This window comes from Bufo gargarizans, chromosome 6 (genome assembly GCF_014858855.1).
Source record: "Bufo gargarizans isolate SCDJY-AF-19 chromosome 6, ASM1485885v1, whole genome shotgun sequence".
NCBI classification, from domain to species: Eukaryota; Metazoa; Chordata; class Amphibia; order Anura; family Bufonidae; genus Bufo; species Bufo gargarizans.
The window spans coordinates 317,094,333-317,166,421 of record NC_058085.1 but is presented as its reverse complement, the minus strand read 5'-3'; the positions used below and the strand labels follow the sequence as shown (position 1 = coordinate 317,166,421).

Here is a 72,089-nt window from a genome sequence, read left to right as displayed (position 1 = left end):
AGGAGTCTCTCCCTCCCCCCTGTGCTGCTGCCGCCGCCTCCGCCAATATGAAGAGACGGGAGGAGGGGCTGTGGCCACTGCGCCACCAATGAAAAAAACTGACCTGTTAATACAAATACAGGAGGCGGGTGCCGGAATCAAATTGCCAGCACCCGACCTCTGTGACAGGGAGCTGCGATCAGCGGCAGTTGAGTTAACCCTTCAGGTGTGGTACCTGAGGGGTTAAGTGCCGCTGATCGCAGCTCCCTGTCACAGAGGTCGGGTGCCGGCAATTTGATTCCGGCATCCGCCTCCTGTATTTGTATTAACAGGTCAGTTTTCTTCATTGGTGGCGCAGTGCGCCCCCCCCCCCCCCCCCCAGTATAAGAAACATTGGTGGCACAGTGGGAAGTGCCATTGAGGGTTAAAAAATTATTTAAAAAATTAACTCACCTCCACCAGTTGATCGTGTAGCTGCCGGTGTTCCGGAATTTTCTCCTACCCGGAATTTTTTGCTACCCACGTCACTTCCGGTAGTGACGTGGGAGGTGTGTCTCTCACCTCGGCTTCCCATTGGCTCTGCCGGGGGTTTGTCGGCGCGGAGGATACACCCATAGCGTGAATGCGCCGAAGGTAGCATAAAATTCCAGGCCACTGCCCATGCGCGAAGAAGACGGCCGAAGGAAGCATAAAATTCCGGCTTTGCGCATGCGCAGTGGGCCAGAATTTTCTCCTACCTTCAGCTCCTACTGCGCCTGCCCTGAGCCGTCTTTCTTTCGCGAGCCGAAGGTAGCAGAAAACTCCGGTACACTGCGCATGCGCGAAGCCGGAATTTTCTGCTACCTTTGGCTCCTACTGCGCCTGCACCGAGCCGTGTGGCACACTGTATTAGGGGAGCAGTATGTGGCAGCACACTGTATTAGGGGAGCAGTATGTGGCAACACACTGTATTAGGGGAGCGGTATGTGTATAGCAGCGTAGTATATATACAGTATGTGGCAGCACACTGTATTAGGGGAGCAGTATGTGGCAGCACACTGTATTAGGGGAGCTGTATGTGGCAGCACACTGTATTAGGGGAGTAGTATGTGGCAGCACACTGTATTAGGGGAACAGTATGTGGCAACACACTGTATTAGGGGAGCGGTATGTGTATAGCAGCGTAGTATATATACAGTATGTGGCAGCACACTGTATTAGGGGAGCAGTATGTGGCAGCACACTGTATTAGGGGAGCAGTATGTGGCAGCACACTGTATTAGGGGAGCAGTATGTGGCAGCACACTGTATTAGGGGAGCAGAAAATTCCTACTCCTACTGCGCTTGCACCAAGCCGTCTTTTTTCGTGAGCCAAAGGTAGCATTAAATTCTGGGCCACTGCACATACGCTGAAAAAGACGGCTCGGCGCAGGCGCAGTAGGAATTTTCTGCTCCCCTAATACAGTTTGCTGCCACATACTGCTCCCCTAATACAGTGTGCTGCCACATACTGCTCCCTTAATACAGTGTGCTGCCACATACTGTATATATACTATGCTGGTGTGCACACACTGCTCCCCTAATACAGTGTGCTGCCACATACGGCTCCCCTAATACAGTGTGCTGCCACATACTGCTCCCCTAATACAGTGTGCTGCCACATACTGCTCCGCTAATACAGTGTGCTGCCACATACTGCTCCCCTAATACAGTGTGCTGCCACATACTGCTCCCCTAATACAGTGTGCTGCCACACGGCTCGGCGCAGGCGGAGCCGAAGGTAGCAGAAAATTCCGGCTTTGCGCATGCGCAGTGGACCGGAATTTTCTGCTACCTCCGGCTTGCGAAAAAAAGACGGCTCGGCGCAGGCGCAGTAGGAGCCAAAGGTAGCAGAAAATTCCAGCCAACTGCGCATGCGGAAGCCGGAATTTCATGCTACCTTCGGCCGTCTTCTTCAGGCATGCACAGTGGCCCGGAATTTTATGCTACCTTCGGCGTGTTCACGCTACGGGTGAATCCTCCGCGCCTGCGCCGACAAACCCCCGGCAGAGCCAATGAGAAGCCGAGGGGAGAGACACACCTCCCACGTCACTACCGGAAGTGACGTGGGTAGCAAAAAATTCCGGGTAGCAGAAAATTCCGGCACACCGGTCTCCTGTTCTTTCTTCAGGACCTATGGTGACGTCACTGAGCTCATCACATGGTCCATTACCATGGTGATGTATCATGTGATGAGCACAGTGATGTCACCACAGGTCCTTTGACAGGTCCTGAAGAAAGAACAGGAGACGATCAATTTGAGGAGGTGAGTTAATTTTTATTTATTTTTTTAACCCTCATTGGCACTGCGCCACCAATGTTTATTATATTGAGGGGGGGGCACACTGCGGCACCAATGTTTATTATACTGGGGTGTTGGGGGGCACACTGCGCCACCAATGTTTATTATATTGGGGGAGGGGCGCACTGCGCCACCAATGTTTATTATATTGGGGGGGGGTGTACTGCGCCACCAATGTTTATTATATTGGGGGGGGGTGCACTGCGCCACCAATGTTTATTATATTGGGGGGGCACACTGTGGCACCAATGTTTATTATACTGGGGTGTTGGGGGGGGTCGCACTGCGCCACCAATGTTTATTATATTAGGGGGGGCACACTGCGCTACCAATGTTTATTATATTGAGGGGGGCGCACTGGCGCCACCAATGTTTATTATATTGAGGGGGGGCACACTGCGCCACCAATGTTTATTATACTGGGGTGTTGGGGGGGCACACTGCGCTACCAATGTTTATTATATTGACCTTCTACTATGCATTCTGTATTAAAGAATGCTATTATTTTCCCTTATAGCCATGTTATAAGGGAAAATACAGTGAATAGACTTTCATTCTAGCAACCATGCGTGAAAAATCGCACCGCATCCGCACTTGCTTGCGGATGCTTGAGATTTTCACGCAGCCCCATTAACTTCTATGGGGCCTGCGTTGCGTGAAAAACGCACAACATAGAGCACGCTGCGATTTTCACGCAACGCACAAGTGATGCGTGAAAATCACCGCTCATGTGCACAGCCCCATAGAAGTGAATGGGTCCGGATTTAGTGCGGGTGCATTCCGGTATTTTGAATGCCGGATCTGGCACTAATACATTCCTATGGGCAAAAATGCTGGATCCGGCATTCAGGCAAATCTTCAGTTTTTTTTCGCCGGAGATAAAACCGTAGCATGCTGGGGTTTTATCTTTTGCCTGATCAGTCAAAATGACTGAACTGAAGACATCCTGATGCATCCTGGACGGATTGCTCTCCATTCAGAATGCATGGGGCTATGCCTGATCAGTTCTTTTCTGGTATAGAGCCCCTAGGACGGAACACTATGCCGGAAAAGAAAAACGCTAGTGTGAAAGTACCCTAAAATATTAAGTTTAAATCCCCCCTTTCCCAATTTTACATATAAAATATATAAACAATACATAAATAAACATATTACATAGCGCTGTCTAAACTATTAAATTATTAAAAAATATCTCCTATGCGGTGAGCATTCGCCATTTTTTTGTCACCTTGTCACCGCAAAAAATAGGATAGGACTGTTCTATTATGTGCCGAACATTTCATAAAATGCGAAATGCACGTGGCTTTTTTTGTTTGTGTTTTATTTTATTTTTTGCCCGGTATTGAGTATCGCAATAATTTTTTATGGTGGCGAAAGCGAATAAAAATTTTGGTATCAAAACAACCCTACGCCGATCTGATCCGAATTTTGATTCGGTTTCGATTTGGCGACTAAAAATTTGATTTGGCTCCTAAATTTTTTAGTTCAGGAGCCAATGGCTACTAGGTATTTTTTTTCGTCTGGAGCCCTGCACTACACAGTCTGATGCAATAAAGCGTTTGCTAACATGAATTTTTTTGAACCCCCAGATTAAAGGGAACCTGTCACCCAAAAATCGCCTATTAAGCTGTTTACAGTACCTTATAGTGCTGTATAGTCGTTTCCTGATGCACTTTTTGTTAGTTTTGCAGCATGTATGCTCAGTCAGAAATCGATGTTATATTCAGCTGCTGCCCCGTGCTTCAAGTCAGGCTTGAAGTCACGGGGGCAGCGGCCTCGGCGTCTTACATGGCCCTCTCCCCGCCCCCTGCCTCTGTGACTGACAGCCGAAATCCGATTCCGGGACCGCGCTCAACGGCCGCATGCGCAGTAAAGGGCGGCAGGAGCGCGGTCCCGGCTGCCGCGCGTACTACGCGCCGTCTTACTTTCGCCGCACTGCGCATGCGCCCGACATCCTGTATCAAACGCGCCCGCGCCCAGATGCGGGCGCGTTTGATACAGGATGTCGGGCGCATGCGCAGTGCGGCGAAAGTAAGACGGCGCGTAGTACGCGCGGCAGCCGGGACCGCGCTCCTGCCGCCCTTTACTGCGCATGCGGCCGTTGAGCGCGGTCCCGGAATCGGATTTCGGCTGTCAGTCACAGAGGCAGGGGGCGGGAGAGGGCCATGTAAGACGCCGAGGCCGCTGCCCCCGTGACTTCAAGCCTGACTTGAAGCACGGGGCAGCAGCTGAATATAACATCGATTTCTGACTGAGCATACATGCTGCAAAACTAACAAAAAGTGCATCAGGAAACGACTATACAGCACTATAAGGTACTGTAAACAGCTTAATAGGCGATTTTTGGGTGACAGGTTCCCTTTAAGCTCCAGAGCACCTGAATGCAAGTCTCAAATGCTGCAATCAGTTTTGAACGTGGCATCTGAGGAATGAAATGATGGGGGATGGTGCAATCGCTATTCCCCATCGCCTGCTCCATACAATGGAATGTGACTCGTGATGAATCAAAGTTCTTGTTGAAGTTTGGTGAAGCAGCCGAATCAAATCTTTTAAAACTTTGCTCATCTCTACATATAACAATGCAACGTTTGCAGTACAATATTTTTGAACCATTGGGGTTATTTATCAAACTGGTGTAAAGCAGAACTAGCTTAGTTGCCCATAGTAACCAGTCAGATTCCACCTTTCATTTTTGACAGCTCCTTTGGAAAATGAAAGGTGGAATCTGATTGCTATGGGCAATTAAGCCAGTTCTAATTTACACCAGTTTGATAAATGACCCCATATGCGTTCAATATCACAGGTATAAAAATGGCATTATTGTTGTATTGCCTTTGCTGTAACTATCTGTTATCTTGCAGCAATATGCAATATGTTTAATAACACACCACAGGTATAAAAATGTTGTTATTGCACTATTGCTCTTACTGTAACTACCCGTTATCTTGCAGCAATATGCAAAGCATTTAATAATAGGGTTGAGCGAACCTGACTTTTTCACTGAAGTTCAGGTGATTTTATTATTTTTCATTATAACATAGTTATAACGGAAAATAATAGCATTCTTAAGACAGAATGCCGAATAAAATGTCCATTGAGTGGTTAAACAAAAAAAAATAAAAAAATAAGAAAACACCTCACCTCATCCACTTGATCGCGCATCCGGTACCCTCTTCTTTCTTCATTCTGCAGGACCTGCAAAAGGACCAGCGATGACGTCACCGCGCTCAACATGTGGTCATCGCAGGTCTTGCTGAATGAAAATAGAAGGACCTGTGGTGAAGTGAGGTGAGTTTCTTTTTATTATTTTTAACCCCTCAATGGCCATTTTATTTAGCATTCTGTCTTAAGAATGCTATTATTTCTCGTTATGACTATGTTATAATAGAAAATAATAAAGTGAAGTTCGGGTCCCCATTGACTTTAATGGGGTCCGGGTTCGGGGTCAAGTTTGTGTCCTGAACCCGAACTTTGACCTGAAGTTCGGCCGAACGCAAACGCAGTTTTGGCTGCTCGGATGCAGACCCATTCACTTCAACGGGGCCGCAAAAGATGCGGACAGCACTCCTAGTGCTGTCCGCATCCGTTACTCCGTTCCGTGGTCCGCAAAAAAAAATATAACCTGTCCTATTTTTGTCCGCGCTTTGCAGACAAGAATAGGCAGTTATATTATAGGCTGTCCGTGCCGTTCCACAAATTGCTGAACGCACACGGATGTCACCCGTGTTTTGCGGATCTGCGATTTGCGGTCGTGTGCATGTAGCCTAACATGGATAAAATAAACTGAAATGGTTCTTAGGCCTAATGCATTAGACTGTAGTTCGGGTCCGCATCTGTGCCACAGTTTTTGCGGCTCGGGTGCGGACCCATTCACTTCAATGGGGCTGCAAAAGATGCGGACAGCACTCCGTGTGCTGTCTGCATCCGTTGCTCCGTTCCGTGGTCCCGCAAAAAATATATAGCATGTCCTATTCTTGTCCGTTTTGCGGACAAGAATAGGCATTTCTACAATGGGCCGTCCGTTACGTTCCGCAAATTGCGGAAGGCAAACGGGCGGCTTCCTTTTTTGGGGACCCGCGGTTTGCGGACCGCAAAAAACGGAACAGTCATGTGAATGAGGCCTAAGAGGAAGAAAAATTTGCAGTTGCTTAGCATTAGCAGCAAAATATTCTTGAGGTGCTGCTGGCAATAAAGCCTATGAACTGACAGGTTTTTTTTTTTAGCTGTCTGTCTTGGGATTTTGTAATGCAGAACTAGCCACCAGCACACTACTGGGTGACAGCCCCTCACTCTCTCAATGCTTTCCCTGATTAAATTCCCTAAAATCTACGCAATAATATCTTCTTATTGTCTCCCTATTCTCTCTCTATAGTGTCCTTTTTACATTAATTTAAGTGGCTTGTGTCTGTAATTTCTTTTTATCAGGCTCCGCTATAAGACTTCCTTCCAGGTCAGAAGCTGATCACAGAATGCTGTTCTATGACATTTTCAGCTAAGGACCTTCCTCAATTCTGCCCCTGATTGGCTCAGAGGCTGACAGACAGCCTGGATAAGCCAATCAGGGCAAGCTCACCCCCTCACTTCCTCCCAGTGTCATGTGATCTTCAATCTTCTCCTCATGGTTTTCCCCACCAATATTCACAATAAAATGGTGCCAGGCGCCAAAGCAAATAAAATAAATTCTGAATTATTTTGTGGAATTTTTTAGTGAAATTTATAACAAATTCAATTATTTTAGAATCGATTAGTTAATCTCTAAATGTATAAATTATACGTTTTACTGAATCTTTTCCCACCATATGTCAGTCTGCCTAGCTCCTCCTACTCTAGCGAGTTCAGCTTCAGATTTTGAAACAGTAATTTATGCGCAGAACTGAAGTGTCATAGACGCGAGATGAAGCAAGTCTCGCATCATTTGCGGCAAGATTTTCAAGAGTTCAATGAAGCCCATGCATTTTAGTGTGCTATGGAGGAGATATTGTAAAGGAACTTTTCAAACAAATCAAGTTCGGATAGAGCAATCTGAACCCTGATTCGCTCAACACTACTAAGTATATTGCAAAGTTCATGGCTTTCACAATTTCTAATGCTCAGAAAAACAACTTTTACATAATGTTACAGCGTTGTCTATTTACTGATGAACTGATTGGTATGACTAATATAAACCTACAGTGTTGTTTATCGACAAACAACAACAAAAAATGGCCAAAGTAATCAAAAAATATATATTTATTACAATAAAATGAATTATAACATATCGTGATGTACATAACAATAAAGATAACAGGGAAAAAAACTGCATAAAGGCACATGCCGCAATCCACTGGTCTATACCGCTGTCACCCACCAAAAGATGTAAAGCATGTCGGGCATACAGATTGTGTGTGTGTGTGTATGTGTATATATATATATGTATATATATATATATATATATATATATACACAAATAGAAAAAGATGGGCAGCACTCCAAGAAATAAAAAATAGCAGAAAACTTTATTTACCCCAATGGAGCATGCAACATTTCGGCTCTAAACAGGAGCCTTCCTCAAGCTATATAAATAATCCAGTCGCTAAAAAACAATAATACTTCTACTATGGCTCAGTATAGGACATTAAATCATCATCTAAATACACAACCGTCCCAGAGGGGACACAGCTCTAGAGATGATGGAAACAATAGCCAGAGACAGGGATTCAGCAGAGGCTAAATCTAGAGACAAGAGGGAGGATTAGTCCCTCAGAGAGTAATGATGCAAGACCCTATAGTAAAGGGTAAACTGAGACAAACAAAGTCATAATCAAATCAATGTATACCGCAAGACATGATTGAAGAAGCTGAAGCGAAACGCATGTCGAGGTTCCTATCCTGACCTGTGCTGCTTTCACCCCCCATCACTGTAGGTTTATATTGGTTTCCAATTTTTTGCCTAGACTCATAGCTTTGTATATTGAGGCTTGTTTTTGGTTCAATAATGATTGGTATGACTAGCCTGCCCTGGAGCCTCCTGACTAGATATATATACATTATACATAAAGCATGGCTCAATTATTGAGATACAGGGATTGGTGATTAACTTCCAAAATTGCTGTGAGTCACCTGGGAGGGCGAGGACTGCATAGTGGCTCTGAAGCGTTACTCCACATACATCATATTATAGATTAAAGTAATGTACCATGCGTGCTCTGACTATAATATTCCACTATTTAAGATAGAAGTCTTACAGGCTCGCAGTGTCCCCTATTATTGAGCAAACAGAGCACCTGCAGTGACAATGTAACGATAAATCAACACAATTACATAAGAAAATTGTTACACTGTTTCTGAACCGACCACATGAGAAGAAATATCTTTATTTAAAGGGCCACTTCACTTCACATTACATGCTAAATCCGCACTGACATTATAAATTCTTATTTTAATCTATGCCAGGAAACTGTGGCACATGTGACTCCATCAGGGGAAAGAGATATGGGGTAAAACATAACCTTTAATGTATCATTAAATAAATGGCTGGTGCAACTTTATCAAAGAGGGTGTAAACGCAGTAGACAGGGAAAACACACTTACACAGTGAGCCCTAACTTGCGCCCAACCCACTGTCCCTGCCTACTTGCAGGGCAAGCCCTAAGCGGCAAGTCCACAACTGGCCGACTGTCCCTATGCTGGTAAGTGCAGGGAGTCAAACCAAGCACCCGCAGTAAAAACTGCCGGGACCTGTTCACACAACTGGAACCCAGAAACAGACAAACACACAGAGAAGGGTCATACAGAAATAGGTCAAAGCCGTAAGGTCAATACAGTACCAAATCACAAGCAGAGAGAGAGGTCCAAGTCAAGCTGAAGTCAAATCCAATAACAGCAATCCAAACCGCAAAATAGCAAATGGAGAACTGGAAGAAAAACCTATAATTGGCAAGAGTGTATTGCCAGTAGGGGTTCAAATAGAGCGCAGAATGCCTGGATCAGAACCTGATAGGTCCATTAACTCGGTGTTCCATTAGTCAGAACATAGCACACAGGAAAGATCAGCTGAACAATCAGCCCACTGCTAGTCTCCTCCAGCACACGCCCGCTGTCGGGAGAAAGAGCATTGCATCTAGTTGCTAATGATGCTGTCGCATCACCAGGGGTTTGGTTTAGCAGCATGTGTCTCCCAGTGCAGTTGCGCCGCAGCTGGAGATCTCACTGCTGGGGCCCGGACAGGCAAGTTTGTGACATTATTCCCCCTTTTAAGAGGTGACAATGGACCCTCAGCATGAGGAGCAGGATTCGATGGAAAGTTATCATGGAACCTCCTAATTAAACGAGGAGCATGGATGTCCCGAGCAGGTACCCATGTTCTCGCCTCAGGACCATACCCTTCCCAATACTGGAGCAAACCTTGAACCTTCTGGGAGTCAAGGATTCTCTTTAACCTCATACTCAATCTTATCCAGGACAACCACTGGATCAGGAGGTTAAGGTGGAGGAATAACAGGCGGAACGTATCTTTTAAGCAAGGACTTATAAAAGACATTTTGAATTCTGAATGATGAAGACTGGATACGAAAAGATACTGGATTAATTACAGACAAAATTTTATTTGGTCCAATAAATTTAGGCTCAAGCTTTCCAGAAGGCACTCTGAGACGTACATTTTTTGTAGAAAGCCATACTAGATCACCCAACACAAATTTTGGACCTACAGACCGCTTTGTAGTTGCTTGTTCACATTGGATGCTTTGAGCCTTTTCCAGGCTCTTGTGAGCCTGGGCCCAAACTGCACAGATCGTCAAAGATCACAGCCACAGCAGGATTTTTAGAGCTGAACCCAGATACAGAGAAAAAGCGCAGATTAATACCATAAAAGGGTGAAATGCCACTAGAGGAGCTGACATGGTTGTTAATAGCGAACTCTGCCAGGGGCAAAAACCTTTTCCACTGATTTTGGCAGTCAGAAACAAAACACCTTAAACATTGCTTGACTCTCTCAGTTTGTCCATTTGTCTTAGGATGAAATGCAGAAGAAAAGGAGAGTTTAATCCCGAGTTTGCTGGTGAACTTTCTCAGTGACCTTAGATACAGAGGGTTTAGGGGCAGAAAATAGAGAAGAGGGACGAACATAGATCTTTCTTTTTAACTTACCTAAGACGTCTGTCAATAGCTAAAGACATTGCCTCGTCAAGGAACCTGGGGTAGGATGACTAACCAAAAGATCTTTTAGCGTGTCCGAGAGACCCAGCCTAAATTGTGAATAAGAGCTGGGTCATTCCACCCGGAGGCAGTACACAACTTATGGAATTCCGCACAATACTCCTCCACCAGTTGTTTGCTCTGAAAAACAGAAGCTGGCTTTCAACATAAGCCGCCCTGTCTGGCTCAACATATAGCAGACCTAATGAGGAAAAAAAAGTGATCTACAGAAAAGAGGGGGGGGGGGGGGTGGGCGACAGGGAAAATGCCTGGGACATAAGGATGCCTACCCTCTGGGCTTCTGTCCCAGAAGAGTGTGGCCTCAGATAGAAGTACAATTTACAACTCTCCTGAAATGAAGCAAGCGAAACCTTTACTGTCACTAGAGAACTGGTGGGGCAGCTTAACCTTAGGTACTATTGGTGAAGGAGCTGAAACCACAGGGAGAAGGGGCTCTTGTTGTTGTACCCTATCCAAGTCCTGTACCCTATCCAAGTCCTGGACTAATTGGGCAATACCCTCCATGTGGATGGCTAGTGCTGTCATGGCGTCCATAACACTAGGGCACATGGAAAAAATGTATGGCCAGTTATAATGTCAGCACAGTAGGCAGGGAAAACACACTTACACAGTGAGCACTAACTTGCACCTAACCCGCTGTCCCTGCCTATTTGCAGAGCAAGCCCTAAGCGGCAAGTTCACAACTGGTCCCTATGTTGGTAAGTGCAGGGAGTCACACCAAGCACCCGCAGTAAAAACTGCAGGGACCTGTTCACACAACTGGAACCCAGAAACAGATAAATACACACAGCGAAGGGTCGTACAGAAATAGGTCAAAGCTGGGAGGTCAACACAAGCAGAGAGAGAGGTCCAAGTCAAGCCGAAATCAAATCCAATAGTAACAATCCAAAATGCTAAATAGCAAATGGAGCACAGCAAGGGAAACCCATAACTGGCAAGGGTGTATTGCCAGAGGGGTTTAAATAGAGGACAGAGTCCCAGGATCAAATCCTGATAGGTCCATGACTCGGCGTTCCATTAGTCACAACACAGCACAGGAGAGATTAGCTGAGAAATCAGCCCACTGCTAGTCTCCTCCAGCACACGCCTGCTGTGGGGGGAAAGAGCTTTGCATCTAGTTGCAAATTGCACTGTTCCATCACCAGGGGGTGTGGCCTTGCAGCATGTCTCTCCCGGCGCAGTTGCGCCGAAGCTGAACATCTCACTGCTGGAGCCCGGACAGGCAAGTTTGTGACAGGGGAAAAACTAAAAAAAATGAGAAAATAAATTGAATCTTATGTAGACCACGGTAATGCTGATCGTGGACATTTAACCACTCATATGCTGTGGTCAAATGTCACCACGGCACCTGAGAGTGTTAAAAACCGGAAGCATGGGCATCCTGTTCAGGCGTACTTTTCCCTGGCGGAGATCGGGGAAAGCACCCTGTTCTAAAAATGACCCGCAGCCTGTACCAGGCTTCCAAGTTCATTATTAGCACATCCAAGTTCAAGCCACTGGGTGGCAACACTGAACTGTGATATAGTGATTTCTATACAGAGAAATGGAGCAATTTCCATTATTTTGTATAAGTTATAATCTGATGATTGCAAATTGTGGTCCACTTGGGGACCTAACAAAAAGTTAAAAAAAAGTGAAACAAAGTTTTAAAAATAAAAAAAAATATAAAAATTCAAATCACCCTTTTCCCAAAATAATTTTTTTTTAACAAAAATCATAATGAAAACACCCATGCTATTAAAATATTTTTAAAAAAGTTAGCCCATATGGTGAATGATGTAACAAAAAAAATAAAAAAGACTGATTCTACATTTTTTCATCACTTTATCTCCTTAGAAAATTAAAATTTTAAAGTTGATCGTCATACACACCCCAAAATGCTATTGTCAAAAACGACAGATCGTCCTGCAAAAAATGAGCCCCCACAGATCTCCGTAGACATAACTATAAAAAAAGTGGCCAGGGGAGGAGCATGCGTGCGGACGCACGGAGGTGACGTGCGCACCCACTCGGCGTCTGCGCTCCCAGCCTAGCGAGAGCTCACTCTGACCCAGGGGATTGATGGGGATGGATGGACTGAGGTAGCCCTGAACACTGCTGCAGTGCTATTCCGATGCCGTTTGGCTGACGTTGAGAGTTTTGTGCTGGCTGATCCATAGGAGCCCGATGTAAAGTGCTGACTGCCCTGGGGCCCTGAATCCTACCCCGATCGTCCTCCTGTTCCGGTTTTGGATACCGTACAGCAAGCTCCCCAGATATACCGATTCCCCATCTGTTGATTGCCTAGCGTTGGTATTGCCCTTCGCTGACTGCCCTCCTTCTATAGGAGGACAAGTGCTCGACCTTGGAGTTCGTGAGAGGAGCTGAGAAGGAGACAGCAGGTGACCTGGATCAATGGGCAAGTTTGCAAGTGTCTTCTCTTCCCTGCTTTATGTGGCGGCAGCGTGGCGAGAAAACTGAAATTTTTTCCTCTTTTATTCCTGCTTGATACTGCTGGATACAGCAAGTGAAGCGGTGGACTGGGGGTTGTGAGGGGATTATGATAGCAAGCTCTAAAGTATATATATGTGGGGCTTGAGTGGTCCCCCCCCCCTATATATACAGAAGGCATACAGTTTCTACACGGATAGGGGAGGAGGAGTGTAAATGAATATGAGATCCAGTTTATAAGCACCTAAGTGGCTGGTGGCAGGCGGCGGGAGGAGAATTTATAATTTAGCGGGCTCAAGAGGATTAAAACAGCTACAGATAACCGGGACGGTATATATTTAGAACAACTGGAGTAGCTGGAGACATATTAACGGAGAGACGCCTAATTTCCCCTCTGGGCTTATCTTCAAGCTATTGGGCAAGCCTGCTAATTATGGCAGGTGAGAGCTGCTACTGAAGAGCAACGGTTTATAGATGTGGGGAGACGCCGGTAACAACAAACTACTATGAACTAAAATGAATTCACACTATAATTCAAACGACCGGGGCCTGTCATGACTTATGACCCAGCAATTATTTGGAATAGGAAGACAAATAAAACTGCAATTACACAATCTAATAAACGTTACTAACAACCTAACGTAAAGAGGACCGTTAACCGCCAGCGATAACTGGAAAACGGACTTGACGGTTAAACGTGCATATTGTGTTGGGTTGAAATACTACAACCTTCGGATTTTATATATGTACCCTCCCCGTACTTTTGTCTGTTCTTCTCTCTCCTTTTTGTGTTTTTGAACCCATATATATATATATATTTTGGGACGGTGGGGGGAGGAGGGCAAGCCATCTAGGGTGAGGTTGGGAGACGGCAAGACAGGCTGCAGGGAAAAGGACAAAGGGACAACTAGAGCTGAATACCTCGATTTCCCCAATGCCTAAAAAAGCGGATAGATCCAAGCAGCTCCTCCTGACCAATATGCGTGGACAGACCAGCCCCGCAAAGAAAAGGATAGAAGAGGGGCCCCGGGATCAAGAGGGAGAGGATCCCTTGAAGGAAAATCCTAGCATGCTTCCACCTGAGGAGGTTTCCCAGCCTGGGGAGAGAGGGAAAAAACTGTCAAATGAGGCGGGGAAAAATGCCTTAGCGCAAGACCCAAGTCTGCAGGATATATTCCAAGAAATAAAAAAATGTAACCTGGCGATACAGGACCTCTCTCTCCAGACTGGGAATATAAGGGAGGCGGTGGGATTGCTGAGAGCAGACTTAAAAAAATATAAGGATAGGTTGACGGAGGTGGAAAGTAGGACAGCGGTGGTGGAAGATGTAATGCAGAGGGTAACTAAAGACAATACAGTTTTAATGGCAGAAAATAAGGAATTAAAAAACAAAATACTGTATATGGATAACAATTATAGGCGGGCTAATCTGAGATGTCTTGGATTCCCAGAAGGAGCAGAGGGGCAAGACCCCCGCGCATTTATACAAACATGGCTGATAGAACAACTGGGCCAAGACATCTCTGATTATAAAAACTTTGTGGAAAGGGCATATAGATTATCTGTTAAGATACCCCCCCTCCCGGTACAAGACCGAGAGCAATAATGATAAACCTCTTATCGGTTAGAGATAAAGAGGAGATATTGTATAGGGCAAGGAGGCGGGGCAGATTGGAATATCTAGATACAACAATAATGGTGTTTTCAGATTTTGCAAAAGAGACGGCTAATGAAAGAAGCCGTTTCGTGGAAGTGACAAAAATACTGCGATCCAAGAATGTAAAATACTCTAATTTGTTCCCAGCTAAGCTGAGGCTAGAATGGGAAAGTAAAACTTGTTTTTTTGATAAACCAGAAGCAGTCAGGGAATGGGTTAGAGATAACATCAAGAGCTGAGTGGGAGTGGGGTGGGGCGGGCGCCGAGAGGGGGAATGCAGAGGTAGAGAACCGGGTCCTAGGTATCCTGGCTCATTCGGGGTGGTTAGGGGGGGTTGGGGATAATGTCTGTTGGTTGCTGGGGCATATTTTTTTTTCTTCTTCTTTTTTCCTCCTTTTTTTTTCCCGCTTTTTTTCTTGGTCCTTCCCTTCCTATCCTCTTGTCTTCCCCCCCACTGGTGCCATTGCCTACGTGCCGCCACACCACCGGGGGCTCGGGGTACCCGATTGAGAGGTAGGATTAAGAACAAAAAAGAAATCTATGTGAATCATTTCATGGAATATTAGGGGGCTGAGTAAGTGCATAAAGAGAGTTGCAGTCTTTGATGCAATACATAGGTCACTTCCCGCTATGGTCTGCCTCCAGGAGACACACTTGACGGGCGAGACAATGGAGAGGGTGGGTAGACCATGGATGCAACATGCTTTCCATTCAGTATATTCAGCATACGCAAGAGGAGTAAGTATAGCAATACATCTGGATATAGATATAAAAATACTGAAAGTAATCACAGATAGGGAAGGTTGTTACGTCCTGATAGACTGTATATTAGAAGGAAGGGCATGGTTAATAGCAAGTGTGTATATACCGCCACTGTTTAAAATTGACGTCCTATTAAAAATGTATGAGATTACACTTAATGCAGGGGATAAATCACTACTAGTGGTGGGGGACCTCAACAATGTAATGGATGCAAGTTTAGATAGATGTAGAATAGGGAATATCCAAGGGCCCTGTGCGGGATCTAAATTTAAGAATGTCACTAAAGAAATGGGATGGATTGATATTTGGAGGGTTATGCACCCCAACTTACGGAAATACTCGTGCTTTTCAAAAACTCACAGAAGCCTATCACGGATTGATTTAGCTTTCACAAATGAGAAAGGCTCACTAGAAATAGAAGGGGTGACATATGGGTGACGGGGAATTTCGGATCACAATCCAATTAATATTAAAATTAGAACACAAATAATTAAAAAAGGAAAGATGAATATAAATATAGGATGGATAAATATGTTGGATATACACAGTAAGATCTTGGGTGAGATAATTGAGTTTTTTTAGATGAATGATGGATCATCGACGGTTAACATGATATGGGAGACTGCCAAGGCCTTTATTAGAGGGATTATTATAAAATATACAGCAATATATAAGAAAGGAGCAAGAGAGAAAATAAAAAAATGGGAAAACGAGATAGAAGAAAGGGAAAAAAAGGATATTGAAAATCCCACAAAGCTAAATTATACTACTTGGATAGATAAGGCCTCTGAATTAAAGGATGAATTATTAATAATAGCAACAAAAAAGCAAGTGGAGATAGTATACAAAAATATCAATTTATTATCAAATATAAAATATGGGAAAAGGACGGGATGGTAAACAGAATACAGAGAAGCAAAGGGCAGTGTACACAACTGCATATACATCTGTATCCATGCGACAATAAGCATAGATGGCACACAGGAAAAAGTGGTAGGAAGTCACGGACAGCCAGATCTATATAGCAATATGTCCCAGTCTGGGCTATATAATCAAAGATGGAAAACAATTATAGCTGGATGTCCGTGAATAGCACCACAACGTCCAAGGGTCATAGGCGATCAAGACAGACAGATATGGTACAAAAGATAATAATAACTCAAGTCTAGTCTACCGCTGAATCCCAGGGTATAGCAATGTTTTGAAAGATATCAAAAAAGGCCTAATATGGATGTAGTAAAAGACCATATATAAATATAGAGCAATGCTATACACAGGACGTACCTGAAGTCATGATGAATGCAGGGGGATACTAAGCCCTAAGCGCAGGACCTCGACCCGCGTTTCACCTCACGGCTTCGTCAGCTTATTGTCGCATGGATACAGATGTATATGCAGTTGTGTACACTGCCCTTCGCTTCTCTATATTCTGTTTACTATCCCGTCCTTTTCCCATATTTTATATTTGATAATAAATTGATATTTTTGTATACTATCTCCACTTGCTTTTTTGTTGCTATGTTATATGCTGTACAGGTGGAATGTTTTGCTGTCTAGTCTTGACAGAGAGGTGTTTGTAGGTTTACTGAATTATTAATAATGGCAGAACAGCAAAAAGAAAATCAAGTAAGGGATAATTATATATATGCACACATACCCGGGAAAAAAATAGCGGCCCTGGCAGCGACCCAAACAAATAAGAACAAGTATATCCACTGTTTAAAGGATGAATTGGGACTTAAAAATACAGAACAAACTACTAAAATAGAACTATTTCAAAAATACTTTGCCGATATATACAGTAGTAAGATAAATAAAAATTCAGAGCAAATACAAAACTTTCTAGATGAAATCGTCATCCTAAAGGTAACACTAGATCAAAGTAAGTCTTTGGAAGACCCCTTAACCCCTCTAGAAGTGAAGGATATGCTGAAAGCGACAGCAAAGAATAAGACCCCAGGAATGGACGGAATCCCGTTTGAGGTGTATGCCCAATATAAAGAAATACTAATTCCGAAATTGCTTAGGATGTGGGAGACCTCGAAACAGAAAGGGAAGCTGCCAGATTCCATGCGCGAATCCTCAATGCCTTAATTACACTTGTTCTGAAGCCGGGTAAGGACCCAGCCTTAATGGAATCTTATCGTCCCGTATCATTGATTACCACCGATAATAGAATTTTAGCCAAAATCCTGGCAACCAGACTCAGGAGTGTGATCTCGGTGCTTGTTCATGAGGATCAATCGGGGTTCATGTCAGGGAAAACTACTACAGAGAATATTATGAGATATTTTGTGAATACCCAGTTTGAACCTACAAAGTGTGGAGAACGGCTGATCGTAACTATAGACGCCTCAAAAGCTTTTGATACGATAGAATGGCCCTTTTTGTTTAACATGATGAAGAAGATGGGACTTGGGGACCAGTTTGTTGCATGGGTAAAGCTATTGTATACTCAAATTTCTGCGAGGGTGATAGTAAACGGAGATCATTCAGGTAGCTTACCAATTGGCAGGGGGGTTAGGCAGGGATGCCGCCTTTCTCCTCTGCTATTTGCTATAGCTATTGAGCCGCTTGCGGATATGATCAGACAAGACCCGCGAATTGTGGGGTTTAGATACGGTACATATGAGGAAAAAAATCGCTCTATACGCGGACGACATCATGCTATTTGTGGGTTCACACGGATCACTTACAAGGATCTTTCAAGTATTCGAACAATACGGTAAATATGCCGGACTTAGTATAAACTGGTCCAAGTCAGCTTGTATCCCGATTGATCCCTTGAACGAGTTTAGTCCGGGAATGTTGGAAATTAAGAAGATTAATGAACCTGTCAAATATTTGGGAATTCAGATCACCCCAGATCCCAATGACTATGTTCGATTGAACGTGATTCCGAAAATTCAGGAATGCAGGAAAAAAATAAAGGTATGGAAAAGACTGTACCTGTCTATGGCAGGATGAATCTCTTTGGTAAAGATGTGCCTATTACCTGCCCTGAATTATATTTTGTGGAATACACCAGTGATAATCCCTAAAAAATATATTTTTTTAATAGCCAGCTTACTAACCGACTTAATATGGCGAGGGAAAAAGCCAAGGATTAAGGCACAGATACTATGTACCCATGAGAAGGAAGGTGGATTGTCTGCACCAGATTTGGAACTCTATTTTATTTCAGGGACTATAAAAAATATGATAACGTGGAGTAACACGCAAAGCTATAAGAAAATAATAGCAGGAATAAATAAAAAGACTTGAAAAATGTAACATCTTCCAAATCATGGAGACAGGTATTCTGTCCTAACAGGGCGGTAAATGCATACCTTTAATTGTGTTGATGGCTAAAAACTGGAAGATGGCAAAAGAATTATGGTCCCAAACTGGATTTCATTTTGATACTATACTTTGGGACAATACTAGCCTCACAGAAGTGAAGGCAATTGAACAGAGGGTCTGGTGGAAACACGGAATATATACACTAGGCCAGGTATGGGAAGAGGGGGATATCATCCCCTACGAAGAGTTAAAAAGGAAATACCAATGGGAAAATACAGAGTTGAGTTTTTTCTACTTCCAATTAAAACACACACTGTACAAGATGATAGGGAAAGGTACACAAATTACTATTTTACCACAGCCTCTGAACAACATAACTAAGCTAACATCTGGTAAGAAACTGGTCTCAAGAATATACCAATGTTTGTCATACCGTAAAAATAATAGTAGAGCAGTTGAAAATTTGATGCATAAATGGCAGGGAGCCTTGAATCCTGTACGAGAAGATTTTTGGGAGTCGGCTATACAGGCAAAGAATAGGGTCTCGAGGAATTTCTCTTATAAAATAACCCAATTTAATATATTGTATCGTCTCTACTACTCCCCTAAGAAGTTAATGAAGTGCTATAAAACCAAAGTGTTTAGCTGTTAGAAATGTGGATAGATAGGAGTGGACGATATACATATACTATGGACATGTGCAAAAATTCAAGATTACTGGGTAAAGATTATTGACAAAATAGAGGAATATCACCAGTTTATAGTACCTAGACATTTTTAGGAATGTGTTTTAGGGGTGATGGACGGAGTGCAGGCCCCACAACATAGAGAGGTAGCAACGCAACTATTGTTCCAAGCTAGGAAGTGTATAGTTGGACATTGGGGGGGGGGGGGGGAATACGGTTCCCACAGTTAAAGAATGGGAGAACTTCACTAGGTTGTCGCTTATCAGAGAACAATTCCATCGGGTTGGGTTTAAGAAAAAACTCAGATTTGGCAGGCTATGGCAGAATTGGTTAAATAAAAATTTAGCCTAGAGGGGCGTGGCTGGGTCCGTGGGGGGATGGGGGAGGGGGAGAAAAACTTCTTACTCTTTTCCTTTTTTTTTTTTTTCTCAGCAACTAATAGGTTGGGGGCGGGGGGAGGGGCAAGATATATGTAATGTATAAAAAAGATGATTGCTGAATATTCATGTACAACTTAAAAAATTGTAATAAAGATTTACAAAAAAAAATAAAAAATAAAAAAAAGTTATGGGGTCACAATATAGTGATGACATTTTTTTCCAAACTGAGTCCTGACGTTTAAAGCACTGACTGAGGCTGGGCTTGCTGCAGTGAACGGGCCTATAGAGGTCCTGAGCGGAGATTCTCTTAGGGTTTCCACCTTTTAAAAAAAAAATACTGGCCAAGTTTACACAAGCTAAAAAGGTTGCCGTGAATTAACACGGGTGTTATTTGATCATATTTTACATTTTGCTCCATTTTTTTTTCAATAAAATCTAACTTTTCACTGTGTATTTAAGTTTTATTTGGCCTCTATTTTTTAAATACTTTTGCCGGGATTCAAAATCACAACCACCTACATTAAACGCAAGTACCTTAACCACTGAGATATAGAGGTCCATGTTAAACTACTGAAAATATATCATGGCTAAAAACCTCAGTAGTAGTTTCCCACGTATTATGCATTCATATACATCAGAAGTATAATTTTAATTTTTTTTTAGTAAGTACATATTTATTTTGTGCCATACATTTTTTTTTACAATGACTAAAAAATATAACTTGATACTTCTGCTGTATTTAAATACCTAATACATGAGAAACTACTATGAGTTTTTTCTGCAACAGTTTAACATTGAGCTCTATAGCTCAGTGGTTAATGTTCTTGCCTTTAATGTAGATGGTTGTGAGTTCAAATCCTAGCAGAAACATTTAAAAAATAGAGGCTAAATAGTACTTAAATACACAGGGTGTCCCCAAGCCTACTGACAATGCTTTGGGATACCCCCTTCAAGTTCGTATCACTGACTCTATATATGGACTTAGAGCAGGGACTCCCAACCCATATATGGAGTCAGAGCAGAAACTCCTAAGCCTGAGGGCATACACTTGAATGAGGAGGTAGGGCCTGAGGGCTGTCCAACATTTTCTTTCCAGCCATGGGAATCATTGACACAGCTGGGTGTCCTCAAATTCTCTCTCACTAGGAACTACTTCCTTTAGCAAATCTGTTCCTGGGCTTGTGGGTGGAGACCCTTGTCTTCGGCGAAGACACCTGCATCGATACGAGTTGCAATGGCTTGTGGGCACGCTGACATTTCGTGATCTTGAAGGGCTCAGCAGGCAATTTTGAGAAATGGGTAGAGAACCTCAATCAGAACACCTTGTGTCTTAGATTTACCTTTGAACATCATGCAAGCTCTTTACCTTTGATTGATGTTTGCATCTCCAAAGGGTGAACTAGAGACTATGGTCTTCAGAAAAGCTACCGCTACCAATTCCCTCGTAAGGTGGGAAAGCGGTCACCCATATGCTTTGAAACGGGGGATCCCACGAGGATATATTGCCAAAAGAAATAATTTTGCAAACAAGCAGGGGACCTAAGTGGGCGCTTTTTGGACAGAGGATACACTGTCAGAACCCTTAAGAGAGCTTTTCAGTCGGTATCAAAACAGAAAGGATGTCTCTAATTAGAGTTGAGCGAACACCTGGATGTTCGGGTTCGAGAAGTTCGGCCGAACATCCCGGAAATGTTCGGGTTCGGGATCCGAACCCGATCCGAACTTCGTCCCGAACCCGAACCCCATTGAAGTCAATGGGGACCCGAACTTTTCGGCACTAAAAAGGCTGTAAAACAGCCCAGGAAAGAGCTAGAGGGCTGCAAAAGGCAGCAACATGTAGGTAAATCCCCTGCAAACAAATGTGGATAGGGAAATGAATTAAAATAAAAATTAAATAAATAAAAATTAACCAAAATCAATTGGAGAGAGGTTCCATAGCAGAGAATCTGGCTTCCCGTCACCCACCACTGGAACAGTCCATTCTCAGATATTTAGGCCCCGGCACCCAGGCAGAGGAGAGAGGTCCCGTAACAGAGAATCTGTCTTCATGTCAGCAGAGAATTAGTCTGCATGTCATAGCAGAGAATGAGGCTTCACGTCAGCCACCACTGCAACAGTCCATTGGCATATATTTAGGCCCAGCACACACACAGGCAGAGGAGAGAGGTCCCGTAACAGAGAATCTGGCTTCATGTCAGCAGAGAATCAGTCTGCATGTCATAGCAGAGAATCAGGCTTCACGTCAGCCACCACTGCAACAGTCCATTGTCATAAATTTAGGCCCAGCACCCAGGCAGAGGAGAGAGGTCCCGTAACAGAGAATCTGGCTTCATGTCAGCAGAGAATCAGTCTTCATATCATAGCAGAGAATCAGGCTTCACGTCACCCACCACTGTAAGAGTCAATTTTCATAAATTTAGGCCCAGAACCCAGGCAGAGGAGAAAGGTCCCGTAACAGACAATCTGGCTTCATGTCAGCAGAGAATCAGTCTTCATATCATAGCAGAGAATCAGGCTTCACGTCACCCACCACTGTAAGAGTCAATTTTCATAAATTTAGGCCCAGAACCCAGGCAGAGGAGAAAGGTCCCGTAACAGACAATCTGGCTTCATGTCAGCAGAGAATCAGTCTTCATATCATAGCAGAGAATCAGGCTTCACGTCACCCACCACTGTAAGAGTCAATTTTCATAAATTTAGGCCCAGAACCCAGGCAGAGGAGAAAGGTCCCGTAACAGACAATCTGGCTTCATGTCAGCAGAGAATCAGTCTTCATATCATAGCAGAGAATCAGGCTTCACGTCACCCACCACTGTAAGAGTCAATTTTCATAAATTTAGGCCCAGAACCCAGGCAGAGGAGAAAGGTCCCGTAACAGACAATCTGGCTTCATGTCAGCAGAGAATCAGTCTTCATATCATAGCAGAGAATCAGGCTTCACGTCACCCACCACTGTAAGAGTCAATTTTCATAAATTTAGGCCCAGAACCCAGGTAGAGGAGAAAGGTCCCGTAACAGACAATCTGGCTTCATGACAGCAGAGAATCAGTCTGCATGTCATAGCAGAGAATCAGGCTTCACGTCAGCCACCACTGCAACAGTCCATTGTCATAAATTTAGGCCCAGCACCCAGGCAGAGGAGAGAGGTCCCGTAACAGAGGATCTGGCTTCATGTCAGCAGAGAATCAGTCTGCATGTCATAGCAGAGAATGAGGCTTCACGTCAGCCACCACTGCAACAGTCCATTGGCATATATTTAGGCCCAGCACACACACAGGCAGAGGAGAGAGGTCCCGTAACAGACAATCTGGCTTCATGTCAGCAGAGAATTAGTCTGCATGTCATAGCAGAGAATGAGGCTTCACGTCACCCACCACTGCAACAGTCCATTGGCATATATTCAGGCCCAGCACCCAGGCAGAGGAGAGAGGTCCCGTAACAGAGGATCTGGCTTCATGTCAGCAGAGAATCAGTCTGCATGTCATAGCAGAGAATCAGGCTTCACGTCAGCCACCACTGCAACAGTCCATTGTCATAAATTTAGGCCCAGCACCCAGGCAGAGGAGAGAGGTCCCGTAACAGAGGATCTGGCTTCATGTCAGCAGAGAATCAGTCTGCATGTCATAGCAGAGAATCAGGCTTCACGTCAGCCACCACTGCAACAGTCCATTGTCATAAATTTAGGCCCAGCACCCAGGCAGAGGAGAGAGGTCCCGTAACAGACAATCTGGCTTCATGTCAGCAGAGAATTAGTCTGCATGTCATAGCAGAGAATCAGGCTTCATGTCAGCCACCACTGCAACAGTCCATTGGCATATATTTAGGCCTAGCACACAGGCAGAGGAGAGGTTCATTCAACTTTGGGTAGCATCGCAATATAATGGTAAAATGAAAATAAAAATAGGATTGAATGAGGAAGTGCCCTGGAGTCCAATAATATATGGTTATGGGGAGGTAGTTAATGTCTAATCTGGACAAGGGACGGACAGGTCCTGTGGGATCCATGCCTGGTTCATTTTTATGAACGTCAGCTTGTCCACATTGGCTGTAGACAGGCGGCTGCGTTTGTCTGTAATGACGCCCCCTGCCGTGCTGAATACACGTTCAGACAAAACGCTGGCTGCCGGGCAGGCCAGCACCTCCAAGGCATAAAAGGCTAGCTCTGGCCACGTGGACAATTTAGAGACCCAGAAGTTGAATGGGGCCGAACCATCAGTCAGTACGTGGAGGGGTGTGCACACGTACTGTTCCACCATGTTAGTGAAATGTTGCCTCCTGCTAACACGTTGCGTATCAGGTGGTGGTGCAGTTAGCTGTGGCGTGTTGACAAAAGTTTTCCACATCTCTGCCATGCTAACCCTGCCCTCAGAGGAGCTGGCCGTGACACAGCTGCCTTGGCGACCTCTTGCTCCTCCTCTGCCTTGGCCTTGGGCTTCCACTTGTTCCCCTGTGACATTTGGGAATGCTCTCAGTAGCGCGTCTACCAACGTGCGCTTGTACTCGCGCATCTTCCTATCACGCTCCAGTGCAGGAAGTAAGGTGGGCACATTGTCTTTGTAGCGTGGATCCAGCAGGGTGGCAACCCAGTAGTCCGCACAGGTTAAAATGTGGGCAACTCTGCTGTCGTTGCGCAGGCACTGCAGCATGTAGTCGCTCATGTGTGCCAGGCTGCCCAGGGGTAAGGACAAGCTGTCCTCTGTGGGAGGCGTATCGTCATCGTCCTGCCTTTCCCCCCAGCCACGCACCAGTGATGGACCCGAGCTGCGTTGGGTGCCACCCCGCTGTGACCATGCTTCATCCTCATCCTCCTCCACCTCCTCCTCATCCTCGTCCTCCTCGTCCTCCAGTAGTGGGCCCTGGCTGGCCACATTTGTACCTGGCCTCTGCTGTTGCAAAAAACCTCCCTCTGAGTCACTTCGAAGAGACTGGCCTGAAAGTGCTAAAAATGACCCCTCTTCCTCATCCTCCTCCTCCTCCTCCTGGGCCACCTCCTGTTCCATCATCGCCCTAAGTGTTTTCTCAAGGAGACATAGAAGTGGTATTGTAACGCTGATAACGGTGTCATCGCCACTGGCCATGTTGGTGGAGTACTCGAAACAGCGCAACAGGGCACACAGGTCTCGCATGGAGGCCCAGTCATTGGTGGTGAAGTGGTGCTGTTCTGTAGTGCGACTGACCCGTGCGTGCTGCAGCTGAAACTCCACTATGGCCTGCTGCTGCTCGCACAGTCTGTCCAGCATGTGCAAGGTGGAGTTCCACCTGGTGGGCACGTCGCATATGAGGCGGTGAGCGGGAAGGCCGAAGTTACGCTGTAGCGCAGACAGGCGAGCAGCGGCAGGATGTGAACGCCGGAAGCGCGAACAGACGGCCCGCACTTTATGCAGCAGCTCTGACATGTCGGGGTAGTTGTGAATGAACTTCTGCACCACCAAATTCAGCACATGCGCCAAGCAAGGGATGTGCGTCAAATTGGCTAGTCCCAGAGCTGCAACGAGATTTCGCCCATTATCACACACCACCAGGCCGGGCTTGAGGCTCACCGGCAGCAACCACTCGTCGGTCTGTTGTTCAATACCCCGCCACAACTCCTGTGCGGTGTGGGGCCTGTCCCCCAAACATATGAGTTTCAGAATGGCCTGCTGACGTTTACCCCGGGCTGTGCTGAAGTTGGTGGTGAAGGTGTGTGGCTGACTGGATGAGCAGGTGGAAGAAGAGGAGGAGGAAGCCGAGAAGGAGGAGGTGGCAACAGGAGGCAAAGAATGTTGCCCTGCGATCCTTGGCGGCGGCAGGACGTGCGCCAAACAGCTCTCCGCCTGGGGCCCAGCTGCCACTACATTTACCCAGTGTGCAGTTAGGGAGATATAGCGTCCCTGGCCGTGCTTACTGGTCCACGTATCTGTGGTTAGGTGGACCTTGCTACAGATGGCGTTGCGCAGTGCACACTTGATTTTATCGGATACTTGGTTGTGCAGGGAAGGCACGGCTCTCTTGGAGAAGTAGTGCCGGCTGGGAACAACATACTGTGGGACAGCAAGCGACATGAGCTGTTTGAAGCTGTCTGTGTCCACCAGCCTAAATGACAGCATTTCATAGGCCAGTAGTTTAGAAATGCTGGCATTCAGGGCCAGGGATCGAGGGTGGCTAGGTGGGAATTTACGCTTTCTATCAAATGTTTGTGAGATGGAGAGCTGAACGCTGGCGTGTGACATGGTTGAGACGCTTGGTGACGGAGGTGGTGGTGGTGGTGTTGGTGGTACATCCCCTGTTTGCTGGGCGGCAGGTGCCAACGTTCCTCCAGAGGCGGAGGAAGAGGCCGAGGCGGCAGCAGCAGAATAGGCCGAGGCGGCAGCAGCAGAAGAGGTAGCAGGGGGAGCCTGAGTGACTTCCTTGGTTTTAAGGTGTTTACTCCACTGCAGTTCATGCTTTGCATGCAGGTGCCTGGTCATGCAGGTTGTGCTCAGGTTCAGAACGTTAATGCCTCGCTTCAGGCTCTGATGGCACAGCGTGCAAACCACTCGGGTCTTGTCGTCAGCACATTGTTTGAAGAAGTGCCATGCCAGGGAACTCCTTGAAGCTGCCTTTGGGGTGCTCGGTCCCAGATGGCGGCGGTCAGTAGCAGGCGGAGTCTCTTGGCGGCGGGTGTTCTGCTTTTGCCCACTGCTCCCTCTTTTGCTACGCTGTTGGCTCGGTCTCACCACTGCCTCTTCCTCCGAACTGTGAAAGTCAGTGGCACGACCTTCATTCCATGTGGGGTCTAGGACCTCATCGTCCCCTGCATCGTCTTCCACCCAGTCTTGATCCCTGACCTCCTGTTCAGTCTGCACACTGCAGAAAGACGCAGCAGTTGGCACCTGTGTTTCGTCATCATCAGAGACATGCTGAGGTGGTATTCCCATGTCCTCATCATCAGGAAACATAAGTGGTTGTGCGTCAGTGCATTCTATGTCTTTCACCGCTGGGGAAGGGCTAGGTGGATGCCCTTGGGAAACCCTGCCAGCGGAGTCTTCAAACAGCATAAGAGACTGCTGCATAACTTGAGGCTGAGACAGTTTCCCTGGTATGCATGGGGGTGATGTGACAGACTGATGGGGTTGGTTTTCAGGCGCCATCTGTGCGCTTTCTGCAGAAGACTGGGTGGGAGATAATGTGAACGTGCTGGATCCACTGTCGGCCACCCAATTGACTAATGCCTGTACCTGCTCAGGCCTTACCATCCTTAGAACGGCATTGGGCCCCACCATATATCGCTGTAAATTCTGGCGGCTACTGGGACCTGAGGTAGTTGGTACACTAGGACGTGTGGATGTGGCAGAACGGCCACGTCCTCTCCCAGCACCAGAGGGTCCACTAACACCACCACGACCATGTCCACGTCCGCGTCCCTTACTAGATGTTTTTCTCATTGTTATGGTTCACCACAACAACAAATATATTATTTGGCCCAATGTATTGTATTCAAATTCAGCGGGATATAAATTTGAGGCCTAGTATTTAGGCGCTGGGTGACCGGTATGGATTTAGTGACAGAATTAGACTTGGAAATGCACAGAAGCGTGTGTGTGAAGTTATTCTGAATGACCCAATGTGCACCTTGAATATTATATACCCTTTTTGGGATAGATTTCAAATAGCTCTGATATAGCAGGAACCACTAAATTATGAAATTGCTAAATTGGGAATTGTACTTCAACCCAGAACAAAAAATGTGCTTTGACGGGCACTAAATAACTTTCCCAGCTACAACAGGACAGCGGTAACGAGAGATTTAGAGGGATTTAAATTTGAGGCCTAGTATTTAGGCGCTGGGTGACAGGTATGGGTTTAGTGACAGAATTAGACTTGGAAATACACAGTAGCGGGTGTGTGTGAAGTTATTCTGAATGACCCAATGTGCACCTTCAATATTATATACCCTTTTTGGGATAGATTTCAAATAGCTCTGATATAGCAGGAACCACTAAATTATGAAATTGCTAAATTGGGAATTGTACTTCAACCCAGAACAAAAAATGTGCTTTGACGGACACTAAATATCTTGCCCAGCAACAACAGTACAGCGGTGGGTAACGAGAGATTTAGAGGGATTTAAATTTGAGGCCTAGTATTTAGGCGCTGGGTCACCGGTATGGATTTAGTGACAGAATTAGACTTGGAAATGCACAGAAGCGTGTGTGTGAAGTTATTCTGAATGACCCTATGTGCACCTTCAATATTATATACCCTTTTAGGGATAGATTTCAAATAGCTCTGATATAGCAGAAACCACTAAATTATGAAATTGCTAAATTGGGAATTGTACTTCAACCCAGAACAAAAAATGTGCTTTGACGGACACTAAATATCTTGCCCAGCAACAACAGTACAGCGGTGGGTAACGAGAGATTTAGAGGGATTTAAATTTGAGGCCTAGTATTTAGGCGCTGGGTCACCGGTATGGATTTAGTGACAGAATTAGACTTGGAAATGCACAGAAGCGTGTGTGTGAAGTTATTCTGAATGACCCAATGTGCACCTTCAATATTATATACCCTTTTAGGGATAGATTTCAAATAGCTCTGATATAGCAGAAACCACTAAATTATGAAATTGCTAAATTGGGAATTGTACTTCAACCCAGAACAAAAAATGTGCTTTGACGGACACTAAATATCTTGCCCAGCAACAACAGTACAGCGGTGGGTAACGAGAGATTTAGAGGGATTTAAATTTGAGGCCTAGTATTTAGGCGCTGGGTCACCGGTATGGATTTAGTGACAGAATTAGACTTGGAAATGCACAGAAGCGTGTGTGTGAAGTTATTCTGAATGACCCAATGTGCACCTTCAATATTATATACCCTTTTAGGGATAGATTTCAAATAGCTCTGATATAGCAGAAACCACTAAATTATGAAATTGCTAAATTGGGAATTGTACTTCAACCCAGAACAAAAAATGTGCTTTGACGGACACTAAATATCTTGCCCAGCAACAACAGTACAGCGGTAACGAGAGATTTAGAGGGATTTAAATTTGAGGCCTAGTATTTAGGCGCTGGGTGACAGGTATGGGTTTAGTGACAGAATTAGACTTGGAAATACACAGTAGCGGGTGTGTGTGAAGTTATTCTGAATGACCCTATGTGCACCTTCAATATTATATACCCTTTTAGGGATAGATTTCAAATAGCTCTGATATAGCAGAAACCACTAAATTATGAAATTGCTAAATTGGGAATTGTACTTCAACCCAGAACAAAAAATGTGCTTTGACGGACACTAAATATCTTGCCCAGCAACAACAGTACAGCGGTGGGTAACGAGAGATTTAGAGGGATTTAAATTTGAGGCCTAGTATTTAGGCGCTGGGTCACCGGTATGGATTTAGTGACAGAATTAGACTTGGAAATACACAGTAGCGGGTGTGTGTGAAGTTATTCTGAATGACCCAATGTGCACCTTCAATATTATATACCCTTTTAGGGATAGATTCCAAATAGCTCTGATATAGCAGGAACCACTAAATTATGAAATTGCTAAATTGGGAATTGTACTTCAACCCAGAACAAAAAATGTGCTTTGACGGACACTAAATATCTTGCCCAGCAACAACAGTACAGCGGTAACGAGAGATTTAGAGGGATTTAAATTTGAGGCCTAGTATTTAGGCGCTGGGTGACAGGTATGGGTTTAGTGACAGAATTAGACTTGGAAATACACAGTAGCGGGTGTGTGTGAAGTTATTCTGAATGACCCAATGTGCACCTTCAATATTATATACCCTTTTAGGGATAGATTCCAAATAGCTCTGATATAGCAGGAACCACTAAATTATGAAATTGCTAAATTGGGAATTGTACTTCAACCCAGAACAAAAAATGTGCTTTGACGGACACTAAATATCTTGCCCAGCAACAACAGTACAGCGGTAACGAGAGATTTAGAGGGATTTAAATTTGAGGCCTAGTATTTAGGCGCTGGGTGACAGGTATGGGTTTAGTGACAGAATTAGACTTGGAAATACACAGTAGCGGGTGTGTGTGAAGTTATTCTGAATGACCCAATGTGCACCTTCAATATTATATACCCTTTTTGGGATAGATTTCAAATAGCTCTGATATAGCAGGAACCACTAAATTATGAAATTGCTAAATTGGGAATTGTATTTCAACCCAGAACAAGAAATGTGCTTGAACGGACACTAAATAACTCGCCCAGCTACAGCACTAGGGACAGATTTAGCTGGATATAAATTTGAGGCCTAGTATTTAGGCGCTGGGTGACCGGTATGGATTTAGTGACAGAATTAGACTGGGATATGGCCAAAAAATAAACAGACTATTGCTGGTTAAATGCACTTGGTGTGACAGCTTCACCCTGATGTAGGCTTTAGCCAAAAAACAACCACACCATTGAGGGTTAAATGCACTTGGTGACAGGCGCAGCTTGCCCCTGATTTTGTATATGGCCAAAAAATGAACAGACTATTGCTGGTTAAATGCACTTGGTGTGACAGCTTCACCCTGATGTAGGCTTTAGCCAAAAAACAACCACACCATTGAGGGTTAAATGCACTTTGTGACAGGCGCAGCTTGCCCCTGATTTTGTATATGGCCAAAAAATGAACAGACTATTGCTGGTTAAATGCACTTGGTGTCACAGCTTCACCCTGATGTAGGCTTTAGCCAAAAAACAACCACACCATTGAGGGTTAAATGCACTTGGTGACAGGCGCAGCTTGCCCCTGATTTTGTATATGGCCAAAAAATGAACAGACTATTGCTGGTTAAATGCACTTGGTGTGACAGCTTCACCCTGATGTAGGCTTTAGCCAAAAAACAACCACACCATTGAGGGTTAAATGCACTTGGTCGCAGCTTGTGCTGGCGCACCACAAGACACAAAATGGCCGCCGATCACCCCAGAAAAATGAGACTGACAAACGGTCTGTGCAGCCTAAAAACAGTGAGCAATTGAGGATCAGCAGCTCAATGATCCACAGCTGCAGATCGATCAGTTAATCAAGTCCTTTGGAGGAGTTAATCTGCCTAATCTCGCCCTACTGTCGCAGCCGCAACCTCTCCCTACGCTAATCAGAGCAGAGTGACGGGCGGCGCTATGTGACTCCAGCTTAAATAGAGGCTGGGTCACATGGTGCTCTGGCCAATCACAGCCATGCCAATAGTAGGCATGGCTGTGATGGCCTCTTGGGGCAAGTAGTATGACGCTTGTTGATTGGCTGCTTTGCAGCCTTTCAAAAAGCGCCAAGAAAGCGTCACAAAAGCGCCAAGAAAGCGACGAACACCGAACCCGAACCCGGACTTTTACGAAAATGTCCGGGTTCGGGTCCGTGTCACGGACACCCCAAAATTCGGTACGAACCCGAACTATACAGTTCGAGTTCGCTCATCCCTATCTCTAATGAATCCGAAAAATATAGCGGATAACAGTGAGGAGAAGACCATCTTCTTCATAACCACATTTGATGGGCAGCAACAGCGTTCCGTGATATTATTAATAAACATTAGGGGATCCTAAAAATGAATATCAGCAAGGTCACTGGGGACATGCCCTCCATCATGTAGAGACGGGGGAAAATTTTGAGGGACAGTCTAGTGCATAGCCAAGGAACCTGGTTGGAAAGACAAATAATGGGCTGATTCAGATGCAATTTCATTAATTGTAAATACCAGGGGGTCATCTATAAGATGACTTGCTCATGCGGAATCAAGTACATTGGAAAAACGATCTGCGAATTCCATAGACAGATAGGCAAGCACTTAGGGGACAATGTGAATAAGAGAGATACCCCAGTATCAAGACATATATGGATCTAGCAAGATGGGAACAGCACTGGGCTGCAGTTCATGGGCATTGACTTGGTACTCCAACCCTGTCGTAAAGTAGACTGGTAGACTAGGACCATTTGATCCTTCAGCTAGAAGCCAGATGGATCTTCTATTTGAATACATCAGCCTCCCATGGCCTAAATGAGGAACTGAATTACAAATGAAATGCCTGCTCTGGCAGTGCAGGGCCCATCAAGATCGGCGTAGCATACACTGGTCTTGATAAATCACGGCCTAACTATCCACTGTATAGATCAAGTTTTGTGTTATACGGACAATTAACGGAGATGTAGGGACCAAAGTGGGAACAGTTGTCTAACACAACGTGTCCATTGCAATCAGGAAATGCAGGTAAATTACCACTTATATGCAGACTTTTGTGATTAAAACCACTGTTTCTAATAGTCCCTTCCTTTAAAGGGCTAGGTATCAGTTCTGCAGGAGTTACGTGACCGACCGCAGAAGTGTTTCTACCCCACAAATCACGGAACAACCTTCTCTCATATACCGTACGGGCAAATTTACAGCAGCAAGTCCATCAGTCCCAGCTGTCACTATAGCCTCACACTCAGTGAGAACTACCTGACAGTCCTCATTAACCGCATATCTGTCCAGCATATTTATCACCATATTAATCTCAGGTTTCAATATTGTGCTACCCCTTACCCGGACTAGCATAGGGTCTCTAATTTTCGCCACCCCATTCCTAGCCTTGGTCACGGGAATTTTGGGCAACACAACAACCTTCTCCCCTGCAAAGTCCTGCGAGGGAGCAACCGCAACAGGCTTACCCGCCTGTTCAGACCCTGCGTTTTCTCCAATGCCACCCACTTCCGAGACAGTTCCTCGCCTCGGTGATTTAGCACTCACCATCCCAGCTGGTATGTCCTGCTGCCGGCTCACTGTCACTGGGTCTGTCACATAATTAATAACAGGAACGATCTTACTCAGTGATGTTACGGGTTTAGCAGTCTCAGGAGCCAAGGATACTCCAGGATCCTCCATTACAAAATCACCTGCAGACTCCTGACTGCAGTGGTTGCTACGAGAAATGCCATGACTCCATCCTTCTTCCAGATGGGGAGTCAAACTCTCTGGAGACCTTCAGACGCAGAATATGAGCTACTTGCTCCGCTCCATAACTGCTGGGCTGCCGTACGCTGTTGTGGTTGGTTGCCCTTAGCAACAGCCTCACAGATCCTCAGCACATCCTCTCTAGGACTCTGTCTCCACTGGTAGGGAACACTCAACCTCCTGAGAGCCATTCTGCCCCTCTTTATCTACCCAACGGTTGCCCTTGGCAATGGCATATCTTTGCTTTTCCCCCGATAGTCCCGGCACACCACCAACCTCTTAGAACTTTGTACAGGGTCCAACCCTTTTCTCAGGGCCAGCTGCAACTGCGCCTCCAAAGCCTCTCACTCTGCATCAAATTTCGCGAATTCATTTTTAGTGTAGCCAATCGCTATGGCTATTTCTTCTCCCTGCTGTATGCGCTAGTGCTGCAGGACGTACTATTCCCCGAAACCCATGGTAGCAGAAAAAACTTTCAGCCGCAAGTCCACTTTTTCTGGGCTACTGGCCCTTTAATTCACTGCAGTTTTACTTGCACCACAGCAAAATAGCCCACACTCTTATGAGCAGCACCTGCTCCACTGGACAAAAAAAAGCTTCCGGCCCTTTAACGCCACACACGGCAAAAAACAGCTTTTAGCAGGACCTGCAGTCTCTTCGTTGCCCCTAGCAACCGGCCATTGCCCTTCTCTCATGGACAATGTGCACGCATCCTCCACCATATCTAGGGATCGTCTCTTATTCGGGGGTCATTCTCACAGAATTATCTTCATAACCACTGGGTTTCAGGTCCAAACAGTGCGATTTATTTGACACTCTTCATACACAGCATGGCATAAAACAAAAGCCTGCCCATCTGGGCTCTACCTAAACATAATAAACATCGTATACCTACGATAGCGTTCACACATGGAACCAGGTGAGGCTTACCCCAGACATACAGTCCACCAGCCCTCAGGCTGTAACAAGTGCAGTAGCTTTGAAGGGGGTTGTGGTCTAGCAGTCCTCCCGACCCTGACCTTTCATTGCCTGTTCCCGGGTGTCGCTGAGTCCCCCAAAGTCCAGGCTATTGCATAGCCTCGATGCCCCTCAGCCTTGCCTAGCTGAGACCACACTGACAGAACCTCACCAGACTTCTGTCTGCACACTCCCCAGAGTGAGACACACCCAATTCCAGCAACCAGATTAAATGGAATCCCTAGACATGAGCATGGCCTAAGTCTTGGACTGGAGCATGGGGAACAGGCACCCACCCAGCACATTGCCTATTCCCAGTAAAAACCCGCCCTGGACTAGTTGGAACCAGCTATTATAACTATTTTGGTGTCCACCAGCTAACTCAGTGGCCACCTATCTAGGGGCCTTTACTCCACCAAGGCCGGGCCCCTTGGCGACACGCTCCCAATGCAAACAATACCCCTTTTATTATGCTTCCCTGGGACTTTACTGCACATCTCAATGTTCACATTGCTACACTATGCACACCTTCGGAGGCATTTTTTTAGGATTTTTTTTTCTATTTTTGGCTAAAATAATTTTTTCAATTGGCCTTTAATAAAAATATAGAGCCATTTTGTCACAAAGGGTTAAATGTTTTTCTAGCTGTGTGACTGGCACTTTTACTTTGTGGATTTCATCTAATAAACCTTGTTTCTAAACTACTTATCAGTAAGATAAGAACTGAGCTGTAATGAGTGTTTAGAAGGTCAGAGAGCAGAGATAAAGAGTCCGTCTTCTCCTGGTCTGACTGAAAAGACAGAAAATGCAAAGGGTTCTTCTAGAGCATGTTAGCTCTGTACAGAAAATAAGATGCCATATTTTAATAAAGACCAATTTAAAATAGTATTTTTTAGCTTAAAGGGAACCTGTCACCGGGATTTTGGGTATAGAGCTGAGGACATGGGTTGCTAGATGGCCACTAGCACATCTGCAATACCCAGTCCCCATAGCTCTGTGTGCTTTTATTGTGTAAAGAAAACTATTTGATACATATGCAAATTAACCTGAGATGAGTCGGAGCTTGAAAATATGACTCTTCTCTGGTCACACAAGTAAGATATGACTCTTTTATGTTAATTTGCATATGTATTAAATCATTTTTTTTACACAATAAAAGCACACAGAGCTATGGGGACTGGGTATTGCGGATGTGCTAGCGGCCATCTAGCAACCCATGTCCTCAGCTCTATACCCAAAATTCTGGTGACAGGTTCCCTTTAAAATGGGTACAATGCAATAATAATAAAAAAAATCCCCCAAAGGTGTACATAGCCTTTAAAATTGGAATTTTGTTGTTTCAGTTCTTTTATTATGTTTACATATAAAAGTCATAACGTTCAGCATCAGAGACACAGTAAATAGAGCAGAGCATTGGAGGAATGCAGCTCCATGATGACTGAGATCGTTGATCCTACTTCTTGAGGGCAGTGTGCTGAGATCTCCCCCTGAACAATCACAGACTTAGTATAGATGATTCAGTACCTAATATTAATGCTACATCATTATTACATCTGGGAATGCTGAAACTTAATAAAACTATAGAAAAGAGAATATATACTGTAATTTAGCAGCAGATTTACTAATCTTATACAAGGCGTACATTTAGACAGAATGTCTAAACCTGTGCCAAATTCATAACAATGGCTCAGGTTGGATGATAAATGTGGTTCAGCAATAGACTCTTCTGTGTAACTCTATACCAACTATTGGTTGGCTTAGTTTGAGACAAAATTTTACACCAGAATTGTGATGCAGTTTTGATGCCAAATTTTGTACAGAAAGCCATGCCCATTCCTGGTGACCCCGCTCGGCGCACAGATCATTTCTTCAAGTGTATATATGCCAAGTGCACTCACATCAGTAAATGTGGGCCACTTTCTGCACCTAGCCTGACTATGGGCTGTGGCATCATCAAAATGGACATGGCCTAATATGCACCATTTCGCACCAAAATTGCTCCACAAATCTTGTAAAATTTCGTAAAACATATCATGAGTTTAGATCAGTGCTGAGACCCCCACCTATCTCTATAACGAGGGGAGAAAAACACACGCATATGTTGTTAAAATGAGTGAGGAAGAAAAATTATTAATGATGATGTTTTATTCTGATTATCAGACCCAGATACAGCAAGGTTTATAGCTCTTATGATGAATGAACCTGCTTATACCCAGAATGATGTTACCTCAGTTCATTCACCCCATTTTATGCCTCTCAGTCCATTCTCCTCAGTTCATTCACCACTAACCTTCCTTCAGCATTCCTTCTTATACCATTTTTACCCATTGACTAACATGTGGAGGACATCTAATTGGCTAGTACAAAATTTCTATTCAAAGTCTATTGGCCGTTTTAAAACTAAACTGATATTCTGATAGGTTGATTATCTAATACTGTTTTAGTGGTGGCAGTTGTATAACTTAAAATGCGGGGGGGAAATTCTTGTCCAGGCGCTTCTGTGTAGATCTAGGTGACATACAGTAGTCACCTTTATTGTAAACAGGACATACAATAAACAGAAAACGTTATCCATCGTTCTAACAGCTAACCTAGAAAACCCTGAAGTCTACATTTTTGCATTTAATTTAAACAAAAGGATCTTTATCTTTCCAATCTCACCTGTAGACATCACCTAGGAGTTGTAAATAGCTTCTGACTGTAAACCTGATTAAATGTCCTCCAATGTTAGATCAATGTGCCATGTGTGAAGATCATGTATAATAGATATAAAAATATATAGTATACCAATACTCCCCCACTTAAATTAAATCAGATCTGAATTGATTCACAACAAAATACACATTCTGGTTCATGTTAAATTATCGCTGCTAATTCTGAACATTTCTCCCTTTCTTTCATCCTCTTAAGTTGTTTTCTCCCACAACAATATAATCCAAACAAAGCACATATAAACATAAACTGCATGAGTATGAATATTGTAGACATCATTTGTAGTAAAGAGTTAGTATAGGTATTCTTATAAAGGAGGGGCACTCAATTATTTGAGAACTCGGGACAGCAAATATAATAGTATTTATTGAGCACCAATAAAAACGCCTACTGTGCATAAAATGAACTCACATCAAATAGAATCACATAAAATAAAATCACATCAATTAAAAACTGCACCACGATCCCAATTAGTGTCAGTGTTTTCCAATTTTGAGAACAAAAACGCATCGTTTGGCACGGACAACTCCATGTCAGATTTTGAAATATTTTATATTTATTTTAGAGGTACTATTATATGTATTTTTATCATGATTTTTATTTTTATTATGATTTTATTATAATCCAAGGACTCGCCAACCTCACTATTATAGGTATCATAATGTCTGTATATTACCAACATAATAGTATTTTATATAAGGCCGTAACCACTCCATGCCAGAGTTTATGAGATACTCTCATCCCATCATCCTTTTCCAACTAAGCATGGTATAAATATGCAGAATTTGCCACTTGCTGACACTGCCACTGAGGAAGGGGAGGTACCCTGAAAAGCGTTTGGCTCTGGTGTCTCAGCAAAGCACCTCCACTATATGCGGTGATATATGAAATTAACAGTATCGGATTCCACTTCATAAAAGACATCTACAAAGGTCCGGATCATAGTTCACGAGTGGAACGCATAGCGTACAATTGGAACGCACAGCTGATTACCCTTGATGGAGTTTATGTCGATCACATGGGTACCATCCAGTCATGTGAGAAGCCGCCAGGTCACGTGGGATGCCGCGCTACGACCGCGAGACCACACGGGACGCTGTAGTAGGTCTGGGTGGTAAAACAAGAGGACAGCTGACATCTAAGAGTCTGTTGGTAACGTACCATATCCATTTTTACACCATCATTTTACTGTCTATTATGGAACATACCAGATAGTATGAGACGGACACTCCGATATTGAGTGATTGTTGTATACGGGACAATCTCCCATACAGTTTGCCTATACTGGGACATTAACAAGGTTTATAATCCTCTGCATCTCACAACCTATCACGTCATTCCAGTACTATTGATATGTGGTTTACCTACATCTGTTAGATCAACATCTGATGTGATTCTATTATCCATGTGATTCACAGTACGCTCCAATCTCGGATATACAAGTTCTATTGTCACGAGGACTGCCATTTTTTTGCTCATACCAGAGCATTATTTTATGGTCCTCCTCTACAACCCCTTATCATTTATCTTTTTGCAGTGTTATATGGAATGCTCCACCAGGGCTCCTGAAATTCTTCAGTTATCTTTTTAGCATTAGCTACATTGTCTTTGACTAATTTCTCTAATTCTCCTGTCTTCCCTCTTAAAAGAGGTTGTCCATAGAAATTTGGTTCAATTTGATATTAGCTTGTATGTCTTCTCCTCCGATTGTCACCAGTCCATGTGTCAGATTCCCACACCACCCTGTAAGAGGTGTCTGTACTTGCCGTTGCATTGTGAAGAAGGGTACCCCTAATGCACAGACTTTGATTCCATCTCCATGAATTATTTGCTTCCATCCAGAGTTGGGTCTTTGCAGTTAGACTAGACAGCTTCCAGCATGTGTAGCAGCACAGCTATCCACATCCTCCAACTCTTGGGGTGTACAGGAACACAGCCATGACTGGTCTCGTTTGTCACAGCAGTTGGGGTCCAACGATTTCCACACTTGACCTTCCATTGTAAACAGGGGTTGATTGCGTAGTCTATACGGAATATCAACAGTCCATTTTTCTTCACCATACGGAGTATAGGTCTAAAGTCCATTATTCTTGGCTACTCTCCTTGCTTAATTTCCTGAAGTCCTAGACTTAGGTGTTCACTCAACTGGTTCCCTATCATACAACAAACCATAGCTTTCGACACATTATTAAGTGAATAATTCAGTGCATTCACAGTCTTCTGAATACCCTGAAAATCTGCAGCAATTGTGTGAATGTCCTGAATATCATTCTTCACTTTTGCTAGAGTAAAATTTTGGTCTCTGATATTATGACTTTCTAAGTCTATCCTATTACAAATTGACATGCCCAAACTGAGTCCTGATAATATATCAGTACCCAGGTCCCTCTTTTATACTTTCCTGAAATTGTGTAGCATCCCAAAACAAATTACATGGGTTTGGAAAACAGATGTTAAACAGCCTTTCTTTGTCTCTGGGCAACTCTCTGGAAAAGTAAATAATACAAATTTAATAATAATGAAAATATCAGGAAATATAAATATCACAGCAAATATGTATAAAAGATATCATTATAGGTCAATGGTGAGGAACCTATGGCACGGGTGCCAGAGGCGGCGCTCAGAGACCTCTCTGTGGGCACCTACACCCTGGAAAAAGTCTGTGGTGTACCAATATGCCTTAGACTTTTCCTGCCATTCATCAGCACAGGGCGCACTATGAACAGCACAGGCAGCGCACTGAATGTAGGCAGGCTACTATAGCTAAATGGTAAAGTACATGGAAGATATACTATACTGGACTGTAGTATTCAGATTAAATTGTCGTGTTGGCACTTTGTGATAAATAAGTGGGTTTTGGGTTGCAGTTTGGACACTCAGTCTTTAAAAGGTCCGCCATCACTGGTCTATGTAATATATAAACAGATTAATTATTTTCAGTAAATGTCATAGTTGGATTGTCCATAGATTAAATAGCAGGCTATAGTTGGTTCTAGAATTCTGTTGTCGCACTCCCCCACTTGCAGATTGATTTATTTTTTACACCCAATAAAAAATTATTCTTTCTTCTTTTCATCCTTTTTCTTCTCCACCCCATCTTCACAACCTGAAAGACAATACTTGGAGTACATTTTAGACAAAGTTTACACACACATTTCTTTTTTGTTTTCTCTTTTGAATGCTTTCAATTTAACATGTGAGCCACAAATATTAGTCCTCATTACTACTTGATTCTGACATGTCACACCTCATTCCTCTCCTCCTACTTGCATTTCCAAACCATGCAAGAAAAGGAATCCCCAGTGACATTGTACTATACATGTCTATTGTCAGATCAGAAGCAGCACATTGTCTAATACCGTATTTTTCTCCCCATAAGACGCACTCCCCCCCTCAAAAGTGGGTGAAAATGCCCCTGCGTCTTATGGGGCGAATGCTGCCATTTTACATCGCAGTCTGCGATGTATCAGCTGGAGGGAGGAGGGGCCGGTGTCATGCAAATGCGGCGGGGCCAGTGCGGTCACTGTACTCCGGCCCCGCCGCTCACTTACTTCCTTAATGCCTAAACCTTTTATAATAATAACTTTAATTGAAGTTCCGATCCCCAGCCCCATCTGTACTACTTACTAAATGTCCTGTAGCAGGCAGAGCAGGGCGGCCGGCCGTAACTCACTGATGTCACTTGCCCGTGCCGCCTACTTCATTTATAAAGTAGGCGGCGCAGGCACGTGACATCAGTGAGTTATGGCCGGCCGCCCTGCTCTGCTCTGCCTGCTACAGGACATTTAGTAAGTAGTACAGATGGGGCTGGGGATCAGAACTTCAATTAAAGTTATTATTATAAAAGGTTTAGGCAATAAAGCAGTGAGTGAGCGATGGGGCCGGAGTACCGTGACCGCACTGGCCCCGCCGCATTTGCATGCCACCGGCACCTCCCACAGGTTTAGCTCAGGAATATTAGGGCATCTGTGGATGCCACTATTATGGGGTGGGGGATATGATGTGGATAGCACTGTTATGGGGTGGGGCATCTGTGGGTGACACATATATAGCAGTGCCATCCACAGATCCACCCCCCATAACAGTGCCATCCACAGATCCCCCTCCATAACAGTGCCATCCACAGATCACCCCCCATAACAGTGCCATCCACAGATCACCCCCCATAACAGTGCCATCCACAGATCCCCCATAGTAGTGTCATGCACAGACCACCATTAGTTCAAAACCCACCAAAAGCACACCTTTTGGTTAAAAATATTTTTTTTCTTATTTTCCTCCTCAAAAACCTAGGTGCGTCTTATGGGCCGGTGCGTCTTATAGGACGAAAAATTCGGGTAATTTTACATTAATCAATATTATATTTTACACTATTAAAAATAAAGGAAAAGTTTAAAACTGCAATTGTTGCATGGTTATGGAGGAAGGGGCAATGAATTCAGTTAAAAGTTGGAATAAGAGGTGAGCACTTCACACTTTTTAATTGATCCAGATCCTTTTAACCCTACTCAACTCTTCTTTTAGCTTTTCTCTTTCAAGTTTTACTAAATTCAATTCTTCTTTCAATTTGTCTCTCTATCCAAATCATCCATATTCAAGTTATAAGTCTCTATAACTCTCTGCAAATCTCAAAACCATTTCATGAACCTGTTGATATCATGCCGTGGGACTTGCCCGATTACTTTCACAGTAGCATCACTTCTTTTGGCTTTAGCTGTTTTGTAATCAGCTGCACTTGACCTGAATTGTCAGAATTTAATACATAGTAACATAGTAGCATGTTATATAAGGCCGAAAAAAAGACATTTGTTAATCTAGTTCGGCCTGTTATCCTGCAGGTTGATCCAGAGGAAGGCAAAAAAAATAAAAAAGTGAGGTAGAAGCCAATTTTCCCCACTTAAGGGGAAAAAAAAATTCCTTCCCGACTCCAATCCAGCAATCAGACTAACTCCCTGGATCAACGACCCCTCTCTAGTAGCTATAGCCTGTAATATTATTACACTCCAGAAATACATCCAGGCCCTCTTGAACTTTTAGTGAGTTCACCATCACCACCTCCTCAGGCAGAGAGTTCCATAGTCTCACTGCTCTTACCGTAAAGAATCCTCTTCTATGTTTGTGTAGAAACCTTCTTTCCTCCAGACGCAGAGGATGTCCCCTCGTCACAGTCAGTCCTGGGGATAAACAGATGATGGGAGAGATCTCTGTACTGACCCCTGATATATTTATACATAGTAGTTAGATCTCCCCTCAGTCATCTTTCTTTTTAATTAATAACCCTATTTTTTATAATCTTTTAAGGGTACTGTAGTTCTCTTATTTTAGTTATTACTTTAGTTGCCCTCCTCTGAACCCTCTCCAGCTCTGCTATGTCTGCCTTGTTCACAGGAGCCCAGAACTGTACACAGTACTCAATGTGTGGTCCGACTAGTGATTTGTAAAGTGGCAGGACTATGTTCTCATCACAGGCATCTATGCCCCTTTTGATGCAACCCATTATCTTACTGGCCTTGGCAGTAGGGATGAGCGAACTCGAACTGCATAGTTCGGGTTCGTACCGAATTTTGGGGTGTCCGTGACACGGACCCGAACCCGGACATTTTCGTAAAAGTCCGGGTTCGGGTTTGGTGTTCGTCGCTTTCTTGGCGCTTTTGTGACGCTTTCTTGGCGCTTTTTGAAAGGCTGCAAAGCAGCCAATCAACAAGCGTCATTCTACTTGCCCAAAGAGGCCGTCACAGCCATGCCTACTATTGGCATGGCTGTGATTGGCCAGAGCACCATGTGACCCAGTCTCTATTTAAGCTGGAGTCACATAGCGCCGCCCGTCACTCTGCTCTGATTAGCGTAGGGAGAGGTTGCGGCTGCGACAGTAGGGCGAGATTAGGCAGATTAACTCCTCCAAAGGACTTGATTAATCGATCGATCTGCAGCTGTGCATCATTGAGCTGCTGAAATTCAATTGCTCACTGTTTTTAGGCTGCCCAGACCGTTTGTCAGTCACTTTTTTCTGGGGTGATCGGCGGCCATTTTGTGTCTTGTGCGGTGCTGCGACCAAGTGCATCCAAGCTGCGACCAAGTGCATTTAACCCTCAATGGTGTGGTTGTTTTTTGGCTAAAGCCTACATCAGGGTGAAGCTGTCACACCAAGTGCATTTAACCAGCAATAGTCTGTAAATTTTTTGGCCATATACTAAATCAGGGGCAAGCTGCGCCTGTCACCAAGTGCATTTAACCCTCAATGGTGTGGTTGTTTCTTGGCTAAAGCCTACATCAGGGTGAAGCTGTCACACCAAGTGCATTTAACCAGCAATAGTCTGTAAATTTTTTGGCCATATACTAAATCAGGGGGAAGCTGCACCCGTCACCAAGTGCATTTAACCCTCAGTAGTGTGGTTGGTCAAGCTGTCACACCAAGTGCATTTAACCAGCAATAGTCTGTTCATTTTTTGGCCATATACTACATCAGGGGCAAGCTGCGCCCGTCACCAAGTGCATTTAACCCTCAGTAGTGTGGTTGGTCAAGCTGTCACACCAAGTGCATTTAACCAGCAATAGTGTGGTTATTTTTTGGCCATATCCCAGTTTAATTCTGTCACTAAATCCATACCGGTCACCCAGCGCCTAAATACTAGGCCTCAAATTTATATCCCGCTAAATCTGTCGTTACCGCTGTACTGTTGTGGCTGGGCAAGTTATTTAGTGTCCGTCAAAGCACATTTTTTGTTCAGGGTTGAAATACAATTCCCAATTTAGCAATTTCATAATTTAGTGGTTTCTGCTATATCAGAGCTATTTGAAATCTATCCCTAAAAGGGTATATAATATTCAAGGTGCACATAGGGTCATTCAGAATAACTTCACACACACGCTACTGTGCATTTCCAAATCTAATTCTGTTAGTAAATCCATACCGGTCACCCAGCGCCTAAATACTAGGCCTCAAATTTATATCCCGCTAAATCTGTCGTTACCGCTGTACTGTTGTGGCTGGGCAAGTTATTTAGTGTCCGTTAAAGCACATTTTTTGTTCAGGGTTGAAATACAATTCCCAATTTAGCAATTTCATAATTTAGTGGTTTCTGCTATATCAGAGCTATTTGAAATCTATCCCTAAAAGGGTATATAATATTCAAGGTGCACATAGGGTCATTCAGAATAACTTCACACACACGCTACTGTGCATTTCCAAGTCTAATTCTGTCACTAAATCCATACCGGTCACCCAGCGCCTAAATACTAGGCCTCAAATTTATATTCAGCTGAATTTGAATACAATACATTGGGCCAAATAATATTTTTGTTGTTGTGGTGAACCATAACAATGAGGAAAACATCTAGTAAGGGACGCGGACGTGGACGTGGACATGGTCGTGGTGGTGTTAGTGGACCCTCTGGTGCTGGGAGAGGACGTGGCCGATTTTGCCACATCCACACGTCCTAGTGTACCAACTACCTCAGGTCCCAGTAGCCGCCAGAATTTACAGCGATATATGGTGGGGCCCAATGCCGTTCTAAGGATGGTAAGGCCTGAGCAGGTACAGGCATTAGTCAATTGGGTGGCCGACAGTGGATCCAGCACGTTCACATTATCTCCCACCCAGTCTTCTGCAGAAAGCGCACAGATGGCGCCTGAAAACCAACCCCATCAGTCTGTCACATCACCCCCATGCATACCAGGGAAACTGTCTCAGCCTCAAGTTATGCAGCAGTCTCTTATGTTGTTTGAAGACTCCGCTGGCAGGGTTTCCCAAGGGCATCCACCTAGCCCTTCCCCAGCGGTGAAAGACATAGAATGCACTGACGCACAACCACTTATGTTTCCTGATGATGAGGACATGGGAATACCACCTCAGCATGTCTCTGATGATGACGAAACACAGGTGCCAACTGCTGCGTCTTTCTGCAGTGTGCAGACTGAACAGGAGGTCAGGGATCAAGACTGGGTGGAAGACGATGCAGGGGACAATGAGGTCCTAGACCCCCACATGGAATGAAGGTCGTGCCACTGACTTTCACAGTTCGGAGGAAGAGGCAGTGGTGAGACCGAGCCAACAGCGTAGCAAAAGAGGGAGCAGTGGGCAAAAGCAGAACACCCGCCGCCAAGAGACTCCGCCTGCTACTGACCGCCGCCATCTGGGACCGAGCACCCCAAAGGCAGCTTCAAGGAGTTCCCTGGCATGGCACTTCTTCAAACAATGTGCTGACGACAAGACCCGAGTGGTTTGCACGCTGTACCATCAGAGCCTGAAGCGAGGCATTAACGTTCTGAACCTGAGCACAACCTGCATGACCAGGCACCTGCATGCAAAGCATGAACTGCAGTGGAGTAAACACCTTAAAACCAAGGAAGTCACTCAGGCTCCCCCTGCTACCTCTTCTGCTGCTGCCGCCTCGGCCTCTTCTGCTGCTGCCGCCTCGGCCTCTTCCTCCGCCTCTGGAGGAACGTTGGCACCTGCCGCCCAGCAAACAGGGGATGTACCATCAACACCACCACCACCTCCGTCACCAAGCGTCTCAACCATGTCACACGGCAGCGTTCAGCTCTCCATCTCACAAACATTTGAGAGAAAGCGTAAATTCCCACCTAGCCACCCTCGATCCCTGGCCCTGAATGCCAGCATTTCTAAACTACTGGCCTATGAAATGCTGTCATTTAGGCTGGTGGACACAGACAGCTTCAAACAGCTCATGTCGCTTGCTGTCCCACAGTATGTTGTTCCCAGCCGCCACTACTTCTCCAAGAGAGCCGTGCCTTCCCTGCACAACCAAGTATCCGATAAAATCAAGTGTGCACTGCGCAACGCCATCTGTAGCAAGGTTCACCTAACCACAGATACGTGGACCAGTAAGCACGGCCAGGGACGCTATATCTCCCTAACTGCACACTGGGTAAATGTAGTGGCAGCTGGGCCCCAGGCGGAGAGCTGTTTGGCGCACGTCCTTCCGCCGCCAAGGATCGCAGGGCAACATTCTTTGCCTCCTGTTGCCACCTCCTCCTTCTCGGCTTCCTCCTCCTCTTCTTCCACCTGCTCATCCAGTCAGCCACACACCTTCACCACCAACTTCAGCACAGCCCGGGGTAAACGTCAGCAGGCCATTCTGAAACTCATATGTTTGGGGGACAGGCCCCACACCGCACAGGAGTTGTGGCGGGGTATAGAACAACAGACCGACGAGTGGTTGCTGCCGGTGAGCCTCAAGCCCGGCCTGGTGGTGTGTGATAATGGGCGAAATCTCGTTGCAGCTCTGGGACTAGCCAATTTGACGCACATCCCTTGCTTGGCGCATGTGCTGAATTTGGTGGTGCAGAAGTTCATTCACAACTACCCCGACATGTCAGAGCTGCTGCATAAAGTGCGGGCCGTCTGTTCGCGCTTCCGGCGTTCACATCCTGCTGCTGCTCGCCTGTCTGCGCTACAGCGTAACTTCGGCCTTCCCGCTCACCGCCTCATATGCGACGTGCCCACCAGGTGGAACTCCACCTTGCACATGCTGGACAGACTGTGCGAGCAGCAGCAGGCCATAGTGGAGTTTCAGCTGCAGCACGCACGGGTCAGTCGCACTACAGAACAGCACCACTTCACCACCAATGACTGGGCCTCCATGCGAGACCTGTGTGCCCTGTTGCGCTGTTTCGAGCACTCCACCAACATGGCCAGTGGCGATGACGCCGTTATCAGCGTTACAATACCACTTCTATGTCTCCTTGAGAAAACACTTAGGGCGATGATGGAAGAGGAGGTGGCCCAGGAGGAGGAGGAGGAGGAAGAGGGGTCATTTTTAGCACTTTCAGGCCAGTCTCTTCGAAGTGACTCAGAGGGAGGTTTTTGGCAACAGCAGAGGCCAGGTACAAATGTGGCCAGCCAGGGCCCACTACTGGAGGACAAGGAGGACGAGGATGAGGAGGAGGTGGAGGAGGATGAGGATGAAGCATGGTCACAGCGGGGTGGCACCCAACGCAGCTCGGGCCCATCACTGGTGCGTGGCTGGGGGGAAAGGCAGGACGATGACGATACACCTCCCACAGAGGACAGCTTGTCCTTACCCCTGGGCAGCCTGGCACACATGAGCGACTACATGCTGCAGTGCCTGCGCAACGACAGCAGAGTTGGCCACATTTTAACCTGTGCGGACTACTGGGTTGCCACCCTGCTGGATCCACGCTACAAAGACAATGTGCCCACCTTACTTCCTGCACTGGAGCGTGATAGGAAGATGCGCGAGTACAAGCGCACGTTGGTAGACGCGCTACTGAGAGCATTCCCAAATGTCACAGGGGAACAAGTGGAAGCCCAAGGCCAAGGCAGAGGAGGAGCAAGAGGTCGCCAAGGCAGCTGTGTCACGGCCAGATCCTCTGAGGGCAGGGTTAGCATGGCAGAGATGTGGAAAACTTTTGTCAACACGCCACAGCTAACTGCACCACCACCTGATACGCAACGTGTAAGGCTACTTTCACACTAGCGTTCGGGCGGATCCGTTCTGAACGGATCCGCGCATAATAATGCAGACGGAGGCTCCGTTCAGAACGGATCCGTCTGCATTAAAATGGCAAAAAAAAAACTAAGTGTGAAAATAGCCTCGGACGGATCCGTCCAGACTTTCAATGTAAAGTCAATGGGGGACGGATCCGCTTGAAGATTGAGCCACATTGTGGCATCTTCAAACGGATCCGTCCCCATTGACTTACATTGTAAGTCTGGACGGATCCGCACGCCTCCGCACGGCCAGGCGGACACCCGAACGCTGCAAGCAGCGTTCAGCTGTCCGCCTGTCCGTGCGGAGGCGAGCGGAGCGGAGCGGAGGCTGAACGCCGCCAGACTGATGCAGTCTGAGCGGATCCGCTCCATTCAGACTGCATCAGGGCTGGACGGCTGCGTTCGGGTCCGCTCGTGAGCTCCTTCAAACGAAGCTCACGAGCGGACCAGCGAACGCTAGTGTGAAAGGAGCCTTAGCAGGAGGCAACATTTCACTAACATGGTGGAACAGTACGTGTGCACACCCCTCCACGTACTGACTGATGGTTCGGCCCCATTCAACTTCTGGGTCTCTAAATTGTCCACGTGGCCAGAGCTAGCCTTTTATGCCCTGGAGGTGCTGGCCTGCCCGGCGGTCAGCGTTTTGTCTGAACGTGTATTCAGCACGGCAGGGGGCGTCATTACAGACAAACGCAGCCGCCTGTCTACAGCCAATGTGGACAAGCTGACGTTCATAAAAATGAACCAGGCATGGATCCCACAGGACCTGTCCGTCCCTTGTCCAGATTAGACATTAACTACCTCCCCTTAACCATATATTATTGGACTCCAGGGCACTTCCTCATTCAATCCTATTTTTATTTTCATTTTACCATTATATTGCGAGGCTACCCAAAGTTGAATGAACCTCTCCTCTGTCTGGGTGTCAGGGCCTAAATATATGCCAATGGACTGTTCCAATGTTGGGTGACGTGAAGCCTGATTCTCTGCTATGACATGCAGACTAATTCTCTGCTGACATGAAGCCAGATCCTCTGTTACGGGACCTCTCTCCTCTGCCTGGGTGCTGGGCCTAAATATCTGACAATGGACTGTTGCAGTGGTGGGTGACGTGAAGCCTGATTTTCTGCTATGACATGCAGACTGATTCTCTGCTATGACATGCAGACTGATCCTCTGCTGACATGAAGCCAGATCCTCTGTTACGGGACCTCTCTCCTCTGCCTGGGTGCTGGGCCTAAATTTATGAAAATGGACTGTTGCAGTGGTGGGTGACGTGAAGCCTGATTCTCTGCTATGATATGAAGACTGATTCTCTGCTGACATGAAGCCAGATCCTCTGTTACGGGACCTCTCTCCTCTGCCTGGGTGCTGGGCCTAAATATCTGACAATGGACTGTTGCATTGGTGGCTGACGTGAAGCCTGATTCTCTGCTATGACATGCAGACTAATTCTCTGCTGACATGAAGCCAGATTGTCTGTTACGGGACCTCTCTCCTCTGCCTGGGTGCTGGGCCTAAATTTATGACAATGGACTGTTGCAGTGGTGGCTGACGTGAAGCCTGATTCTCTGCTATGACATGCAGACTGATTCTCTGCTGACATGAAGCCAGATCCTCTGTTACGGGACCTCTCTCCTCTGCCTGGGTGCTGGGCCTAAATTTATGAAAATGGACTGTTGCAGTGGTGGGTGACGTGAAGCCTGATTCTCTGCTATGATATGAAGACTGATTCTCTGCTGACATGAAGCCAGATTCTCTGTTACGGGACCTCTCTCTTCTGCCTGGGTGCCGGGGCCTAAATATCTGAGAATGGACTGTTCCAGTGGTGGGTGACGGGAAGCCAGATTCTCTGCTATGGGACCTCTCTCCAATTGATTTTGGTTAATTTTTATTTTAATTCATTTCCCTATCCACATTTGTTTGCAGGGGATTTACCTACATGTGGCTGCCTTTTGCAGCCCTCTAGCCCTTTCCTGGGCTGTTTTACAGCCGTTTTAGTGCCGAAAAGTTCGGGTCCCCATTGACTTCAATGGGGTTTGGGTTCGGGACGAAGTTCGGATCGGGTTCGGATCCCGAACCCGAACATTTTCGGGAAGTTCGGCCGAACTTCTCGAACCCGAACATCCAGGTGTTCGCTCAACTCTACTTGGCAGCAGCTGCCTGGCACTGGTTTCTACAGCTTAATTTGCTGTTCACTAAAATTCCTAGGTCCTTTTCCATGTCAGTGTTACCCAGTGTTTTACCATTTAGTATGTACTACAGTTGTAGTTGTAGTAGGAGCTGCTAGAATATTCTTAATATTATGTAGATCACCCAAAGGATAAATGGGACTATTACTATCACTTTTTGATGTTATGTTTTGATCTACATTATTTACAACATACTTTTTAGCCAATTTATGAAATGCAATATTAGTTGCATGTTTACACTCCACATCTCCTTCGCTACACTCTGTATTTTTACTGACAATTCCTCATTAACAGTAGATAACTGCTCGCAAAGTTTTGCTTTTTCAATCAGAGCCTCCCCAGTTGTGCAATCTCAGTTCAGCCATTTTATCATTCCAACCCTTCAGGGCAGTTTTCATATTTTTCTGCCTGTACTTTAAGCTCCCCGTCTCTTTGTGCTACAATCTCCATCAACTTCACACAAAAGGACAATAAACCCTGCCCTACCATTAACTTTCTCTTTTTCTCTCAAATGTTCTTATCAAATACCTCCCTATCAAGAAAACATTTCATCTTATCCCATTAACTTTTACATTCCTGTGGGATCCCATATGGTCCACCATGACTTTTTATGTAGTTAATGAGCCACTCATTAACAATAACTCAATTCATAATACCTTCCCCACTAGCCATACTGAAATAAAAGTGCTACAGATATCAACAATAAAGAATAAATCAAGTATACTCACTAGCCTTTCTGGCACCAGAATCCTCCAATGTTCACGGTATTGTTGGGTTGCGGGGTCCAAAACTTCCTTCTGGGTCATATCTTGCTGAAACAGGCACAGACTCGTACATCACCACCAGACTTTGGGTCACAGCACTTCTAAGTCAAAAATCTTCACAGTTTCTTCTGGTCACGGCATCAAAATGTTGTTAAGAATGAACCGAGGATTGCTGCCATCATCATTCATCATTTATCTTCATCACTCATTTTAACAACATTTTAGTATATAACAATAGCATATCTCCTCGCTGCTGAGGACAGAATCGAGATAGGCCCATAGACTTTTATGGAGCCAGTCTAGTGCAGTGATGAGAGAGAGCACGCTATCCACGTGCTTCTCTCTCCTCTTTCTAGGGATCATTAGGGGTCTCAGAACTCAGACCCTACTGATCTAAACTTTTGACATGTCTCTAAGACATATCAAAAGTTTTGTGAAAAGTTAGTGGCTCTTTAATCTAAGCCAACCAATAGAGGATATTAAGGTAAAGGGTGCAGGGGCTAAGGGCTCCATGTTGTGCCAGAATTGCATCACAATTTTGTTGTAAAAATCTGTCTCTAAGTAAGCCAACCATCGGTTGCTATAGGGTTAGAGAAAAGTGTCTATTCCTGCACCACATCCAGCCACTATGATGTTCAAGTGGAAGTTAATATTACACATGATTGTGAGACAGGTTGAGATACAGTGGTCTACTATGAGACATAATTTTACACCTGAATTGTAGCACAATTTTGGTTGGCCATGACCTATGTACTAGAATACAACTACTATAATACTGCAGGCAAAGAAGAATACCTGATCTCTGAGTAGGCTTCACTACTGGTTGTGGTTTACAATAACTGAGGAAATAACTGACCAAATAACTAAAGTGTGTATTCAGTTTTACACACCATCTGGTCAAACCCCTTAATCATTATTTGAAATAAAGAGAAAAGAAAAGAATATCAACAAATATCCATCATTACCAAGAAAAACCAACAATGAGCCCAAATAAACCCACTTAAGGGTGGGAGGGCGGGCAACTCTGCTTCCGCGGACAAGAGGAAGTCCAGTAGGGAGGAGGGGGTATATATGCCCTCTAGATAGGAGGGGTTACCAAGCCACCCCCCTTTAGGCAGGGCCCAGGAGATGCCTCCATCATTAACCCCCACATGCCCATAAATACTACATAAAAAACTCATTATGGGGGCCATCACTGACACAGAACCAAGCTCAGGGAAGGGAAGGGGAACAACCAGTCCCTAAGCACCCTCCCTAACCTGTCGGGCGCTTACCAGATTGTTGGCAAAGCAGGCAAGGGCAGGGGGAAGAGCCTCCTCTTCTTCACCAGGGCCCCCCCCCCCCCCATTCTCCATTACCTTTATTCTACAAGAAACACACTAACAACATGTTAACTCTTTGCTAGGAGGTGATCGGCCACAGCTTTTATTATCAATACGGAAACTCATAAAAATATAACATCGGGCGGAAATGCCAACCACCGGTCTCCCGGCGGGCAAGTATGCCAACAACTCCAACCAAACTCCACCGTCTCATATGCCACCACGGAGGAGGCCTATCACCTCACAGAGGACTCGGACCACCACCCAGCTAAAACATAGCTTGCTTAATACCATCTTGCAGGCCTGAAAGGAATATGTCAATCCTGATGTCCGTCAGGTGGACCCCGTCTGGTCTCATCAGGGACCTATTTTCCCCTCTAATTGCCGGTGGCGCACCACGATTCCACCTCGGGACTTCACGAAACGAGATATGCGAGAGTTGACCGTCCTCCTGCATCTTTCAACGGCTTCCGCCACCCTGGTCTCGTGCCAAACCACCCAGGGTATCACTTTGGACTATACCATCACAAGCTCCCGGAAGAAAACTGGGAACCTCTCAATATCCAGGCCTTGCTTCGAGAGATGCTGCATTCTGCTGTTGTGGGCACTGGCAGAGGAATTTCCACCCACAGAGAAACTGTTGCGGGTACCAATCCTACCGCGCATTTAAGAAGAGGGCGATTTGAAGATGTGTTGGTCACTTCAGATATGAGATCATTCTTGCAACCAACCCATTGACAGTCGCCCTCTGGATACAGCCTCGGGGAACGCCTCGACCGACAGGTGTTCGACTACATCGGGTTAGCTGCCGATGTGGACGCTCTGAGAAGCGAGGAACCCCTGGACTACTGGGTGTGCAGGCTTGACTTGTGGCCAATGCTGGCACAATTTGCCATGGAACTCTTGGCTTGCCCCTCGTCAAGTGTCCTGTCCGACAAGAACACTCGCCTAGCTCACGACAGTGTGGACTACCTCACATTTCTAAAAATGAATGAGGCATGGATGTCGGAGGAATTCAACACCTGTGCCGACCACGTTTAATTGAATTTCTTAATGGCAGCCCACAGATATCTGCCATTACTCAGAACAAAGAATGGTTCCTGTCTTATGTAAATACAGCGGCATAAAAGTCCTTTTCTGTCCGGTGAATGCCTAATGTTTTGGCCTGTACTCCACTGGCCTGCAGTGAAATTGATATCCAATGACCATCTAATATACCTCCAGCCACATAATACCTTGATGTTTTCTGTCCGGTGAATGCCTAATGTTTGCGGCCTGTACGCCACTAGCCTGCACGCCACTAGCCTGCAGTAAAATTGATATCCAATGACCGTCTAATATACCTCCAGCCACATAATCACTTGATCTTTTCTGTACGGGGAATGCCTAATTTTTGGGACCTGTACTCCAGTGGGCTACAGTAAAATTGTTATTCAGTGACCGCATAATGTATCTTGAGCCACATAATCACAATTTCTTTTATATCAGGTGAATACCTCATTTTTAGGGCCCGTACTCCCATGGCCTAAAAAATTATTTTTATAGTCTCCAGCAGGGCACATTTTTGAGAATTCCCCTTTAAGATGCATAAAAATGGCCCACGATTAAAATACATATTTTTGGTGGGAATTTTTGTCATTGATCCCCCTCTAGTATGTCACTGTCCATGTTGTGGGACTATTTGTGCACTTCTATTAAGTATTTGGTGGCTGCAAATATGACCTGAAGGTTTTTCAGGTTCGCCTGCCATTAAAGTTAATGGGGCCTGCTGCGAACTTGCGGTTTGCGAACATTTGATCATGTTCGCGTATCGTCCGGGCCGATGTTCGTCCATCACTAATTGTACACTTCAAACTTTACATGTGGCAAAGTATATAACAGTACTACAAGAAAATTTAGACTAGCACATCACAAGTCACAGGTGCACATGCATAAAGCTAGCATACAGACAGCAAACAAAAAACATATGTCAGCACACCATTAAACATGCAAACAACAGAACTAAGGATTAGGGATTATTCTGGATTACAGTGGTAAAATACCTACTATACATGAAAAATTGAAGCTTTTTGCACACATTTTTGATCAAACATCTACCAATGTCAAGGTATATAACAATTTTAGTGTTACAATTTATGCACTGTTTGTATGTCTAGTACCATTTGTCGATTAAACAAAGTCCTTAGATACTTTAAAGACACTACAACACCTGCATCTGGTATGTCCGCATCTGATGGTACCATTGTAACCAAACATGTTGAGTAGAGCAACCAATCCTATCCACAAACAAACTAGGTGACAATACCTGTGTAGCTTTTTTAGGAATTAAATGGATACCAACTTTTATAACTTCCAAAAAACAGGGGTCCATATTTAATAACAGCATATGTCTTTTTTTTTTTATTACCACCAACCTATAATAATACTGTATGGAGTCGAAAAATAAACCAGTTTAGGTTTCAAGACCCTTTGTAATAACTGTTTTTTTGGTGTACAATAAATCCATCCGGTTCTTATGTTTTACTATGTTCTCTGCTCTTTTGAGAATCCAGGGAGGGTAACTATGGCTGCTAAATCTATTTCTATTGTGAATAGACTGACACTGATAACCACCAACATTAGAGCATTTCCTTCTGGCACGAGTGGAACTCACCAATTTAATAGTATTAAATGAATGACAAGAGTCAGTATGTAAGATGGTGCTTCACACTGTGATTTTTCTATGAGTGGAACTGATAACCTTTTTACTCTGCCAATCTCTTTGTAAATCCAAATCCAAAAATACAATATGCTCATGATGATGGTAATGAGTAAACCTAAGATTAAGATTATTGTCATTGAGATAATTCTGGTATGGCCGCCACATCACTGCTCTATTTAAACAACAGGTCATCAAAGTTGCGGCCGTACCAGAACAGCCGCTGAATAAAGCGACACTTTTGAGTTCATCTAGACTCCAGATATTTGTAAATAAAACTCCTTATTATACATAATAATTATGTTTTAAGAGATACCATATGGTGGATCATAGAAAATCCTTGAGATCAGGGCTGTAGTCACTATACTCTGATAAAAACTGCTGTAGTACTGTAATAGCAGACTTGTGGGGTATAATAGTGTAGAGAGACACTAAATCAGCCGAGTAAAACAAAACATGCAATGCAACAGCTCTCTGCAAACCAAATAAAGTACAAAAATGCATAATAAATTAGAGATGCTTGGCAAATCATTTTGTATAAAATTATTTGAGCCCGTCTGCCGCACGTCAAGGCGATCTCTGTAAGACGGGTTCCTAACACTAAATTCTACCTGTTATGTGCCATGATGGCTACCATACAATTCAGGGAGTGTAGGTTCCACATGCATGCTGGGCCTGCTTCAATTTCTGTCATCTTTGGTGCCAAAATGGCCTCCATTATATCCAAGGAATGCATGTACCAACATGCATGCCGGGCCCACTCCACATCACTCCTGGTGCCAAATGGCCACCAAAGACTGCAATGAGAGTCCACAAACTATATCTGTCCTGGTGCCAAATGGCTTCCAGTGAGTGAGGGGGAGCAGGCCAGGCTATATACTAACACTAATTAAAATCAGCCTATGGGGCAGACGAGCTGGTCAGGAGTGCACGACTGAGGTGTCAGCCACTAAATCAGCCGACAACTATTTATAAAGGTATAATTTTGGTTTGGCAAATATCATTTAATGCTCCCAAAACATGTTTAGTGTCATGGAAGCATCTGGGTATAAGCTTAATGAGAGGCTGTAGAAGGCTGTACGCCCACTCTGACAGCCTCTCATTGAGAGACACGATAACCGGACACAATGGGATGAAGTGGAGATGGAAAAATGTAATTATGGATCTTTGCTAGCAAATGTAACATAGGTAACACTGGACATTTAGGGATTAAAAATCCAGCCTGTCTCAGAGTCAATACAGTAGTGGGATTGCAACTGAGTTTTTAATACACTGAATTATTGTTAAAGGGGTTGTCCAAGTTACCGTATGTAAAAAAAAGCACTGTAAATCTGATAGTTAGCAATCCATACTAATACAAGCCCTGTGCGAGTGCTCAGGGCTGGTGTCAGTGTGTGTGTGCCGATTATTGAAGTGCGCATGCGCGGCGCACAGGCGCACCACACACAGCCCGCACCGCCTACACTAAAAGGCAGGGAAAATGGCAAAAGGCAGGGAAAATGGCAAAAGGCAGGAACCGAGCTACACAGTGCCGTACTAAGGGGTGGGGGTGGGGCGCAGGGAGCTGATGTCCTGTCACTCACCGTTCAGCTCCCCGCCCTCCTCCCCTCCTTCAAGCCTGAGGCGCTCTGAATGGTGAAGCAGGAAGACTTCTCCCCGCTCCACCATTCAGCCTGCGGGCACGTATCGCGGTGACCAGCAATTGTGTGGGTGGAGCCTGCAGCCGGGAAATCTGCATAAGCTCCGCCCCCGCACTGTGCTGCAGAATGATCTGTGTCTGCAGGGAAGAAAGGTATGTGAGCTACAGGAACGGGAGAAGATGAGTTAGTGTGTGTTTTATTAATTTTTTAATATAGAAGGGGCACAGAGGACTTTATCACTGTGGAGGGGGCAAAAGAGGACTTTTTCCAGTGTGGAGGGGGCAACAGAGGACTTTATAACTATGGAGAGGGCACAGAGCCAGAGGGCATTACTACAATGAAGTGGGCATTAATACTGTGAAGGGGCACTATGGAGATTTCTACTATAGAGGGGGCACAAAGGGCATTACTAACACAGTGGTTATTACTACTATTAAGGGGGCACAAAGAGGGCATTACCACTGTGAAAGGGGCACAGAGAGGGCATAACTACTTTGAGGGGCCACACATCAGTACAAAACTACTGTGAGGGGGTACAATTTTTTAAAAGTAGGGGGTGCCAGAGAAAGGACCCGCCAGATACCCTAGGCACGCCACTGGCGCTACAGCCCAACGAAAATAACCTGACAAGTATTCATAAAGGGAGAGTGCAAACAAGACAGTAAAACATGATAATATACCAACTGATGTCAGTATCCTTTGTAATAAAAGCCCTGTGTGCGTGCTCAGGGCTGCGTGTCCACGCGTGTGTGCCAATAATTGAACTCCGCATGTGCTGTGCGCTTACCAATCAACACATGACGTTCCACTTGCAACCGTGCTTCCCACACCAGTGCCAGACAGTGCCAGCAGTCTCAGCCATCAGTCAGTGCCACCAGCCACAGCCACCAGTCACAGTGCCAGCAGTATCAGCCACTAGTCAGTTCCAGTTGTCAGTGCTACCAGCCACCAGTCAGTGCCAGCCGTCTCAGCCATGAGTCGCAGCCAGCAGTCTCAGCCACAGTCAACGCTCAGTGCCAGCAGTCTCAGCCACAGCCACAAGTCAGTGCCAGCAGTCTCAGCCGCAGTCAGCAGTCTTAGCCACAGCCAGCAGTCTCAGCCACCAGCCTCACCCATCAGTCAGTGCCAGCAGTCTCAGCCACAGCCACCAGTCAGTGGCAGCATTCTCAGCTATAGCAAGCACTCAGTGCCAGCAGTCTCATCCACAGCCACCAGCAGTGCCAGCAGTTAGTTCCCTTGCCATTTAATATAGACTGTTCCTACTAATGTTTATGCACTATTGTTCTAGCGCCCGTTATTGTAATGGGCTTAATGTCTAGTATATACATAATCTAAGCAAGTTTTAGGCCCAAATAAAAATTTTACTCATTTCCCTAATTCTGTTCTTGCTCCTTTGTTTACATGCAGTAGCAGAGCTGTGGGGGCATGTAACAACCTCTGAGGTTTTCCTCGTGAACATTTGTAGGTGTCAACAAATACTGCCTTTACCTTCACCCTGCTCTTCAAAGGGAGTGAATAAAATTGCTGCCCTGTCTGCAGTGTGACTGCTGGGATACTCATGTTATATGGTTGGTACTAGAAGTCCCAGCTGTACAGGACAATGACATTGCTGATACACACAGGATCTTCCTCCTACTTGTTCTTGTGCAATGCTCTGCAGACACTTCCTCACAACCAGCAGAAGAGTCTTTGTCATCTCTACATCTGCAGGGTGAAGAGGGAGGGAAGATCATGTGCACTGGATTTATCTCTTCAGTGCCTGGAGAAGAGGAAGCCTAGTAGCTGCTCAGTACCTGAGGCAAAGCCTCCAATCCAGAGTCTGTGCTGCTTATGGTAGAAAGGAGTTAAACCAGTGGGAGGGGAGACACAGGGCAGACAGCTAAGCCAGCAGATTGGGCAGTGCACTCCAACCAGCACAGCCTCCACAGTGACATTCAGTGCACAGAGGCAGACCTGCTTCTCCTGCTCCCTTAGGCCTCATGCACACTGCCGTGTTTCACGGCCGTATGCGGGCCGTGGAACCGCGGCCTGGATCCCTCCTGAGAGCAGGAGCGCACGGCGTCACTGGTTGCTATGACGCCGTGCGCTCCCTGCTGCCGGCACAGTACAGTAATACACTGGTATAGATCATACCAGTGTATCTCTGTATTGCGGCGGCAGCAGGGAGCGCACGGCGTCATAGCAACCAGTGACGCCGTGCGCTCCTGCTCTCAGGAGGGATCCAGGCCGCGGTTCCACGGCCCGCATACGGCCGTGAAACACGGCAGTGTGCATGAGGCCTTAGGCTGGTGCATGGAAGAAAATAACCTGACATCACAGGTCATGTGATGCTCAGCTAACTAGGAGAATGGGAACACTGTACAGGGCCTATTCTAGCTCTTCTGCTTCCTGAGGCAAAAGTTTTAATGGCGCCCCCTCCCATTAAAAAATAGTATGAAAGCCAAGTAGCCACCAAACTCCGAGACTATCCTGCCAGATCTGGGGCGGTACAAGTACAGATAACGTTGTTGATATCACCTGCAGTCCTATGTAACACCACAGGTAACACAGTGATACATCTCTGAGTTAAGATACTATAGAATATGTTACCTGCAGTCCTATGTAACAGCACATATAACACTAGGGCTGATAGTGTGATAGTGTTACCTGCAGTCCTATGTAAAACCACACTAGTGCAGATCATGTGGTAGTGTTACCTGCAGTCCTATGTAAAACCACAGATAACACTAGTGCTGATAATGTGGTAGTGTTACCTGCAGTCCTATGTAAAACCACAGATAACTCTAGTGCTGATAATGTGGTAGTGTTACCTACATCCTTAGTGTGCCTCCCTGTGCCTCTCCCATGGGACTCCATGCTGGCGGCACTGCCTCCTCTTCCTTCTTCTTCTTGCCCCGCACAGAACATCCTGATGCAGCTGCGTCAACACATGGGAACACTGTGGGCATGGTGATGTGACACACACACAGGGACAGACACATCTGTGGCCCCTTCACAGTGGTAATACCCTCTTGGTGCACCCTCACAGTAGTGATGTCCTCTCTGTGCCCCCTTCAGAGTAATAATGCACTATGTGGCCCCTTCACAGTAGTAATGCCCATTGTGCCGCCTTCACGGTAGTAATGCCTACTCTGTGCCCCATAATAGTTATGCCCCCTCACAGTAGTTATGCTCTCTTTGTGCCCCCTTCACATTAGTAATGCACTCTGGGCCCCCTTCACAGAAGTAATGCCTATTGTGCCTCCTTCATAGTAGCAATGACCACTGTGCCCCCTTCACAGTAGTAATTTCCATTGGGCCCCCTTGACAGTAGTTATGCCCATTGTGTCCTCTTCATAGTAATAATGCCCATTGTGCCCCCTTCATAGTAATAATGCTTATCCCCCCCTTTATAGTAGTAATGCCCACGGTGTCCCCTTTGTAGTAGTAATGCCCTCTGTGCCCCCCTTATGGTAGTAATGCCCACTGTGCCCCTTTGTAGTAGTAATGCCCTCAGCTCTGTGCCCTATTTGTAGTAGCAATGCCCTCTGTGCCCCCTTATGGCAGTAATGCCCACTGCGCCCCCTTTGTAGTAGTAATGCCCTCTGCTCTGTGCCCCCTTTGTAGTGGCAATGTCCTCTCTGTTTTAAAAAAAAAAAAACACAACAAAATAAACACAGTACCCACTCAACTTGCCCTGTTCCTGGAGCTCACATTCCTCTCTCCCCTGCAGACACACAGGCCAGCAGCGTGATCTGTGCCTGCAGGCTGAATGGTGGAGCAGGCTGAATGGTGAAGTTGATTGAGAGCATGCCCAGTCGAATTGCAGAAGTCCTGAAAAAGAAGGGCCAACACTGCAAATACTGACTCTTTGCATAAATGTCATGTAATTGTCGATAAAAGCCTTTGAAACGTATGAAGTGCGTGTAACTATATTTCACTACATCACAGAAACAACTGAAACAAAAATCTAAAAGCAGTTTAGCAGCAAACTTTGTGAAAACTAATATTTGTGTCAGTCTCAAAACTTTTGGCCACGACTGTATATAAATGTGTAAAAAAATTGAAAAAAAAATTAAGAAAAAACAGACATATTAGTTATCGCTGTGTCCGTAATGACCGGCTCTATAAAAATATCACATAATCAACTGTCAGGTGAACGCCATAAAAAAATAAAAAATAATAATAATAACTGTGCCAAAAAAGCCATCATTACAAAAAGTGTAATACCAAGCGATCAAAAAGTTGTATGTACCCCAAAATAGTACCAATCAAACCATCACCTCATTCCATGAAAAATAAGCACCTACATAAGGCAATCGCCCAAAAAATTACTAAATGGAGACACAAAAACATGATTTTCTTCTTTCAAAAATGCTTTTGTGGTGTAAAAATAAAAAAATGAAATAAATAAAAAAAGTTGACATATTATGTATTGCTGCATCCATAAAGACCTGCTCTATAAAAATATCATGATCAACCCCCTGAAGTGAATGCCATAAAAAAAAAATTCAAGATGAAATCTGTGCCAAAACAACCAATTTTTTTGGTCACCTTATATTGAATGATCTACCCAAAATGTAACTAAAAATTGTACCAATAAAAATGTTAACTCTTCCTGCAAAAAACCCTTACAGAAGATTATTGACAGAAAAATAAAAATAAAATATGGCTTTCAGAAGATGGAGACACAAAAACATGATTTTTTTTTCTAAAATGCTTTATTGTATAAAACTGAAAAAAAAAAAAAAAAAAAAGTACACATATTTAATACCATCATGTCCGTAACAACTTACTCTATAAAAATAGCACGTAATCTAATCTGTTACCTTGCCTCATAAAAAGCATAATATAGAGTGATCAAAAATCATATGTACCCTAAGATAGTACACTGTAAACTGTCACCTCATCCTGCAGTTTCCAAAATGTGGTCGCTTTTTGGGAGTTTCTACTGTAGGGTTACATTAGGGGGTCTTTAAATGTGACAGTGCATAAAAAACAGCCCAGCAAAATCTGCCTACCAAAATAAATTTGGTGCTCCTTTCCTTTTGATCCCTGCTGCGCGCCTATGCAGCAGTTTTACGGACACGTGGGGATTTTTTGTAAACTGAAGAAACAGGGTAATAGGTATTGAGTTGATGTGGTCCTTAAAAAGTGGGTTTTGGAAATGTTTTAAAATATTTTCTTCCAACGTCAAAAAAAACTAAATGATGCCAACATAAAGTAGACACATTGGAAATATGACTAATATTACTATTATTAATAATTAATTTTATGAGGTTTATGAGGCCTTAAAAGCAGAGAAATGAACATTTAGAAAATTGCGCATTTTTCCCTATTTTTTGGAAAATGTAGTTTTTTTATACATAAAGGTGAATATATCTACTCAAATTTACCATTGTCATAAAGTACAATGTGTCACGAGAAAACATTCTCAGAATCAGTTAGATAAGTAAAAGCATTCCAAAATGATCGCAATATAAAATGACACATGTCAGATTTGCAAAAAATAGCCTGGTCCTTAAAGGGGTTCTCCAGGAATAAAAAAATTCAAATACTTAAATATTATTTTATAATAAATATATTCACAAATACCTTTCATTACTTAGAATGGCTTGTTTTGTCTGGGGAGCAATCATTAGGAGAAATAAAACGGCTGCCGTCCTATCAGTACACACAAAACCTGTCCTAATCACACGGGAGGACAAGTTACTTCACCCCAATGAGCCATAATGCTGCCTCATCCTCTCTGCTCTGCTTGTCAGGAATTATGATCCTCAATACAGGTGAATCTCTTTGGGAATGGAGATGAGGAGACATGAGAGGAGGGTGAGGTGTGGCTAATAAGCAGCAGCACTTGTTTACAGTCTCCATTACCACAGCCCCACATTAAAACAGCCTGTCCATCCTCTCTGCACTTCATGTCTCCTCATGAACTAAATTCCACAGAGATTCAGCTAAAGTTCTTATTACAGTCATGTGAAAAAATTAGGACACCCTTTGAAAGCATGTGGTTTTTTATAACATTTTTAATAAAAGGTTATTTCATCTCCGTTTCAACAATACAGAGAGATTAAAGTAATCCAACTAAACAAAGAAAACTGAAGAAAAGTCTTTTCAAGATCTTCTGTAAATGTCATTCTACAAAAATGCCTATTCTAACTGATGAAAAAGATAGGACACCCTCACATGTATTCCCTCTTAAATTGGCTCAGATCTCACACAGGTATATCACACCAGGTGCACATAATTAGTAGATCGTTACTCTGCATGTTGAATGAGGCTTGCCCTATTTAAACCTCAGACATTTAGTTTGGTGTGCTCCTGACTGTTGAAGTGAGAGTGAGCACCATGGTGAGAGCAAAAGAGCTGTCAGAGGACTTCAGAAAAAAGATTGTAGCAGCCTATGAGTCTGGGAAGGGATTTAAAAAGATCTCAAAAGATTTTGAAATCAGCCATTCCACTGTCCGGAAGATAGTCTACAAGTGGAGGGCTTTCAAAACAACTGCCAACATGCCCAGGACTGGTCGCCCCAGCAAGTTCACCCCAAGAGCAGACCGCAAGATGCTAAAAGAGGTCTCCAAAAACCCTAAAGTGTCATCTCGAGAACTACAGCAGGCTCTGGCTACTGTTGATGTAGAAGTACATGCCTCTACAATCAGAAAGAGACTGTACAAGTTTAACTTGCATGGGAGGTGTGCAAGGAGGAAACCTTTGCTTTCCAAGAGAAACATCGAGGCCAGACTGACATTTGCCAGAGATAAAGTTGACAAAGACCAGGACTTCTGGAATAATGTTCTTTGGACAGATGAGTCCAAAATTGAATTATTTGGACACAACAGCAGAGGACATGTTTGGCGTAAACCAAACACAGCATTCCAAGAAAAGAACCTCATACCAACTGTGAAGCATGGAGGTGGAAGTGTCATGGTTTGGGGCTGCTTTGCTGCAGCAGGACCTGGTCAGCTCACCATCATAGAATCCACGATGAATTCTACTGTGTATCAGAAGGTGCTTGAAGAACATGTGAGACCATCAGTTAGAAAATTAAAGCTGAAGCGGAACTGGACCATGCAACATGACAATGACCCAAAACATACTAGTAAATCAACCAAAGATTGGCTGAAAAAGAAGAAATGGAGAGTCCTGGAATGGCCAAGTCAAAGTCCAGATTTGAATCCCATTGAGATGCTGTGGGGTGACTTGAAAAGGGCTGTACGTGCAAGAAACCCCTCAAACATCTCACAGCTGAAAAAGTTCTGCATTGAGGAGTGGGGTAAAATTTCCTCAGACCGATGTCGAAGACTGGTAGATGGCTACAAGAACCGTCTCACTGCAGTTATTTCAGCCAAAGGAGGTAACACTCGCTATTAGGGGCAAGGGTGTCCTATCTTTTTCCTCAGTTAGAATAGGCATTTTTGTAGAATGACATTTACAGAAGATCTTGAAAATACTTTTCTTCAGTTTTCTTTGTTTAGTTGGATTACTTTAATCTCTCTGTATTGTTGAAACGGAGATGAAATAACCTTTTATTAAAAATGTTACAAAAAACCACATGCTTTCAAAGGGTGTCCTAATTTTTTCACATGACTGTATATCCTTGGTAGGGTATATATATCCTTGCTTTAGGTAAAATCCTTCTGCCCTTCAACCCTCAGGTTGGCTGGAAACACTTTGGCTCTGCTCTGCTCTGGTTATGGGAACTTCAGGTTCTCAGGAGGTAACTCTTCCCCTGGTGACAACTAGAAGCCTGGGCTGTCTAGCTGCATGTCAGGAGGTAGCCTTCAGCTCCTCTCTGGCTAAAGTGCACACTCTCTTCTGGCTCTACACAGACTACTGACTATACAACTCCCTTCCCTGCACAGGACCTGACTATTTTTATTAGGGGTTCCCTAGCTCCCTCTACTGTCTAGGAGGAGGAACTACACCCTAACAGGCCTGATACCCACATAACAGGGAAAAATACACATAAAAGCATAGCAATATATATTAAAATGGACTGTAAAACACAATGCCACTTCCTCAGGAGTTGGAGAACAACGTGGCCCAATTGACCCTTGTGTAGTGCCCACATTTACCTAGTGGGACACTACATCATTAACAGGATATAAATAGGCTAGTAGTGTGTTATCCCCTGAGGAAGCTTAAGGCAAAACATACATCGGCGTTGGAGCCACACTGGTCTGTATTTTCACTATACACTCTCTATGGGCAGTTTAGATCTTGTACCATCTGATTCTAATTTTGGTCTATATTTAGAGCTTGCTTTTTAACTTCTATTATTGTGTTCTACCTTCTCATTATTACTTGTATTTTTGGGATTGCACTAAGCACTTTATTTACATGAATTATATGAGTTAGGTTGATAGGATAAGGCGCTATATCAGGATGTACTAAGCCCAGAAGTTTTTATTACTACATGTCCAGTGTATCTTCTTGTTTTCTGTAGATGTATGTATGTTAGCCCAGCGGTCCGTGCTGGCGCTGCTGCCCCTATCCGCAGGCACGGGCGCCGGGCTCCCTCTTTTCCCTCCTGCCGCCCAGCTGACAAACACGGGCAGCAACTAACTTAACTCTGCCACATGTGTTCCATGCCAGTGTTACCTTGCTGCTGGAGACTTGCACTGGTGCTGAAGCTTGCGTGGGTATGTCTATCTTTCCTATGTGGCAGGCCTATGTGTCCTCTGTCTCGGCAGGTAATGGCCTGATTGCAGCAGGTATTTAAAGGCACTTCCTACTACAGGAAGTTGCCTGAGCAACCTCAGTGTCTAGCCTGTCTAGTTCCTGTGCAAAGTTGTTTATCTTGTCTGCCTTCCTGTGTACTGAATCCTGCTATTGTACTCCTGGACTTTGCTTTCTGCCACCTGCCTCTGACCTCGGACTTCGTTTATGGACTTTGCCTGATTGCCGCCTGCCTCTGACCTCGGATCTTGTTTGCTGACTTCGCTTGATTGCCGCCTGTCCTGACCCATACCTCCGGGCCTCGTAAGTCCCCTCGGTTCCTGCACGGAGTACTCTAACCCCCTGGTCAGCTGCCACTGACTTGGGGACTACTCTGGAGTGGCACCTGGCAGCTACCCTACGGCCCAAGCCTATCCCCACCATCAGGGGCTCTAGTGAATAGCAGGTAGCTGCTCAGTCACGCCCCTCCGGAGTATACCCAGTCAATGGCGCAGTAACGATGCTTGCATAACGATGTAGCTGTCGTGATTAATTTTAAGATGATTTAACATGTATTAATAAAGTTCTTTGATTATTTCGGATTGGTTATCTGGTGTGCTGGTATATTTTTGGTGTATACTATTTGTTTGGAACTACACACTGACTTATATACTTGGAGCCAGTAATTAGTTTTTTTGGGGGGTATACTTAACAAAGGTAGCTAAAAATTTGTGATGAGCGGGAGGTACCATCTTCTATTTCGAAAATCGAGAATTCATCATTATTCTATTTATTGCGAATAATATGCGATTTAATTATTTGCGTATTTCAATTTTTAACTGTATAAGGCAACTTTATGATTGGTTGGCTATAGGTGTATTTTACGAATATTCGCTATATTGCTATATATTCTTGTTTTAGATTATGACGAATATTCAAAAAACCAAAGTTATAGCAATATAGCGAATATTCGTAAAATACACATATAGTCTGCAATTTAACTAATATAGCGCTATAATCTTTTTTTTATAGTCTCATTTTTTTGTCTCTGCTGAACTGTAGATTTTTTTTAAAATTGACACTATAAAAAAAGTACTATAGCACTATATTATATATAGCTAAATTGCAGTCTATATGTGTATTTTACGAATATTCGCTATATTGCTATATATTCTTATTTTAGAATATGACAAATATTCTAAAAAACAAAGTTATAGCAATATAGCGAATATATTGTTTATTTAGAATATTCGTCAATTTTTTTTTCAATTGAAAACATGATTCCTTCCTGCTTAAGTTGCTTGTGGCCAATGACTCATTGGCCCACAAGCAAGAAGCAGTGAAGAATCATGTTTTCAGATGTTAAAAAATCACAAATATTCGATATAGCAAATATATAGCACTATATTCGAAATATTCGCGAATTAGCGAAGTTGCGATATTCTCAAAAAAAAATGCGTTATTCGAATATTCTACTAAAAATAAGGCTTATCAAATGTCTTAAAACTCTGGTTGCCCACAGCTTGCCTTACCGGGCTTTCACCACTGCTTCCACAGGGGTGTATATTTCCTCATCTTACATTAACATCCTTATATCCGGCCTCCTTTTCCATCCTTTTTAAAACTCAATAATTAATAAAGCAATTACTAGACATGTTTCTATAATCCAAATCTCCCCATAAAAGTTCATATATGCCTAAAATATACTGTACATATAATCAGAAACCCTCATAAAAAAAAATCCCGCTTTTCATTCTTTAGAATCCACGGGACTCTACTGTCCAATCAAAGATGGGATTTCTCAGTGCATCATGCTCAAAATTCATTAATTCAAGACCTTTAAATAACCAATAAATCTGAAAACTATTCTCTCCTTACATAGTGGAGAGAAGCAACCAATAAGTATTCGCTGTTTCATTCTGACCATGTGATTTCAACAGCCAATCATTATTGAACATGATTCATACATCACTATAGGAGATCCCATTCATTCATGGACCTTTAAACAAAGGGCCAATCAGGAAGGGAATACCCAATAATGTAAGTTAAACACCACTAATCAAATTCCATCCAAAAACCATTTCATTTTTTATTTTAAAGTATACAAGTAGATCAAACTCAATATTCATACCTTTAGGCTGTAATGTCCCTGAAGTGAACATGTTAAGCTTTTTTGGCCTCTATTCAGATGTTTTTAGCCACAGTTAACGTGACCATCATCCTTACAGGGAGTGCAGAATTATTAGGCAAATGAGTATTTTGACCACATCATCCTCTTTATGCATGTTGTCTTACTCCAAGCTGTATAGGCTCGAAAGCCTACTACCAATTAAGCATATTAGGTGATGTGCATCTCTGTAATGAGAAGGGGTGTGGTTTAATGACATCAACACCCTATATCAGGTGTGCATAATTATTAGGCAACTTCCTTTCCTTTGGCAAAATGGGTCAAAAGAAGGACTTGACAGGCTCAGAAAAGTCAAAAATAGTGAGATATCTTGCAGAGGGATGCAGCACTCTTAAAATTGCAAAGCTTCTGAAGCGTGATCATCGAACAATCAAGCGTTTCATTCAAAATAGTCAACAGGGTCGCAAGAAGCGTGTGGAAAAACCAAGGCGCAAAATAACTGCCCATGAACTGAGAAAAGTCAAGCGTGCAGCTGCCAAGATGCCACTTGCCACCAGTTTGGCCATATTTCAGAGCTGCAACATCACTGGAGTGCCCAAAAGCACAAGGTGTGCAATACTCAGAGACATGGCCAAGGTAAGAAAGGCTGAAAGACGACCACCACTGAACAAGACACACAAGCTGAAACGTCAAGACTGGGCCAAGAAATATCTCAAGACTGATTTTTCTAAGGTTTTATGGACTGATGAAATGAGAGTGAGTCTTGATGGGCCAGATGGATGGGCCCATGGCTGGATTGGTAAAGGGAAGAGAGCTCCAGTCCGACTCAGACACCAGCAAGGTGGAGGTGGAGTACTGGTTTGGGCTGGTATCATCAAAGATAAGCTTGTGGGGCCTTTTCGGGTTGAGGATGGAGTCAAGCTCAACTCCCAGTCCTACTGCCAGTTTCTGGAAGACACCTTCTTCAAGCAGTGGTACAGGAAGAAGTCTGCATCCTTCAAGAAAAACATGATTTTCATGCAGGACAATGCTCCATCACACACGTCCAAGTACTCCACAGCGTGGCTGGCAAGAAAGGGTATAAAAGAAGAAAATCTAATGACATGGCCTCCTTGTTCACCTGATCTGAACCCCATTGAGAACCTGTGGTCCATCATCAAATGTGAGATTTACTAGGAGGGAAAACAGTACACCTCTCTGAACAGTGTCTGGGAGGCTGTGGTTGCTGCTGCACGCAATGTTGATGGTGAACAGATCAAAACACTGACAGAATCCATGGATGGCAGGCTTTTGAGTGTCCTTGCAAAGAAAGGTGGCTATATTGGTCACTGATTTGTTTTTGTTTTGTTTTTGAATGTCAGAAATGTATATTTGTGAATGTTGAGATGTTATATTGGTTTCACTGGTAAAAATAAATAATTGAAATGGGTATATATTTGTTTTTTGTTAATTTGCCTAATAATTATGCACAGTAATAGTCACCTGCACACACAGATATCCCCCTAAAATAGCTAAAACTAAAAACAAACTAAAAACTACTTCCAAAAATATTCAGCTTTGATATTAATGAGTTTTTTGAGTTCATTGAGAACATGGTTGTTGTTCAATAATAAAATTAATCCTCAAAAATACAACTTGCCTAATAATTCTGCATTCCCTTTATATACCATCATCCTAAAAGAAAAAGGTATAGCAGCAGTGAACCACCAGTCAAATATGGACATGTCAATGCTAACAACACAAAAATACTTTTTAGTGGATTGTTTGGACTTTTGTGTAACATAAAATATTTTTGTTTTGATTATAATTTTTATTTACAGCTTACTGGGACGGAGAGAGGGGCAAAATTCGCCCCTTAGTTTCCTGAAAGTCGCAGATCAATGGCAATGCTTCACTTTACACATATGATAAGTGGGAGAAGGAGTGGGAGTGATGCTCTGCCTTGATTCTGTTGGGGACGAAAGGATGTCCATGGATAAGGATGTGGAGGAAGCAGATAAGCACTTGGTGTAGGAACCAGACCAAGGTGTCAATAGAACCTGGCCTTGTGCTGCTGTGCTGTCTCGTCGCTACCACAAAAAACTTTGGCATAGTGGGTTGTGGAAGACATACTGTACCTGCCTGTAACGGCTGCTCCAGATGCCCACTGAGGCATGCACCTGTCACGGATGAAGTTGCAGATAGCTGGAACGTATAAATAAACGACCGACTGGCTTGATCCCAAACTAAGGAGCATATAGGCGAGCCCTTTAAAACCCTAAGAGCTCTCCCTGACTGCTGTGCACATGCAAGGGTCTCAATGGTAGGTGATTGCATGCCCACATACCTAAGACTGTGTGACACCTGAAAACCCTATAATATTGTGGAGACCTGACCACTGGCTTCCTGCACTTAATGCGGACGGAGTCAGGGTCACCTAGAATCAAGCCAGCAAGGAAACACAATAAAGGAAAAGACTTATCTGAGCAAACAGCAGCAGCAGCCTCCAGCACTGAACACTTCATCCAGGAAGTAGTATAAACCGCAAAGTGAGGCAGTATGGGAGGGAATATAAAGGAAGACGATTAGTCTAAATAAGTGACACCTGGCAGAAGGAAAGGAGATGACAAAGTGAAACCAAAATAAAGAACGTCATACAAGAGGTAGAGAAGAACGTCTGCCAGACCTTCTCACAGAACTGGCGGTGACAGTACCCCTCCCTCTACAAGTGGACTCTGGACACTCAGAGCCCACCTTTTCAGGATAAGACCTATGGAAAACCCTGATGATACGAGTGGCCTTAATGTCCGCCACTGGGACCCACATCCTCTCCTCAGGACCATAACCCTCCCAATGAACGAGGTACTGAAGAGAATCGCGGATAATGCAAGAATCCACAATCCTAGAGACCGGAAATTCAAGATTGCCATCAACAAAAATCGGAGGAGGAGGCAAAGAGGAGGGTACAGTAAGTTGGACATAAGGTTTTAATAGGGACCTGTGAAAAACATTATGGATCTTCCAAGTCTGAGGAAGATCAAGACGGAAGGCAACGGCATTGATGACGGACAAGATCTTGTAAGGCCCAATAAATTTAGGACCCAACTTCCAGGAGGGAACCTTCAGTTTGATATTCTTTGTAGACAACCACACCAGATCACCCACATTCAGGTCCGGACCAGGCTCTTATCCGCCACACGCTTATATCTCTCACTCATCCTCTTCAGATTACCCTGAATCTTTTTCCAAATAAATGACAAAGAGGAGGAAAATCGCTCATCATCAGGTAAACCAGAAGACCCCTCTCCAGAGAATGTCCCAAACTGCAGATGAAACCCATATGCACCAAAAAATGGTGACTTATCAGAGGACTCCTGTCCTGGCGACGGTTATTTAAAGCAAACTCAGCAAGGGACAAAAAAGAATATCAATCCTCCTGATTCTCCGCCACAAAACAGCGCAGATATGTCTCCAGATTCTGATTGAAGCGTTCGGTCTGACCAATCGACTGCGGGTGAAAAGCACAAGAGAACGACAACCGAACCCCCAAACGAGAACAGAAGGCCTTCCAGAATCTGGAAACAAATTGCGTGCCCCTATCAGAAACGATGTCTGAAGGAATGCCATGCAATTGAACAATGTGATCAACAAACGCTTGCGTGAGCGTCTTAGCATTGGGCAACCCAGGAAAGGGAATGAAATGCGCAATTTTGCTAAAACGGTCCACTACCACCAGAATCACAGTCTTCCCCGAGGAACGAGGCAGGTCCGTAATGAAGTCCATGGACAGATGCGTCCAAGGATGGGTAACGGGAGGAGAGAACCCGATGGCCGTGAATGAGGGACCTTGGTATGAGCGCAGGTCTCGCAGGCTGCCACAAAACCCTCAACCGTCTTACGAAGAGCCGGCCACCAGAATCTCCGAGCAATGAGATCCACTGTGGCTCTACTCCCCGGGTGCCCAGCAAGGACAGTATCGTGGTGCTCCTTAAAAACCTTGTGTCGTAAAGCGAGAGGCACAAACAACCTCCCAGGAGGACAAAGATCAGGAGCCTCTGCCTGAGCTGCCTGAACCTCTGCCACCAAATCAGGATAAAGAGCAGAGACGACCACCCCTTCAGCCAAAACCCAGGTCTTCAAAGTTCCCCCCTCCCGGAAAACAAAGTGACAGGGCATCCGCCTTTACATTTTTTATCCCAGGGTTGAACGTAACAACAAAATTAAACCTAGAAAAGAACAAAGACCATCTGGCCTGTCTCGGGTTAAGACGCTTGGCCGATTCCAAGTAGGCCAGATTCTTATGGTCGGTAAACACGGTAATAGGGTGTCTGGCTACCTCTAACCAATGGCGCCAGTCCTCAAAAGCAAATTTGATGGCCAACAACTCTCTATCTACCACATCGTAATTTCTCTCTGCAGAGGAGAGTTTCCTTGAGAAAAAGGCACACGGTCGCCATTTGGCAGGAGAGGGACCCTGAGATAAGACCGCACCCACACCCACCTCAGAAGCATCCACCTCAACAATAAAAGGGAGAGAGACATCAGGTTGTACCAAAATGGGAGCGGAAGCAAAACTCTCTTTACTACTAGAAAAGGCTTTAAGCACATATACCGACCACGAGGAAAAATCCACCCCCTTTTCAGTCATATCAGTGAGTGGCTTAACAACAGAGGAATAATTCAAAATTAACTTTCTGTAATAATTGGCAAAACCCAAAAACCGCATCAGTGCCTTCTTATTCTCAGGAAGCTCCCAATCAAGCACAGCGTGGACCTTCTCAGAGTCCATCCGAAAACCAGAAGCGGAGAAAAGAAAACCAAGAAATTAAAACTCCGGAACCGCAAACACACATTTTTCCAGTTTAGCGTACAATTTATTCTCCCGCAGAATCAGCAAGACCTGACATAGGTGGTCCAGATGAGTCTTGGAATCAGGAGAAAAAATATAAATGTCATCTAGATACACCAGTACAAATTTCCCCATTAAATAATAAAAAATGCTGTTCACAAAATGTTGGAAGACGGCCAGAGCATTCATCAAACCAAACGGCATAACCAAATTCTCGAAATGACCCTCAGGGGTATTGAAGGCCGTCTTCCATTCGTCCCCTTCCCTGACCCTGACTAGGTTGTATGCCCCTCTTAAATCCAACTTAGAAAAAACTTTAGCCCCAACAATCTGGTTAAACAGATCCGGGATCAGAGGAAGCAGATATGGGTCACGAATCGTGATACGGTTCAGCTCCCTGAAATCCAGACAAGGTCTTAAAGAAGTATAATTTTTCTTGACAAAAAACAAACACTGAAAACAAGTGAAACCAAAGAGGCTGTCAGATCACATCACGTGCAGCCAGTCTCTTAGATCTTCTGACACCTGTCACATTAGAGACCATGACAGTACCCCCCCTTCTAAGGGTGGCCTCCGGACACCGAGGACCAACTTTATCCGAATGAGCTCTGTGAAAGGCTTTCACCAGCCGACTAGCATTAACGTCGGCTGGTGAAACCCACATCCTCTCCTCTGGTCCGTAACCCTTCCAGTGAACAAGATACTGGAGGGATCTAAGTTTATACTTGTTGCCCATCTTTTTCAGATTATTTTGAATTTTCCGCCAAATAGATGACAAAAAGAGGAAAATCGTTCCTCTTCAGGTATGCCAGAAGTCTCAGTACCATAAAATGTGCCAAGTTGCGGGTGGAATCCATATGCCCCAAAAAACGGCGACTTATCGGTGGACTCCTGTCTACGGTTATTTATGGCATACTCGGCTAAAGACAAAAATGAAGACCACTCCTTCTGATTCTCCGAGACAAAACATCTCAAGTAAGTCTCCAGATTCTGATTTGTGCATTCACTCTGTCCGTTCGACTGAAGGTGAAAGGCCGAAGAGAATGACAGTTGTACCCCCAGACGAGTACAGAACACCTTCCAGAATTTGGAAGCAAACTGAGTCCCCCTGTCAGACACCACATCAGAAGTAATACCATGT

The 72,089-nt window shown here is 44.6% G+C and overlaps 1 pseudogene; it reads right to left on the bottom strand.

Moving 5' to 3' along the window:
• Positions 1-40,823: 40,823 nt before the first annotated feature.
• On the bottom strand, positions 40,824-51,471 carry LOC122942177 (annotated as a pseudogene).
• Between the last annotated feature and the right edge of the window lie 20,618 nt (positions 51,472-72,089).